Below are 59155 nucleotides of genomic sequence, written 5' to 3'. Positions count from 1 at the left end.
CTCAGTGCTAGAAATTCAATGTCTTTAGAATTCCAGATCTGATGACACAGATGTACTTCCATATCTTCAGTGGATGTTTACAGTGCGATCAGCTGCAGAGGCTGATTATGGGATGGATGTTCTCTAACAGGTGGACAGACCACGGCCGCTGCTCGTATCTGCATGTGTTCCGTCCTCTGACCACATCTGGAACCTGTTTTCTGCAGCGGAACCGGGACTGGGGTCCAACAGTTTGAGTCAAACACACTCACAGTCCCATCGACTGCAGTTCTGTGAAGGTGAAGAATGAACGCAGGAGCCAGAGGGGTTCAGCCACGGCCGCCTGAGCCAGGAAAATATGCAGATCACAGATTTACAGGAAATGACTGGACTGCTTTTATGTGTTTGTAGCTTCCAATGAAGACGGGAAATAACGGAAAAACAGCCGTCCACGCTGCGCTCACAGTGGAGTCTGAGGATTCAGACCAACGCTGACAATGAAGCCAAGGCTCCATGAATGAAGGTCATGTGGCATCAGGTCTGAGATGATCATCAGCAGGTTTGTGTGGGACAGCTGGTCCTGACAGTGCCCACAAGGTCTGCAGAACTACTGACCAGGAAGAAAAGGGGGCCAGACCACCTGAAGGGATGGGTCAAATACCATGCACTGAGGGTCAGGGTCAGGGTTAGGGGTCAGGGGTCAGGGTCAGTGTCAGTCAGGGTCAGGGTCAGTGTCAGTGTCAGTCAGGGTCAGGGGTCAGGGTCAGTGTCAGTCAGGGTCAGGGGTCAGGGTCAGGGTTAGGGGTCAGGGTCAGTGTCAGTCAGGGTCAGGGGTCAGGGTCAGTGTCAGTCAGGGTCAGGGTTAGGGGTCAGGGTTAGGGGTCAGGGTTAGGGGTCAGTGTCAGTCAGGGTCAGGGGTCAGGGTCAGTGTCAGTCAGGGTCAGGGGTCAGGGTCAGGGTTAGGGGTCAGGGTCAGTGTCAGTCAGGGTCAGGGTTAGGGGTCAGGGTTAGGGGTCAGTGTCAGTCAGGGTCAGGGTTAGGGGTCAGGGTTAGGGGTCAGTGTCAGTCAGGGTCAGGGTTAGGGGTCAGGGTTAGGGGTCAGGGTCAGTGTCAGTCAGGGTCAGGGGTCAGGGTCAGTGTCAGTCAGGGTCAGGGTTAGGGGTCAGGGTTAGGGGTCAGGGTTAGGGGTCAGTGTCAGTCAGGGTCAGGGTTAGGGGTCAGGGTTATGTGAACTGCAGATCTTGGCGTTGAATATGAAAATGCAAACGGTCGTTAATGCGTCTGTATAACAGACCACATGACGTCAGAACTGGTGGGACATCCAACACAGTTTGATGAGGTCAGTGTCCTGTGGGTGTTTTCAGTGGAACCCCTAGAGGCCATCACAGGTACTACACCTGTAGGATAGGCTTCTGTTTGGATCCGAGGACCCTGGTCCTGGGTTCAGAACTCAGTCTGCCCCAGTTCCTCCATCTGTTCTATCAAAGGACACTTGTATGTAAAAAACACAGCAGCTCCCAAACAACAGTCCACTAATGGGGGACAACGTCCAGAGGCTTCAGGTCCAGTCTGGGCTCCTCCCATGCACAGGGCAGATACAGCACAGAGGTGCAACAGCTACACTAATGATCCACTGTAAGAAAAAAACACAACAGCTACACTAATGATCCACTGTAAGAAAAAAACACAACAGCTACACTAATGATCCACTGTAAGAAAAAAACACAACAGCTACACTAATGATCCACTGTAAGAAAAAAACAACAGCTACACTAATGATCCACTGTAAGAAAAAAACACAACAGTTACACTAATGATCCACTATAAGAAAAAAACACAACAGCTACACTAATGATCCACTGTAAGAAAAAAACACAACAGCTACACTAATGATCCACTGTAAGAAAAAAACACAACAGCTACACTAATGATCCACTGTAAGAAAAAAACAACAGCTACACTAATGATCCACTGTAAGAAAAAAACACAACAGTTACACTAATGATCCACTATAAGAAAAAAACACAACAGCTACACTAATGATCCACTGTAAGAAAAAAACACAACAGCTACACTAATGATCCACTATAAGAAAAAAACACAACAGCTACACTAATGATCCACTATAAGAAAAAAACACAACAGCTACACTAATGATCCACTGTAAGAAAAAAATACAACAGCTACACTAATAATCCACTATAACAAACAAAGACAACAGCTACACTAATAATCCACTATAAGAAAAAAACACAACAGCTACACTAATGATCCACTGTAAGAAAAAAACACAACAGCTACACTAATGATCCACTATAAGAAAAAAACACAACAGCTACACTAATGATCCACTGTAAGAAAAAAACACAACAGCTACACTAATGATCCACTATAAGAAAAAAACACAACAGCTACACTAATGATCCACTGTAAGAAAAAAACACAACAGCTACACTAATGATCCACTATAAGAAAAAAACACAACAGCTACACTAATGATCCACTGTAAGAAAAAACAAAACATCATCCACCTTTTCAGTTAAGGGGGTGCTGTTTACATTAAAGGTCTCTTGCTTTAAAATTAAGGCCACCAGAAAAAAAAGCAAAGGCTGAAAATGTTTTAGATAATTTGTCAGTCTGTTCTTTTTTTTCTTATAGTGGATCATTGTTTTGGGCTGTGTCACCTCTGGGCCACCGTACTGGTCCATACATCAGTGTCACTAATGAAAAGCACACTGCAGAGCCGACCGTGAACAGGCCCCTCCCCTTCCCTTTCATGCCTCTGCCTCGGCCAATAGGATGCTGTTGGTGCAGATGTAGGGCGTGAGTGCAGCAGAGGGGCTCTGGTCTGGGTTCTGGTCTGGGTTCTGGTCTGGGCTCTGGTCTGGGTTCTGGTCTGGGCTCTGGTCTGGGCTCTGGTCTGGGTTCTGGTCTGGGCTCTGGTCTGGGCTCTGGTCTGGGCTCTGGTCTGGGTTCTGGTCTGGGCTCTGGTCTGGGTTCTGGTCTGGGCTCTGGTCTGGGCTCTGGTCTGGGCTCTGGTCTGGGTTCTGGTCTGGGTTCTGGTCTGGGCTCTGGTCTGGGCTCTGGTCTGGGTTCTGGTCTGGGCTCTGATCTGGGTTCTGGTCTGGGCTCTGGTCTGGGTTCTGGTCTGGGCTCTGGTCTGGGCTCTGGTCTGGGTTCTGGTCTGGGCTCTGGTCTGGGCTCTGGTCTGGGCTCTGGTCTGGGTTCTGGTCTGGGCTCTGGTCTGGGTTCTGGTCTGGGCTCTGGTCTGGGCTCTGGTCTGGGTTCTGGTCTGGGCTCTGGTCTGGGTTCTGAGCCCAGCCTTCCACTTCCTGTTCAGACAAACACAGGCACAACTTCCTGGACTTCCTGATGTGAGTCTGGCAGAAGCTCCGCCTCCTGAAGGCTTCTTCTTCTGCTGTGCTTTTCCAGACGTCTGTGTCTAGGAGCAGACCCACAGGTGGAGCTTTCCTACAGGTGGAGCTTTCCTACAGGTGGAGCTTTCCTACAGCTGCTGCTGTCCTGGTCTGAGCTGGCAGAGGATTCTAGTGTTCAGGGAGTCATCAGCTGTTTAATGTCCTACAGTCAGCAAACGCCTCTGTGTGTGTGTGTGTGTGTGTGTGTGTGTGTGTGTGTGTGCGTGGGTGGGTGTGTGTGTGCATGTGTGTGTGTGTGTGTGTGCGTGGGTGTGTGTGTGTGTGTGCGTGGGTGTGTGTGTGTGTGTGCGTGTGTGTGTGTGTGTGCGTGTGTGTGTGTGTGTGTGTGCGTGGGTGGGTGTGTGTGTGCATGTGTGTGTGTGTGTGTGTGCGTGGGTGTGTGTGTGTGTGTGTGTGTGCGTGGGTGTGTGTGTGTGTGTGTGTGTGTGTGTGCGTGGGTGTGTGTGTGTGTGTGTGTGTGCGTGGGTGTGTGTGCATGTGTGTGTGTGTGTGCGTGGGTGTGTGTGCGTGTGTGTGTGTGTGTGCGTGGGTGTGTGTGCGTGTGTGTGTGTGTGTGTGCGTGTGTGTGTGTGTGTGTGTGCGTGGGTGGGTGTGTGTGTGCATGTGTGTGTGTGTGTGTGTGCGTGGGTGTGTGTGTGTGTGTGTGTGTGTGTGTGCGTGTGTGTGTGTGTGTGTGTGCGTGGGTGGGTGTGTGTGTGCATGTGTGTGTGTGTGTGTGTGCGTGGGTGTGTGTGTGTGTGTGTGTGTGTGTGTGTGTGTGCGTGTGTGCATGTGTGTGTGTGTGTGTGTGTGCGTGGGTGTGTGTGTGCGTGGGTGTGTGTGCATGTGTGTGTGCGTGTGCATGTGTGCACGTGTGTGTGTGTTGTGTCTTCTTCTACAAACCCAGTCTCACACTCTGACACAGATGAAGATAAACCATGCGGTCTGACACACATGGACTCAGTGAAACCTTCTAGACTCTCTTCTGTCACCCAGATCAGGGCTCCTGAGGCAGTCCAGTCCAGGACACTCCAGTCCAGTCCAGTCCAGGACACTCCAGTCCAGTCCAGGACACTCCAGTCCAGTCCAGTCCAGTCTAGTCCAGTCCAGGACACTCCAGTCCAGTGCAGTCCAGGACACTCCATTCCAGTCCAGGGCACTCCATTCCAGTCCAGGACACTCCAGTCCAGTCCAGTCCAGGACACTCCAGTCCAGGACACTCCAGTCCAGTCTGGTCCAGTCCAGGACACTCCAGTCCAGTGCAGTCCAGGACACTCCAGTCCAGTCCAGGGCACTCCAGTCCAGTCCAGGACACTCCAGTTCAGTCCAGGACACTCCAGTCCAGTCCAGTCCAGTCTAGTCCAGTCCAGGACACTCCAGTCCAGTGCAGTCCAGGACACTCCAGTCCAGTCCAGTCCAGGGCACTCCAGTCCAGTCCAGGACACTCCAGTCCAGGACACTCCAGTCCAGTCCAGGACACTCCAGTCCAGTCCAGTCCAGTCTAGTCCAGTCCAGGACACTCCAGTCCAGTGCAGTCCAGGACACTCCAGTCCAGTCCAGGGCACTCCAGTCCAGGACACTCCACTTCAGTCCAGGACACTCCAGTCCAGTCCAGTCCAGTCTAGTCCAGTCCAGGACACTCCAGTCCAGTGCAGTCCAGGACACTCCAGTCCAGTCCAGTCCAGGGCACTCCAGTCCAGTCCAGGACACTCCAGTCCAGGACACTCCAGTCCAGTCCAGGACACTCCAGTCCAGTCCAGTCCAGTCTAGTCCAGTCCAGGACACTCCAGTCCAGTGCAGTCCAGGACACTCCAGTCCAGTCCAGGGCACTCCAGTCCAGGACACTCCACTTCAGTCCAGGACACTCCAGTCCAGTCCAGTCCAGTCTAGTCCAGTCCAGGACACTCCAGTCCAGTGCAGTCCAGGACACTCCAGTCCAGTCCAGTCCAGGGCACTCCACTCCAGTCCAGTGCAGTCCAGGACACTCCAGTCCAGTCCAGGACACTCCAGTCCAGTCCAGTCCAGTCCAGGACATCTGAACTGCTGTTAAACCTCAGTTCCACTGATGGTTCACACTGAAGTGTTGTTTGTCCTCCACAGACTGGACCACTGGACCACTGGACTCATGGGACCAGCTGGAAGACCCTCATGATGTCACTCACTGGTTCCTGGACACTGACCTCAGTTAATACTGTTGGATGTCAGACCAGCACGATCCCAGTGCAGCGGCACAGAAGCTGACAGTGAATGAAGAGTTTGGAATGATATCGTGATGCATCGGTTATTGAATGTTTGTAAAGATCAAATTTGATCCATTCAACAGACTATATTTGTACTTTCATTTAAAAGTGTTACTATTTATTTGGGTAAAGTTTTTCTTTTCCTCAGACCCACATTAACGTGTACACTGTACACTAACAGTCTAAGCTCCACCCATGGACTGAGCATGTGCAGATGAATACTGTACTGAGCATGTGCAGATGAATACTGTACTGAGCATGTGCAGATGAATACTGTACTGAGCATGTGCAGATGAATACTGTACTGAGCATGTGCAGATGAATACTGTAAATGTCTGTATGTGAATGTGACAGACACAGAAGGAGGAGAACACGTGGATTATGAACGAGTACTTTTACTAGATCAGCTGTACTGAATACTGCAGTACACACCACAGATACTGCAGTACACACCACAGATACTACAGTACACACCACAGATACTACAGTACAGACCACAGATACTGCAGTACACACCACAGATACTGCAGTACACACCACAGATATTACAGTACACACCACATATACTGCAGTACACACCACAGATACTGCAGTACAGACCACAGATACTACAGTACACACCACAGATACTGCAGTACACACCACAGATACTACAGTACACACCACAGATACTGCAGTACACACCACAGATACTACAGTACACACCACAGATACTACAGTACACACCACAGATACTGCAGTACACACCACATATACTACAGTACAGACCACAGATACTGCAGTACACACCACAGATACTACAGTACACACCACAGATACTGCAGTACACACCACAGATACTACAGTACACACCACATATACTACAGTACAGACCACAGATACTGCAGTACACACCACAGATACTACAGTACACACCACAGATACTGCAGTACACACCACAGATACTACAGTACACACCACAGATACTGCAGTACACACCACAGATACTGCAGTACACACCACAGATACTACAGTACACACCACAGATACTGCAGTACACACCACAGATACTACAGTACACACCACAGATACTGCAGTACACACCACAGATACTACAGTACACACCACAGATACTACAGTACACACTACAGATACTACAGTACACACCACAGATACTACAGTACACACCACAGATACTGCAGTACACACCACAGATACTACAGTACACACCACAGATACTACAGTACAGACCACAGATACTGCAGTACACACCACAGATACTGCAGTACACACCACAGATATTACAGTACACACCACATATACTGCAGTACACACCACATATACTGCAGTACATACCACATATACTGCAGTACACACCACAGATACTGCAGTACAGACCACAGATACTACAGTACACACCACAGATACTGCAGTACAGACCACAGATACTACAGTACACACCACAGATACTACAGTACACACCACAGATACTGCAGTACACACCACAGATACTACAGTACACACCACAGATACTGCAGTACACACCACAGATACTGCAGTACACACCACAGATACTACAGTACACACCACAGATACTACAGTACACACCACAGATACTGCAGTACACACCACAGATACTTCCTTAAACAGTGTCATACAGATCCAACAGTACATCCCATAATACCTTAGGCAGGTGTCTCTTACAGTGACAGAACCTTTTTCTCTTCTACCTTCATTACAAACACATTTCATTACAAATGGATTCAGCTGAGTTAGAAACAGAGAAACGACTGGAAACAGTCTGAACTGTTTCACTGACTGAATGTGAGGCACGTGTTCTGAAACTGAACTAAAGACACTTTAAAAAAGTCATGGTTTTATTTAATACATAAATAATCCGCTCATTGAATTGCTCTGCATATTTTTGTAACAGAATGAATGTGTTGAATCAGAATGTGTTTAATTGCTCTGTATCGTGATTCAGGTGTGAATGGCATCGCATCGCATCGTCAGATTCCACACACACATCTATAATATGGCGGATCAGAGATGCTGTATGGAGATGTGTATGGTATCGGCCTGAAAACTAAGACTCCCACCCCTAATACCTACGCATGTTCAGCATTTCACTTGTTATTCACCAGTAAGACCTTTGGTTCACTGACCCCTGACCCCTGACCCTTAGTGTGTGGATTGGACTGAAAAAATCAGTGTTTACTCAGTTTTTAGCCCTCGGTGGAGGAGTACTGGAATTGTTTTGTCGTCCGTCTGTCCATCCGTCTGTCCATCCGTCTGTCCATCTGTCTGTCCATCCGTCTGTCCATCTGTCTGTCCATCCGTCTGTCCATCTGTCTGTCCATTCTTTGACATTGTCCAATTCTCTGTTGAATTCTTTCACTTCTGCTCCACGTTTCTCCTGTGGATGCAGTTTGTCATGGAGCAGAAGAATATTGAACACAGGTGACCTTTGACCTTCTGTTTCCAGGTCACATGTTTTTGTGCAGTTCTAATATCTGAGTTTGGGTCTTTAAGGGTTAAAGGTGGTGCTACAAATTCAATGTCTTTTCTAATTCCAAATCTGATGACAGCTTTACCTCCATATTGGAGGTCCTCCTGCCTTCAGTCCAGTCCAGCTGTTTTCCTCCTCTGTCACTTTCTGTTGAACATCTGCTTCAACCACCTGACCAATATCAGCTCAGACTGAACCTCCTCAGACCCACGAATGTCAGCAGTACCAGCTGTTGGTGTTTGTTATTCCATCGGTGCCCGTAGTGGAAACATCAGGGTGCATCAGTTTTTTCTGATGCACTGTGGAGCAGTTTTATGGAATGTTCTTTGTGGTGGACACTTTTCTGTTCTCTTTTGTATAAAGTGGTGAAACTCTTAGAGCTCCATCCGTCCTCTGGCTCCTCTCAGACCACTACAGACCCTGTTCGAACCCAGAAACAGCTGGAACCATCCGGATAATCTCAGACCTCTACGGCTGCTCCGTGTCCGTCCGTTACGCACGGTTCGGCTGTGGGACAGCCTGGTGTGAGTAGTTTTTTTCCGTGTGCTCAGCCTAAATGTGCGCTGGTGTCGGAGTCACACATACCTCGGTCCTCCAGGAGGGCACGGCCGCGGAGCCCTGGTGCGTCCCCGCCAACAGAAGGCTGAGCACGGCTGCAGCCAGAGCCGCGGAGCCCCGGGCCCCGGTCCCGGTCCCGGTCCGAGCGCACAGCATGGCCGATCCACGACCACCGCGAGCAGACAGACGGAGCCACGAAGGAAGAAACACACACACACACACACACACACACACACACACACACACACACACACACACACACACACACACACACACAGTGAAGGAACAGCCCCAGCAGGTCCTGCATCTACTGCCCCTGCGCACTGCTCTGTCTGTGGGCCATGGCGCAGCTCTGTCTGCTTCCCGTGTTAGTGGTGGAAGTACAGTGTGTGTGTGTATGTGTGTGTGTGTGTGTGTGTGTGTGTGTGTGTGTGCGCGCGCGCGCACGCCGGTGCAGTCCAGCCTGGAGCGGGTGCGTGGAGGTAGTGCACGCACACACGCACACACACAGTAAAGAATAGAAGACAAGAATAAAAGGTAGAATATAAAAACAAACACACCCTATGTGATAAATTAGAAATACGTTTATTATACAGACAAATGGAAGGTGAATGGATTATTATTATTATTATTATTATTATTATTATTATTATTATTATTATTATTATTTTAAGGTCTTTGGATGATAATGACCAAATTCTGTAAACTTTGATACTTCTGTTCTACATCACTGCATCGTGTTTAGTAGGTGGAACCTTGGTATGGACAGATTTTACAAGATTTCTGTTTTACTCTGTTTCACTCAGAGTAAATCTGACACCGTTGGGTCCGTGGTAGAACACTGTGAAAGAAAATCCTGAATCTCGTCTCATAACATTCAAATACCTTTTCAGTCCAGAGGGTGTCGCTCTACCCTTATTTATTTTTTTGATTTTAAATTTTTTTTAATTTTTTTTTCTATCTATCTATCTATCTATCTATCTATCTATCTATCTATCTATCTATCTATCTATCTATCTATCTATCTATCTATCTATCTATCTTTTCGCTCAACCCTTGTTTGACAGTCGGACTCAGTGGACAGTTAGGTCACAGTTCATTCCAGGTTCTTTCCTTTAAATTCTCTTAAATCTCATATTGTGATTCATTGTTATTTAGTGTTTTTTCTACACTCTACAAATCATGTTTTTAATCTCAGCATTTTTTAGCCCCAGGTCGACCTGTGTTGAGTCTCAAACACTAGCCGGAACCATGTGTGTGACGCGTGTTGTCAATCGGACCGTATCCGCTGTTACCCTGCTGTCGGAGGAAATGGCGGCTGTCAGGTGCAGCGGGCTTCCCTCTGTCCAACCGCTCCACTTCTGTCCCAGTTGACACGTAGGCTGTGTCGGTGGCTGTGTTCGGAACCGGGTCCGTGGGTCCGTGGGGAGCAGAAGTATGGTTTTCAGCGGCGGACAGCCCCGCGGGTGTCGGACGGTCCACACATAACAGGTAACGGCTACCGGGGCGGACATTTTCAGCCCTCTGTCCCCGTTAGCTTAGCGGCTAACGTGTTAGCTTTAATCCCATAAGCTGAGCAGTTAGTCTGGTGTTTGTCCGGCACCCGGGTCCTGTTCTGATCCATTCAAATGACACTGTTTTTACTCTGTTGCTCTGTTTAAGAACTGTTTAAGCAATATTTAAAATGTTAGTGTCATTTTACCTAAAAACTAAAAACGTGTAGTAGTTTAACACCGAGTCACATGAACCCACAGGCAGACCCCTACATGGATCTGCCTAAATATTTAACATTTTTAAGGGATTTAACACCATTTGTTTTAATTTTATCCTCTGTATTTTGAGTTTTTTGTTCAGTGTAAACGATGCATTTTCCAATATTGAATTCATCATGGAGATGTTCATTAAATTTCAGAGTCAATTCAAAGGTTATTTTTTCAAAACAGAGAAAACTGAAGGAAATGTGTCTTTTTCAGTCCAGTCTGTCCTTATCTGAACATAAACCCAGTGTGTCCATCCACTGGCATTGATCCACCTCCATGGGTTTGACTGGAGAATCAATGTTGGAGAAGATGACAGTGTTTCCACCGTAACTACGGGGTCTCTGAACGTCCAAATGTGGTCATATGTGATGATCATGAAAAGATGAAGAACTGTATTTGACACCAATTATTGACATAGATTGATAGGATTAGGGGATCACTATCACTGCTGTTGAATGTAGGTAAAGTTAAAGTATTTTAGTGTTCCTAAGTTTGGATCCAGATACCAGTGTCTTTTCAAACTGAACCTCCTTCATCATTTCTTAAGTTTCCTTATAATTCTAAGCCTTTTTGGGGTATTTTTATGATCAATTGAGTGTTTTAACATCAAAAAGTAACTTAAAATAAAGGAACTGATTCAAATATAAAGCAACTAAAGTTAAGGAACTGATCCAAACAAAAAGTAATTAAAGTAAAGGAACCGATCCACACAAAACCACCAAAAAGTAACTAAAGTAAAGGAACTGATCCAAACAAAAAGTAACTAAAGGAACTGATCCAAACAAAACCACCAAAGAGTAACTAAAGTAAAGGACTTACAGTCTTTATATTTAGCTAAATGTAGTAGACTGGTCAGTGTGTCACAGGCAAACAGGAATCACATCCTCTGAAGTCTAATTTATGTTTTATTATTAAAAAGCAACTATATGGGGTTAGGTTGGTGTCAAAGTATTTATATGCATTAAACAGATCTGTGTTCATATTAGTCTGTAGTTGGACAAAAATACCCCCCCACCACCAATTTAATCATTTGTTCCTTGTTCCAGTATCAACATTTCCTGAAAATTTTCATGAAAATCTGTCTATAATTTTTTGAGTTATCTTGCTAACAAACAAACAAACCCTGATTAAAACATAATGATGGAGGAAAAAATGCTTTATTAAATGTTTTCACATCCGTTGGTGTAGATCACAGGTGTCCAACTCATTTTAGTTCACTTCCACATTCACCCCAATATGATCTCCAGTGGACCGGACCAGTAAAGTAATACCAGTGAAAAAAGTAAAATTATATTATGATCATGTTTATGTCCACAATGTTTTCTTAGAAATCTGAATAACATGAACAACTTGAGATGTCTTAAGAAAAACAAGTGCAATTTTAACAATATTCTGTAGAGCTGCAACCGATTAATCGACTCAAAGTGATCCAAAAAAAATCATTCAACCACAGTTCTCCTGAATCTTCAGCTTTGTTTCCTTCATTTCTCTGCTGTTAAACATTGGTTCCACTGTTGTGTTTCACACGGACGCTTATTGTGACGCACAAAGAAGCTTCAATTCAGGAAAACTGACATAGAATATTTTCCTTCAATCAATTCAAGTCGATTAATCGAATTGGGACTTTTTGCATTCGCTTCAGGCACCTAATCGATTAATTGGTTGCTGCTCTAATATTCTGCCTTCTGCCTTATCATTTATCATTTCCACATGTGTGTTGCAACTTACATTACAATTACAAATACACAAAACATTTAGTAACAGGTATAATATTGGTAAAATTGCATTTATTTGTCTTAAGACATTTCAGGTTCATATTTGTTCAGGTTATTCACATTTTTTGTAAAAAGGATAGTTTGGTAATATAGACATTTTCATGTAATTTTCCTTTTTTTCACTAAAACAAAGATAAAATCTGCAGTTGTCATTATTTATAAGTTATTATGATACTATTTTACTGATCTGACCCATTTCAGATCTAATTGTTCTGTATGTGGAACCTGAATTAAAATGACTGTTACTCCATTGGTTGTTAATATCTTCAGTGTAATTTTTGCATTTCACTGATTCATCCTACGGGTTGGATTTAGCCCCCGGGCCGCATGTTTGACACCTGTGATGTAGATGATTATTCCACTAACTGACTGATCTGCTTTCAGTTTCAGTACTAAACTATTTGTGAAAACACAGTAACATGCATGAAGACAAAAGTACACCTGTAGTTCTGTTTTTCTTTGTTCCTTTTTATTGAGATTAAATGCTATGAAAGTCAGTGAAATTACTTAAAATCCAAAGAAAGAAAATGAGCTCAATCTGAGTTTGTATTAAACCAAGTAAAAATGTGGTGGTTATTGTGGTTGAACATGTAGAACTTCAAAAACAACTCAGAGAAAATATTTAACTTCACAATATGATAGTGAACTTTATTTTGAACAGAAGTAGGAACAAAAAATACAAAAGGTGAAAGAAAGGCAAAGAGAAAACCACAAATTAAACACAACATTCCAGAATACACTGGTCTACAGGTCACATGGTTCCAGTGGTCTACAGGTCACATGGTTCCAGTGGTCTACAGGTCACATGGTTCCAGTGGTCTACAGAACCAGTAAAACCCATGGAGTTGGATCAATGACAGTGGATAAAATGAACAACAATGAAAAAAACCTACAAAATAATAAATACTGTGGAAAAAATAAACGAAAACTTTACCAAAATAAAGTAAAAAAAAAAAAAAAAACCCAAAGAAGTAACAAAATGAACAAAAAGAGGCAATAAGAAATCAACAAAATAATTAGTAACATTAACATAATAAACCACAAACTGAACAAAATTTAAGAAAAAATAAAAAAATAAAAAAGGCACCAAAATGTCATCTTCTCCAACATTGATTCGCCAGTCAAACCCATGGGGTTGGATCAATGACAGTGGATGGACACACTGGGTTTATATAGATAAAATAGTAACAAAATGCATAAAATAATAACATATATATATATATATATATATATATATATATATATATATATATATATATATATATATATATATATCTGCAAATGGACGTCCATCAGTCCTGGTGCATCTACAGCCTGTCCGTCCATGGGAGTGGATCTCTCCTTCACTGTGGTTCTCCCCGAGGTTTCTCCCTTTTCCCACTGGGTTTTGAGTTTTTCCTTGCCGAGAAGGAGGGTCTAAGGACGGGGGATACCGTGGACACTACTCATTTTCTTGCTGTTTATTTGACTGTTGTTTACATCCAACTGACCCTGTAAAGCCCTTTGAGATAACCTTGTTGTGATATTGCGTGAAACAAATAAAATTGAATTGAATTGAATTGAATTGATATATAAAAGCAAAAATTTTGTAAAATAAAGTAAAAATGAATAAAATAAGCGACAAAATGAACAAAAAACAGCCAAAGTGGTCAATAAAATGAACAAAAATGAATAAGAAATCAATAAAATAATAAGTAACATGAACAAAATAAACCAAAAACTGAACAAAATTGAAGAAAAATAATAAAATAGGCAACAAAGTGTCGACAAATGAACCTCAACAAACAGTGATTTCCCCGTCGAACCCATGGAGTTGGATCAGAGCCAGTTAATGGACACACTGGGTTTATGTTCAGCTCATGAAAAAGACAGTTTATTCAGTTTGACCTGTTTCTGATAGAAGAACCATCTACTGTAATCTGAGCTGTAATGAACATCTACAGGATCCGAGAATTAAATATAAGAAAATACAGGATTTATACATAAGAAAGACGGGACCATATGAACATTTCATATCACGGTTATTGTGACCAAAATTATCACAGTTATCATTATTATCATGATATTATTGAAATTGTGCTCAAAATGTTCAAGAAGTACTGATACACACACTGCAATAATTTAACCAAGTTGTATTTAAAAAAACCAAACAAATAAAAACCCAAATATAATAGCAGTCCCACTGTCCCTTCTGTGTCAGAACCATTCCAATATTAACCCTTAGTGGTCTGAGTCTATTCTGTCTGTTTTTCAGTCCTTTTGATTTGGCCTTTATATACTATAGAAACAAATGTTTACTATACCCATGTTTGGATCTGTTTTTTCAGCACAACTTCATCTATACCATCTGTCTGTTATTTTTTCACTTCAACCTACTATAAAAACACAAAAGGACAGAAAAAAATATAAAATCGATTTGAAAAATGTCTGTACTTTATTGCATAAATAACACACAGATGCTTAACGAACCTTTTCACAGACTTTAAAAGTGAATATTGGTTCCAAATATTAGGTATAGAAAATTAAAGCTGTAATAAATTCAAACTATACTCATTTATTTGACATTAAAGCAGATCTGTACATAGGCGTTTTTTTCCCCTAAAAGTGCAGTAATCAAACACAGTTATCATGAGAATTAGAATTTAAACAGTAATACTAACCATCTGTGATTTTACCGCCGTTTATCGTTATACTGGTAATGGTTACATCCCTAATACTGAAAAATAAATCATTAAGGAAGGTTAGATGTAGAGAGAAATTCATGTGTGAAGTTCCCCAGAGGTACCAGTGGGTCTGAACAGGTTAAACTCTTTTCTGTTTCCAGTGGCTTTAATTCATCACCTCTGTCGTCTTTGTTTTCGTCACTGCAGGATCCCAGTCGTCGGTGAATATTAGCGTGGAGCGTTGACGAGGGAATGGCCAAAGAACAGAAGGCGAGCCGAGCCGAGACCTTCGTGTTGTCTGGATCCAACGGTCACAATGGGCAGCAGTGGCAGCCCGCTATGAACGCTGCAGCGGCGCAGAACCAGAACCACCCCCACCCCCCCCTAGACCAGCAGCGCCGCTCAACCATGGCCCGGGTGGCCTGGGATGTGCGTCAGAAGTGCGCCGCGTACGTGCTGGCGCTGCGGCCGTGGAGCTTCAGCGCTTCTCTGACGCCGGTGGCCCTGGGCAGCGCCTTGGCCTACAAACTGGAGGGTTCGGTGGACCTGCTGGTCCTGGTGGTGTGTGCCGTGGCCGTCCTGGTGGTCCACGGGGCCGGGAACCTGGTCAACACATACTACGACTTTTCCAAAGGGATCGACCACAAGAAGAGCGACGACAGGACTCTGGTGGACGAGATCCTGGCGCCGCAGGACGTGGTTCTGTTTGGGGCGCTGCTGTACTCTCTGGGCTGTTTATGCGCCACGCTGCTCTACTTCCTGTCCACGCTGCGACTGGAACACCTGGCACTCATCTACTTTGGGGGGCTGTCCAGTTCTTTTTTATACACAGGAGGTGAGTGGAATAATGAACCTGGAGTCTGAGGGAAGGATGGAGTCCACTGGGATAAGTAACACACACACACACACACACTTACATACACAGACATACACACACACACACACACACACACACACACACACTTACATACACAGACATACACACACACACACACACACACACACACACACACTTACATACACAGACATACACACACACACACACACACACACACACTTACATACACAGACACATACACACACACACACACACACACACTTACATACACAGACATATACACACACACACACACACACACACTTACATACACAGACACACACACACACACACACACACCTGTGTCATGTGTCCTTCTGGTCTGATAGTCTATCTGTGTGTGTCCTGTGTACATTTCCTTGTGTTTGCTTTGGTGTATATTTAAACTGGACCCTGGTCAGTCAAAGGGAGTGGACTGGATTTCTGACACCAGGAAATATGTGGACGACAACTGGAAATCACATTATACAATGTTTTACATTAATGGTTCTTTAAAGCTGTGGTAGACTTTCATCCCCAGTGTGTCCTCAGGTCTGTCCATCCTCAGGTCTGTCCATCCTCAGGTCTGTCCATCCTCAGGTCTGTCCATCCTCAGGTCTGTCCATCCTCAGGTCTGTCCATCCTCAGGTCTGTCCATCCTCAGTCCTCTCCTCAGTCTCATTGGTCCGTTGGTCTGTCTGTCATTCCTCAGCTCAGTCTCTTCCTCATGCTGAACAGTTTCTCAGTTCCATCCTCCACAAACAGACCATGTGTTTACATTCAGAGTCAGGAGGAACTGGGACATGTGAGGAATTTGGTCAAGACGTGCATTGTGGGAAACGGAGGTTTGTGCTGCTGCCTGACAGCGGCAGCTGGAACAGACACGAGGCAGAACCAGCAGGAGCTCCTTCCCTCTGTTCATATTCCTCCAGCTGTTTCTGCATTTCAGCCGTTTCTGTGTCGTGTTTGTTTCATCCATATAATATCTAGGGCAGGAAGATATCAGTTCTGCAATATATCGTAATATTTCATTTCACAATACTGTATCGATATTCAAAAGTACTGTATGGATATTTTTAGGTATTTATTCAAATGCAGATATTGTGGAGGTTCATTTTAGTTTTTTTTTAGTTTTTCTTTTATTTATTCTTACTTCACACTCTTTAATTAAATCATGTTCATTCCTTTGAATAGAATAGAATCTTTATTGTCATTATGCGAGGCACAACGAAATTTTGTCCAGCAGCTCTTGGCATTAAGGCACACATATTTACACACATGTAATATAAAAGGCACATCTAAGATATATATATATATATATATACATATATATATATATATATATAAAGTAGAGAAATAGAATAAAATAAAGTGACACAGTGTTCGTAGTGCAAACTTTGAAATTTTAAAGTGACCATGGCATTTAAGTAGTCCAGGTTTGCAGTGCAGTGAGAGAGTGTGTGTGTGTGTCTGCAGAGTTGATACTCAGTCTGTGTGGGGGGGGGCTGGGTGTGTGAGGAAGTGGGGTGATGGATTTCACAGCTCTGGGGAAGAAGCTGTGTCTCAGGGGCCGTTTACACGGCGTCGGATTCAGTCGACTCCAGTAAGATTTCATAGCGGATTAGCCTTCTGTTACCATGGAAACGGTGCCTAGAGTGCCTGAATCCGGAAACTTTTGATACCAGGGTCCAGGGTGGAACGTTATCGATACGCTCCGCATTTCAGCTCTGTGTTAACGCGAATCGGAGCGTTCCGGGGTAAAATATGACGTCACCGCATGCGCGCGCAGCCAAGAACCGCCAGTTAACCCACTCCAGGCCAGTTGGTGGCGGTAATGCGCCTCCAAGCTGGTTTTCCAGCCTCTATGACACAATAAAGCTGCAGAAAAAGAAGGAACAACCACAACAACAATGGCCGGTTTCAGAACAACATACGTGCTGCTAACTGTGCTCAGCTCGTCTGTCCAGACACAGAAGTCCTGCGTCTTTGTACGACCACTCGCCATTGTTGTTTGTAAATAGTGTTGTCCGCCTCTTCTTCTTCTTCTCCTCATTTAAAGGCTGTCTAAACCAGAAATTGTTTGTGCGCAGGCGCGTGTTTTACCGCCACTGTTTCACTACAGCTCTACATCTCCACCTACTGGTCTGGCATGGCCACTACAGCGTATTCAGCCGTCCTCGCGGACTCATGTGAACGCAGATCGTTATCATAGCGGCTTCGTCTTAACGCGGAATGATTTTATAACGCAAAGGAGAAATCTTTGCGGAGTGTTGCCGTGTAAACGTACCCTCAGTCTGTTTGTGTGGGTTCTGATGCTCCTGTACCTCTTTCCTGAGGGAAGAGGTACAAACAGTTTGTGACCTGGGTGGGTGGGGTTTGCAGCTGTACGACCAGCCCTCCTTTGTAACCGGCTGTCGTACACTGACTCCAGGTGTGGGAGAGGCCTTCCCACGATCCCCTGTGCTGTCTTCACCACCCGGGCCAATGCTTAGTTGGGATTGAACTCAAATCCTGTTCTGATGTTAGTTGTGAACTAGTAGAATCTGAACATTTGAACAGGATCTGAAACTGGAATGTCTGTAAAACCGAATTTCAGTTTGAACACAGTTTGAACATTTGCTGATAGAACATTAGATCCTGTTGGGATCAAATACAAATGTGTTTAGTATTTGTGTAGATTTCTGCTGGAATTCAATTTTTCCAGGAAATAATCATTTAAAAAAAGAAACAAAACCAAATAAAAATTGCCTTTTTAACAGTATCGTGATATATCGTATCATGATCCTAGTATTATGATACAATACACAGCTCTGACAATATCATGTGTTTGCGCTGCCGCTGTCAGGCAGCAGCACAAACCTCCGTTTCCCACAATGCACATCTTGACCAAATTCCTCACATGTCCCAGTTCCTCCTGACTCTGAATGTAAACACATGGTCTGTTTGTGGAGGATGGAACTGAGAAACTGTTCAGCATGAGGAAGAGACTGAGCTGAGGAATGACAGACAGACCAACGGACCAATGAGACTGAGGAGAGGACTGAGGATGGACAGACCTGAGGATGGACAGACCTGAGGATGGACAGACCTGAGGAAACACTGGTCATGAAAGTCTCCTGCACCTTTAACAAATATTATTTTTAAAGTTAATAGCACATTTATCGTCTAAAATGTGCTTCGAGGTCTTCTTTGTGTCTGTGTTCATATTAAATCAGTCTCAGTGAATCCAAAGGAACTTTGTGTTGGTAAATGACAGTTGTTCAAATGGACAGGATTTCAGTTCTGTTCAACATGTTGATGCTCATATGAACTATGTTTTCAGCTCAAAAGTGAACAATTTCAGCACAATTAATGCTGTATTTTCATGTCACAAATGGACAAGTTCTGTTTGAATTGAATTGAGCTGAAAAACAAATCTTCTCTTCTTTTAGATTCCCCAGTTTTTCTTCCCAGATTCTCTCCTACATACACTCTATATCCAACAGTATTCCCTCTCCTGCTTTGACTCCCATATGAATGTCAGGTCCATCCCATTCCTAGTCTATGGGTTCAGTCTGACGTGGCTCCACCCTTTGCAGCTCTAACAGCTTCAACTCTTCTGGGAAGGCTGTCCACAAGGTTTAGGAGTGTGTTCATGGGAATTTTGGACCATTCTTCCAGAAGTGCATTTGTGAGGTCCCACACTGATGTTGGACAGAAGGCCTGGCTCTCAGTCTGCGCTCTAATTCATCCAAAGGTGTTCTATGGGGTTGAGGTCAGGACTGTGTGCAGGCCAGTCCAGTTCATCCACACCAGACTCTGTCCTCCATGTCCAAATGGACCTTGCTTTGTGCACTGGTGCACAGTCATGTTGGAAGAGGAAGGGGCCGGCTCCAAACTGTTCCCACAAAGTTGGGAGCGTGGAATTGTCCCAAATGTCTTGTTCTGCTGAAGCATTCCCAGTTCCTTTCACTGGAACTAAGGGGCCCAGCCCAGCTCCTGAAAAACAACCCCACACCATAACCCCCCCTCCACCAAACTTTACACTCGGCACAATGCGCTCCCACAAGTATCGTTCTCCTGGAGACCGCCAAACCCAGACCTGTCCGTCAGATCATCAGATGGAGAAGTGCGATTAGTCAGTCCAGAGAAGGCTCCTCCCCTGCTCTACAGTCCAGTGGCGGCGTGCTTTACACCACTGCATCCACCGCTGTGCATTGCACTTGCTGATGTATGGCTCTGATGCGGCCGCTCGGCCACGGAAACCCATTCCATGAAGCTCTGTGCGCACTGTTCTGGAGCTAATCTGAAGGACACATGAAGTTTGGAGGTCTGTACCATTGACTCTGCAGACAGTCGTCCACCTCTTCACACTCTGCGCCTCAGCATCCGCTGACCCCGCTCCGTCAGTTTCCGTGGCCTACCACTGCGTGGCTGAGTCGCCGTCGTTCCCAAACACTTCCACTTTCTTCTAATCCAGCTGACAGCTGATTGTGGAATATTTAGGAGCCAGGAAAGTTCACCACTGGATTTGTGTCACAGGTGGCATCCTATCACAGTTCCACACTGGAATTCACTGAGCTCCTGAGAGAGACCCATTCTGTCCCAAATGTTTGTAAAAGCAGTCTGCATGCCTAGGGCTGGATTTAATACACCTGTGGACATGGAAGGGACTGGAACAGCTGAGTCTGATGACTGGGATGGAGGAGACAAGACTTTTGGAAATATAGTGTATCACATGTTTTATTTGTACAGGTTCAATCTGGAGTATGGTGCTGATCCATCCTGCTTCTGTTCCACCAATACATACATGAAGAATGGCACACAGCACTGTTTACATCAACACTTTTACAATAAGAAGCATTTTTAGACACAAAGAACAATTCTAGATTGTTCTTCCTCTTTAGTCTGATGCTAAACTATCCAATAAATAATAGTGCTCCTAGTTTTTGCACAGGGATCATTAGTGTAAACGCTGACATGGCTGCAGAGCATCAGTATGATGGGATCCACAACAACCATGTCACATCCGTCCACTGACACATTTAGTGTTTTTGTGTCAGCTGGGATTGTTTCAGATCCACAATACCAACATTTATGAAGAAGAGCACAATTAACAATAGGAAGTCTAGAAGTTTATTCCTAATAAAGTACTGGGACTGACCAGAGCATCATGGGTAATGTCACGTCCGTCCACCAGCCAAAGTTTTCACATCCACGTGCTATTCCAAATCCAATATTTATGAAAATAGAGCTTCCACTGTCAGAGAATATCAGTAGTCTGTGCACAGATGGATTAGCATTATTTACACACACTTCTAGGACTGTAGGACAACTGTTCTGGACACAAATGGACACTCATGTGACCCCTAAGGACATTTTAGCCAAAATACATGCTGCTTTCTGCAGCCTGTCCACACACCCATGACCTGGGACAGGACTGGACAAACTGACAAAATAAGAACCAACACATGAAAGAAAAGACTTCATATAAAAGAACCATCAAAACACATGGATTTACATACATTAGAACTGTGGTTCTCCAACTTTTTACACTGGAGTACCCCTGAAATAGACTTTTTACACTAGAGTACCCCTGAAATAAACTTTTTACACTGGAGTACCCCTGAAATAGACTTCTTACAGCGGAGTACCCCTGAAATAAAGTTTTTACACTGGAGTACCCCTGAAATAGACTTTTTACAGCGGAGTACCCGTGAAATAGACTTTTTACAGCGGAGTACCCCTGAAATAGACTTTTTACACTGGAGTACCCCTGAAATACACTTTTTACAGCGGAGTACCCCTGAAATAGACTTTTTACAGCGGAGTACCCCTGAAATACACTTTTTACAGCGGAGTACCCCTGAAATACACTTTTTACAGCGGAGTACCCGTGTTCACAGTTTGGACTGTTTCCCTGTTGTTGACACTGTCCTCATGTCCTTTTGCCCCCCCCCCCCCCAGTGGACTGTTCCTAACCCTGTCCTCTCCTGTCCTCCTCAGGTATCGGTCTGAAGTACGTTGCCCTTGGAGACGTGGTCATCCTCATCACCTTTGGCCCGTTGGCGGTCATGTTCGCCCACGCCGTGCAGGTGGGTTACCTGTCGGTGCTGCCGCTGGTCTACGCCGTGCCGCTGGCGCTCAACACCGAGGCCATCCTGCACAGCAACAACACCAGGGACATGGACTCGGACAAGCAGGCGGGCATCGTGACCCTGGCCATCCTGGTGGGACCCACGCTGTCCTACGTCCTGTACAACCTGCTGCTGTTCGTGCCCTACGTGCTCTTCTGCATCCTGGCCACGCGCTACACCATCAGCATGGCGCTGCCGCTGCTCACACTGCCCATGGCCTTCCCCCTGGAGAAGCAGTTCCGCGGACGCCGCTACGCCAAGATCCCCCAGAAGACGGCCAAGCTCAACCTGCTCATGGGCCTGTTCTACGTGTTCGGCATCATCCTGGCGCCGCCGGGCAGCCTGCCGCTGCTGTGACCGCCGCGTCAGCCCTGACGCCACGTCCACAACGACAACAAACTCTTATGGAAGTAAATCTGTGACATCAGATTTTGAATTATAAAAGACATTCAATTTGTAGCAATGACTTTTTTTTGCACAGAAATTAAGGATCTGAATGTTTGCATCTGAATTTTTTTTCATTCTAAATGAATGAACATAGTTGAATTCCGAGACAAACAATTCAGATCCTTAATTTCAGTGTGAAAAAAAGTTCAGTGCTCCAAATTCAATGTCTTTTATAATTCAGAATGTGATGACACAGATTTACTTCCATATCTGTCCTTTTAATACAAACTAGTCCATGTTCGTCTGTGTATGAAGCTGTCGGAGGGTTTTACTGGCTTTAATTTATTGTCTAATTTATACAAACCTGGGACAGAAGTGTAGTTTAGTTCATCCTCTGACACCGAAGACAGAATCAGATTTTCTTTTTTTAAATTTGTTTTTCAGTATTAAACCCGCTGTAACGTGCTGATTTAAATAAGGGTATTGTTTTTATTTTGTAGGTTTTCATTGGACGAGGACACACCATGAATCCACAGTTGCCATGTTTTTAGTTCCTTCACACACATTAACACCAATACCGACGTCAACGAACTGGAACTCAGTGTCGTCGTCATGTTTGGTTCATAATGTTCATTTGTCTGATGTGATTTTTGTTTTTTTGTCTTGGAAGAGCCAAATAGTATTTCATTGGATTGTAATAAACTCTTAAGCTCATATGTAGCGTCTTTATTTTGGGTTGAAACTATGTCCAGAGGTTTAGACAGAATGTGGGACAGTAAATGACAGCAGAGACAGCCCATCCCAGAGGAGCTTCAGTCCGACGTGTGTTTGAACGATGGTTTTACTTCCTGAGTCAAATATAAATGTTCACCAATGATACATTAGAAAGACTGAGAAGAAGAAGTGGAATTCAGTATAGTTCATGGCAAAACTAAAACTAAGCATTTAGAAAAAAACCTAATAAAAACCAGCAAACCTGCTTGAAAAACAAAGTAAAACGAACTGAATTAGAGAAAAAAAAAAGTCAAAACTAAATAAAACTAAACTATTTTGAGAAATCTAAAACTATTAGGACCTTGGATCGGAGTTTATGTGTTTAAATTATCCCAAAAACAGCAGAACCTGTTTCAGATGTTTGATCTGTGGAAGGAGGAGCTCCACCCACTGTGAAGGACTGGGCTCAGGAGCTCCGCCCACTGTGAAGGACTGAGCTCAGGAGCTCCGCCCACTGTGAAGGACTGGGCTCAGGAGCTCCGCCCACTGTGAAGGACTGAGCTCAGGAGCTCCGCCCACTGTGAAGGACTGAGCTCAGGAGCTCCGCCCACTGTGAAGGACTGAGCTCAGGAGCTCCGCCCACTGTGAAGGACTGGGCTCAGGAGCTCCGCCCACTGTGAAGGACTGAGCTCAGGAGCTCCGCCCACTGTGAAGGACTGAGCTCAGGAGCTCCGCCCACTGTGAAGGACTGAGCTCAGGAGCTCCGCCCACTGTGAAGGACTGAGCTCAGGAGCTCCGCCCACTGTGAAGGACTGAGCTCAGGAGCTCCGCCCACTGTGAAGGACTGGGCTCAGGAGCTCCGCCCACTGTGAAGGACTGAGCTCAGGAGCTCCGCCCACTGTGAAGGACTGGGATCATCCACTCCAGGGGCCTGTTTCACCAAACTAGGATTCCGTCATCCAGGATGACTGACTAAGCCGCGCTCTATGAATCCAAAACATGGAGTCCAGGCTTAATCGGTTCCACTCAGACCAGACCAGGATGAACAGACCCAGGTTCATCAGCAGGTGGAACTCATCCTGGATAAGTGCACACACTCGGCTTCCTCAATAGACCCCACATCGATCACAGATTCACCGATTCACCATGGCAACTAGAGCAGCGAACTTTCCCCCGTCGAACGCAAAACTCCTCATTTTGTCAAACGAAGAAGTAAAGGAGCGAATGAAAAAGAAAGACAACAGCAGCACAGTTACAAAAACAACCAGAGACAGAAGTAAAGGACTGCAGACCACCTGAATGAGTAAGTAGAGCACAAACACACACTGACTGTTCCACTGAAACCATCACAGTTATAACCAAAGAGTTCATGAACATCTGTGAAAACGGAGTTGTGAAACTGTAAGTGAAACTGACTGTAGATGTGAGTGAAACTGTGGAAATGGAACTGCATCAGACTGAAGAACTCTGATAAATAGATGAACTCACTGACTTCAGTGAATTTACCTTTGGAATAAATAAACTTATCTTGTTTTATCTGATCATGATTCATAACTTTATGATATTGTTAATTAACCCATAAAGACCCAAACATCAGTCACTGCTGATCTAAACTGTTTAATCCCTGTTGATCCACTAATCCTATTAACCCATGTCAGTAATTGGTGTAAAATACAGTTCTTCATCTTTTCATGGTCATCAGATATGACCCATTTGGATGTTCAGAGGCTCCATAGTGAATGTGGAAACACCGTCATCTTCTCCAACATTGATTCTCCAGTCAAACCCATGGAGTTGGATCAGTTCCAGTGGATGGACACACTGGGTTTATGTTCAGTTCAGGACAGACTGGACTGAAACAGACACTGTTTATTCAGTTTGATCTGTTTCTGACAGAAGAACCATCAACTGTAATCTGAGCTTTAATGAACATCTACATGAGCAGTGAATTAAATATAGGAGAAGATCTGATTTATACTGATGAAATACAAACTATAGAAGATAATATTATAACAAATGGAGATACATCACTTCAGAAAGGTCAGATATAGAGAACATTCATTAGTGAACTGACACTAAAGTAGGTCTGGACCTGTATGGGTTCAGGAACACTGTTCAGTGTTTGGGTTCAGATTCTTCATCTGATCATTTCAGATGGTCCATCTGACTGTCTCATCAGTGTTGTGTCTCAGTGGTCTGGTTCTGGTTCTGGTTCTGGTTCTGGTTCTGGTTCGGTCCATGACTCCTGAGTCTATCGGACCTCTGGAATCTGTCAGCGCCGATCACAAGGTGAACCACAACCTGTGTTCAGGACCAGAACCAGAACCAGAACCAGAACCAGAACCACTGTGTACATCAGGTCTGTGTCCAGGATGGAACTGTGTTTATGAGGGTGTGATGGTGAGGTTTTGTGCTGACAGGTGAACTGTCTGGTGTGTTTGTGGGACAGGGGGTCTACCTGGGGGACAGGGGGTCTGCCTGGGGGACAGGGGGTCTGCCTGGGGACAGGGGGTCTGCCTGGGGGACAGGGGGTCTACCTGGGGACAGGGGGTCTACCTGGGGACAGGGGGTCTACCTGGGGACAGGGGGTCTTCCTGGGGACAGGGGGTCTACCTGGGGACAGGGGGTCTGCCTGGGGGACAGGAGGTCTACCTGGGGACAGGGGGTCTACCTGGGGGACAGGGGGTCTACCTGGGGACAGGGGGTCTACCTGGGGGACAGACGGTCTACCTGGGGGACAGGGGGTCTACCTGGGGGACAGAGGGTCTACCTGGGGGACAGGGGGTCTACCTGGGGGACAGGGGGTCTTCCTGGGGACAGGGGGTCTACCTGGGGACAGGGGGTCTACCTACCATCCTTTCCTCCTGACCCCATACACAGACCCCCTGAACCACATCAGACCTACAGTCATGCCCATACCAGGACCAGGATCCAAATGACCTTTGACCTCCTGAAGGAACGCTTTCACTGTCTTCACCACTTAAGGCTCCGCCCTTTGAGGTCATGTGACATCACTGTGGCCTGGACTGTCCTCCACAATGTGGCCTGAGGAAGGAGAGGGAGGGAGGGAGCCCCCCCCCCCAAAAAAGTGCATCACACAGACTGGGACAATCCTGTCATCTTCACTGATGACCGCAGTGGTCAGCTGGTCAGCTGGTCAGCTGGTCAGGGACCAATATGTGTTCAATTATTTTAGTTCAGGTGCATGATTTAAGGTAAATGTGTCCTGCAGGGGCAGAGGAATGTGTGTGTGTGTGTGTTTTTTGTTCAATTTAAATTGATTTGGCCTGTTTAGATGTTTGTGTTACATACTGTGTGTACTGTGTGTATACTGTATTTATACTGTATGTATACTGTGTGTATACTGTGTGTATACTGTATGTATACTGTGTATATACTGTGTGTATACTGTGTGTATACTGTGTGTATACTGTGTGTATACTGTGTGTATACTGTGTGTATACTGTGTGTATACTGTGTATATACTGTGTGTATACTGTGTGTATACTGTGTGTATACTGTGTGTATACTGTGTATATACTGTGTGTATACTGTGTGTATACTGTGTGTATACTGTGTGTATACTGTGTGTATACTGTGTGTATACTGTGTGTATACTGTGTATATACTGTGTGTATACTGTGTGTATACTGTGTGTATACTGTGTGTATACTGTGTATACTGTGTGTATACTGTGTGTATACTGTGTGTATACTGTGTATATACTGTGTGTATACTGTGTGTATACTGTGTGTATACTGTGTGTATACTGTGTGTATACTGTGTGTATACTGTGTGTATACTGTGTATATACTGTGTGTATACTGTGTGTATACTGTGTGTATACTGTGTGTATACTGTGTATATACTGTGTGTATACTGTGTATATACTGTGTGTATACTGTGTGTATACTGTGTATATACTGTGTGTATACTGTGTGTATACTGTGTATATACTGTGTGTATACTGTGTGTATACTGTGTGTATACTGTGTGTATACTGTGTGTATACTGTGTGTATACTGTGTGTATACTGTGTATATACTGTGTGTATACTGTGTGTATACTGTGTGTATACTGTATTTATACTGTGTGTATACTGTGTGTATACTGTGTGTATACTGTGTATATACTGTGTGTATACTGTGTGTATACTGTGTGTATACTGTGTGTATACTGTATTTATACTGTGTGTATACTGTATTTATACTGTGTGTATACTGTGTGTACTGTGTTACAGGAGGCTACTGCATCCATTCATTTGTCTGTTCATCTGTTACGTATGGATTTGTCTTGCATTTCTTTCAGTGTACAGACGTGTATTTCTTTCAGTGTACAGACATGTATTTCTTTCAGTGTGCAGACATGTATTTCTTTCAGTGTACAGACGTGTATTTCTTTCAGTGTGCAGACGTGTATTTCTTTCAGTGTGCAGACATGTGTATTTCTTTCAGTGTACAGACATGTGTATTTCTTTCAGTGTACAGACGTGTATTTCTTTCAGTGTACAGACGTGTATTTCTTTCAGTGTACAGACATGTGTATTTCTTTCAGTGTGCAGACGTGTATTTCTTTCAGTGTGCAGACATGTGTATTTCTTTCAGTGTGCAGACGTGTATTTCTTTCAGTGTACAGACGTGTATTTCTTTCAGTGTACAGACATGTATTTCTTTCAGTGTACAGACATGTGGGCTGTGTTCTACCTTTAAATGTGTATTTCTTCTTCTGTTCTCTCATATGTTCTGGTTCTGTTCTTTCTCGTACAGTCTGTGTGTGACTTCAGTTTTAAAGGAGCTGATGGTTTAATCGCTTTGATTGATCCTTATTCATTAAAGGAACATCATGTTCCTCTGTGTGTATTTATATTTATATGACATATATAGTCTGTGGGAAACTGTCAGTTATCTGAGTATAAATACTACACAGACTGAAAGGGTCAGTGTAATCAGATTCCTTGGAGTAACTATACAGAAGAAGTGCAGTTGTTGTAGTTCATGGAGGTGTGGCTGAAAACTGACAGAACTAATACAAATCCAATCAACATTATTCAGAAAAGGCCAATAGCACTGATCAATACAGTGTCCTATAGAGAACACACTCATCAGTTTAGGATCAAACTAAAAGTTTTAAAGTTCGGTAACTTAGTCTACTTTAAAACAAAACAATTCATGTTGAAAATTTAAAAAAATCGGTTGCCTGTTCATATTCAGAGCTTGATTAAAATATGGGAAATTATTTCTAATTTCAGAGGAAGTCATGTGTTCAATAAACCTTCTGTTAGAACAAATATGAACATATATGAACACATATGAACAAATATGAACATATATGAACACATATGAACACATATGAACAAATATGAACAAATATGAACACATATGAACACATATGAACACATATGAACATATATGAACACATATGAACACATATGAACATATATGAACACATATGAACATATATGAACAAATATGAACACATATGAACACATATGAACATATATGAACACATATGAACATATATGAACAAATATGAACACATATGAACACATATGAACATATATGAACACATATGAACATATATGAACACATATGAACACATATGAACAAATATGAACACATATGAACAAATATGAACACATATGAACATATATGAACATATATGAACAAATATGAACACATATGAACACATTTAGTCTGTGTTGGAGGACATGTTTGGAACCAGTTCAGTCCTGAGTTCACAGACTGTCCAACACTATTTCTGTTTAAAACTAGGTTTAAATGTCATGAAAACAGATGCAGAATGTGAATGTTCATTTTTTCCACTCAAACTATTGAATTGTTTAGTTTTTGTTGTTTCTATTGTTTCTAAACTAAAGGCGTTGGGATCTATTTTCTTTCATTTGTTTGCTGATATGAATGGGGGTCAGCAGAATGATGTTGGCCTTCAGCCTATTCCTTTACAGACTCTGGAGTTTCTAAACATTGGATCTGCAGAAATGTCTAATGTTTGAAATGTCTGAATAAACACAACTGAACTGAACTGATCTAATGATTGAAAATCATCTAAAATCATCATTTATGTAAAAGTATTGACATGAATAATCACAAATGTTTAAATACTGACAGTGGGTCTAGTTCCTGTGGTTCCACTGTTTCATGGGCAGTGGAAGAACTATTGGTTCCATTTGTGGAAACTGTTACTGAGATAAAGGATGAGATTAAATAAACCTGAACTTAGCCTGGTCTGGACCAGGTTAACTCCACAGAATAAATCTCCATGGTAACTGATATCAAAACATATCCTGCTTTCCTCTGTCCTGCTTTTGTGAAACTGGATCATGGATAAATTGAGCCAGGATAGCCCACATATCCTGGTTTAATCCCTTATCATAGTTTGGTGAAACAGGCCCTTGGATGTTGTGTATTTGTGTGTATTTGTTGTGTATTTGTGTGTGTGTCAGCAGGGGGCGCTAACGGACAGCAGTTCCTCCATGAACATGTGACCCTTTTAGACCAGGGACGTCAAACTCATTTTAGTTCAGTTCCACACTCAGCCTAATCTGATCTAAAGTGGGCCGGAACCTGTATAATAATATAAATAACAGAATAAGAACTGATAGATAATGTCAACACCAAAGTTTTCTCTGCATGTTTGAGTGAAAAAGAAAATGTTAATATCTACAAACTGTACTTGAACACAACATGAACAAATATGACCAATCTGAAAATTCTGAAGAAAAATAAGCGCAATGTTCAAAATATTACACCTCAGTTTATCATTTATACATGTTCACAGTGGATCTACAAATACTCAAAACATTTAGTGAGTCAGAATGTTAGTCCCATTGTGCATCCGTCTGTGAGGACAGTTCATACAGTGAAGGCTCAGAGCTCCACCCATACAAACACCAACAGGAAGTGGTGCTTCAGGACTTCAAATACAGACAGTTATCGGCTGGAAAAAAGTCCAAACATGTGCTTTCCTGGTCTGAGGAGGACCCCCCCCCCCCCCCCCCCGTGTGTTTGTGTATGTGTGATTTATTTGTTATGTGTTGTTGTGTGTGTTGTTGTATTAGTGTTGTTTTATTTGTGTACTGTTGAATAATGTGTTGTTGCATTTGTGTGTAGTTGTGTCCCTGTGTGTGTGTGTGTGTGTGTGTGTGTATCACACCCAGCTGTTGCCGGTTGTCGTCCACACTGTGTTGTGTTTAATACAAAGAGCACGTGAAGGCAGCATTGCCGGTGACGCAACGCATGGGCGTGTCGTCATGGCTGTGATCTGCCGAAGCTGTGGGCATTGGACAGACTTAAATGTCCGAAAAACAACACATGTCAGCGTCAGCGGTGGACAGCGACATGGAAGGACAGCAGCTTACTGAGTAAAGGCTGCGGACACAGGCTGGGTGAGCGGCTGTTCCACACATTCAGGTGCTTTTTGGGCCAATAACAGGAGTTAGCTAGCTAACGCACCCGTTTAGGATAAGCTAGCAGCACACACACACACACACACACACACACACACACACACACACACACACACACACACACACACACACACACACACACACAGGGTTTACGGTTCATTCAGTTAGCTTTAGCTTCAGGAATAATAAGAAACACCGCGCGTTTTCACTGATTACGGCATTTGTGTTAAATGTCCGTGTTGTGGAGGCTGTCCCTGTGTGTGTGTGTGTGTGTGTGTGTGTGTGTGTGTGTGTGTGTGTGTGTGTGTGTATGTTGTTAGCCTGTTAGCCTGTTAGCCGCTGACTTCAGCCCCTGTCATTGACTCTAATGTCAGCCTGAACACAGGCTCTGACAGGACGGACGCATTTAAGCCCTTTGTGCTCTCAGGACACACCCTCAGCTCCGTGTCCTCCTCTGTCCTCTGTGCTCCTCTGTCCTCCTCTGTGCTCCTCTGTCCTTCTCTGTCCACCTCTGTCCTCCTCTGTGCTCCTCTGTCCTCCTCTGTGCTCCTCTGTCCTCCTCTGTCCTCCTCTGTCCTCCTCTGTGCTCCTCTGTCCTCCTCTGTCCTCCTCTGTCCTCCTCTGTGCTCCTCTGTCCTCCTCTGTGCTCCTCTGTGCTCCTCTGTCCTTCTCTGTCCACCTCTGTCCTCCTCTGTCCTTCTCTGTCCTCCTCTGTGCTCCTCTGTCCTCCTCTGTGCTCCTCTGTCCTCCTCTGTGCTCCTCTGTCCTTCTCTGTCCACCTCTGTCCTCCTCTGTGCTCCTCTGTGCTCCTCTGTGCTCCTCTGTCCTTCTCTGTCCTCCTCTGTGCTCCTCTGTCCTTCTCTGTCCACCTCTGTCCTCCTCTGTCCTCCTCTGTCCTTCTCTGTCCTCCTCTGTGCTCCTCTGTCCTTCTCTGTCCTCCTCTGTGCTCCTCTGTCCTTCTCTGTCCTCCTCTGTCCTCCTCTGTGCTCCTCTGTCCTCCTCTGTCCACCTCTGTCCTCCTCTGTGCTCCTCTGTCCTTCTCTGTCCACCTCTGTCCTCCTCTGTCCTTCTCTGTCCTCCTCTGTGCTCCTCTGTGCTCCTCTGTCCTTCTCTGTCCTCCTCTGTGCTCCTCTGTCCTTCTCTGTCCACCTCTGTCCTCCTCTGTGCTCCTCTGTCCTCCTCTGTGCTCCTCTGTCCTTCTCTGTCCACCTCTGTCCTCCTCTGTCCTTCTCTGTCCTCCTCTGTGCTCCTCTGTGCTCCTCTGTCCTTCTCTGTCCTCCTCTGTGCTCCTCTGTCCTTCTCTGTCCTCCTCTGTCCTCCTCTGTCCTTCTCTGTCCTCCTCTGTGCTCCTCTGTCCTTCTCTGTCCTCCTCTGTGCTCCTCTGTCCTCCTCTGTCCTCCTCTGTGCTCCTCTGTGCTCCTCTGTCCTCCTCTGTCCTCCTCTGTGCTCCTCTGTCCTTCTCTGTCCTCCTCTGTCCTCCTCTGTGCTCCTCTGTGCTCCTCTGTCCTTCTCTGTCCTCCTCTGTGCTCCTCTGTGCTCCTCTGTCCTTCTCTGTCCTCCTCTGTGCTCCTCTGTCCTCCTCTGTCCTCCTCTGTGCTCCTCTGTGCTCCTCTGTCCTCCTCTGTCCTCCTCTGTGCTCCTCTGTCCTTCTCTGTCCTCCTCTGTCCTCCTCTGTGCTCCTCTGTGCTCCTCTGTCCTTCTCTGTCCTCCTCTGTGCTCCTCTGTCCTCCTCTGTCCTTCTCTGTCCTCCTCTGTGCTCCTCTGTCCTTCTCTGTCCTTCTCTGTCCTCCTCTGTGCTCCTCTGTCCTCCTCTGTGCTCCTCTGTGCTCCTCTGTCCTCCTCTGTGCTCCTCTGTCCTTCTCTGTCCTTCTCTGTCCTCCTCTGTGCTCCTCTGTGCTCCTCTGTCCTCCTCTGTGCTCCTCTGTGCTCCTCTGTCCTCCTCTGTGCTCCTCTGTCCTTCTCTGTCCTCCTCTGTGCTCCTCTGTGCTCCTCTGTCCTTCTCTGTCCTCCTCTGTGCTCCTCTGTGCTCCTCTGTCCTCCTCTGTGCTCCTCTGTCCTCCTCTGTCCTCCTCTGTGCTCCTCTGTCCTCCTCTGTGCTCCTCTGTCCTCCTCTGTCCTTCTCTGTCCTCCTCTGTGCTCCTCTGTCCTCCTCTGTCCTCCTCTGTGCTCCTCTGTCCTTCTCTGTCCTCCTCTGTGCTCCTCTGTGCTCCTCTGTCCTTCTCTGTCCTCCTCTGTGCTCCTCTGTGCTCCTCTGTCCTCCTCTGGACACCAGTGCTGCTGCTGGATGGACATGTTATGAATGAGCTGGAGCGTTTTGTTGTCTCATCATCGTGCAGGAGGTGTGGATGACTGCTAGGCTGTGTCTGTTAGCGATGGGAGAGGGACTGTCCTGTCCTGGGGGGCTGGACCTGTCCTGGGGGGGCTGGACCTGTCCTGGGGGGCTGGACCTGTCCTGGGGGGGCTGGACCTGTCCTGGGGGGCTGGACCTGTCCTGGGGGGGCTGGACCTGTCCTGGGGGGGCTGGACCTGTCCTGGGGGGCTGGACCTGTCCTGGGGGGGGGCTGGAGCGGTCAGCATTAGCATTAGCCCAGGGTGTGTGTGCTGCAGAGGGTCGGTGTCACCTCCAACACAAACAGATAGAACGGACACAACACTGGGACTAAACCCACTGGTTCTGTCTGTTTATGCCCCCCCCCCCCCCCACCACCAGCCTCAGCAACATTATAACTAGGGCTGTGTATCGGCAAGAGTATGGCAATACGATACAAATCCCAATACTAGGATCATGATACGATACATCATGATTAGGAGTATTAGAAAATATTGGTTCTGCAGTATATCGCAATATTTCATTACACTCTACTGTATCTATTTTAAAAAGTATCGATATTTTTATGTATTTCTTTGGACACAGATATTGCAGAGGTTCATTTTTGTTTTTCTTTATTGTTTATATCTTATTTATTATTATTTAACACAGTTTTATTAAATAATGCTTATCTGAATCATCCTGAAAGCACATTTTACTGTCTGAGATGCACATGTTGGTTCCTTTGTTGGGACAAAAATCCTGTTCTGATGTTAGTTGTGAACTAATAGAATCTGAACATTTGAACAGGATCTGAAACTGGAATGTCTGGAAAACAGAATTTCAGTTTGAACACAGTTTGAACATTAGATCTTGTTGGGATCAAATAAACATGTGTTTAGTATTTGGACAGATTTCTGCTGGAATTCAATTCTTCCATGAAACAAAAAATTGCCTTTTTAGCAGTATCATGATATATTGTGATATATTGTATCGTGATCCAAGTATTATGATTTGTATCGTATCACCAGATTCTTGCCGATACACAGCCCTAATCATGATCCTGTTAAAAAGGCAGTTTTTTGTTCATTTCTTTTGTTAAAATGATTATTTCCTTGAAGAATTGCATCTGAAGTTTTGGCGTCTGAATTTTTTACATCTGAATTTTTTTTATTCTAAATTTATGAACATAGGTAAATTGAGAGACAAAAAGATTCAGATACTTAATTTTCAGTGCAAAAAAAAAAAAAATCAGCGTTAGAAATTCAATGGCTTTTATAATTCAAATCTGATGGCACAGATTGACTTCCATACTTGGCTGTCTTTATGGCTTTAGACCAGAGTGCAGGACCCCCCCACGGTGCACCTGCCGTCTGTCTGCTGCTCTGTTAGTAAAGTATTGAAGGAACAGTTTCAGCTGTTACAGTGGACATACCACAGTCATGTCCACTCTGAGCCACGCCCACTACCACTGACCACGCCCACTCTGTTTACTGCAGCTGAAGGGTCACTCATCTGCTGCCTCTTTGTCCCTCTTGTCTCCACAAATCTAAATAGAATAGGCTTGAAATGAAAATATTGTGCGGAAATCCTCCAGGTAAGACGTACCTTTTCCTCTTGTTTTTTTGGTGCTGTTTGGAACTCTAGCCTCCTGTGGTGGGTGTTTTCTGGGCGGTTGGTGGGTTTGTGTTGGTGTGTCACTGTTCGGTCACATGCATCTGGAACCTGGATAACACACATTTAAACCCACCGAATGTCGCATTTCTGCATTCAAATATCTAAAAATAGCTTGCATGATATATTTTGTCCACTTTGGTACTTACATTCTTTCTCTGTTCGCTCTACTGTTTTACTTGGTCGATCATGTGTCATATCACCTTCGTTAAGATAACATTAATATTTATTATTATTTGTGACCATTTCAGTTGAATGAAGTGGTGTATAGGGGTGTAAGAAAATATCAGTTCTACAATAGGGCTGTGTATCAGCAAGAATCTGGCAAAATGATCCAAATCCCAATACTAGGATCACGATACGATATGTCACAATATATCATGATACTGTTAAAAAGACAATTTTTTTGTTTGTTTCTCTCTTTTAAATGATTATTTCCTGGAAGAATTGAATTACACCGGAAATCTGCACAAATACTAAACACATTTTTATTTGAACCCAACAGGATCTAACATTATATCACAAAATGTTCCTGTGTTCAAACTGAAATTCTGTTTTCCAAACATTCCAGTTTCAGATCCTGTTCAAATGTTCAGATTCTATTAGTTCACAACTAACATCAGAACAGGATTTGAGTTCAATCCAAACAAAGGAACCAACATTATTGAATAAAAGAGTGTGAAATAAGAATAAATAAAATAGAAACAAAAAAGAAAAAACAGAAAATGAACCTCCACAATATCTGCATTTGAATAAATACCTAAAAATATTGATACAGTATCATGAAATGAAATATTGCAATATATTGCAGAACTGATATTTTCTTACACCCCTATTCTGCAATATATCACATCATTTCATTTCATGATACTGTATCGATATTTAAAAGTACTGTATCAATATTTTTAGGTATTTATTCAAATGCAGATATTGTGGAGGTTCATTTTGTTTTTTTGTTTTTCTTTCTTGTTTTATTATTATTATTATTATTATTATTATTATTATTATTATTTTATTTAATTTTTAAAATTTGGTTTATTTGATAGGGACAGATACAAAAGACATAGACCAGCTGTAACACAGCAGTCCCATGCATGGATCATAGTGCTGATAGCAGAAGCTCATTTGCAGCACCGGCCCCCAGATGGGCTTTTATGAAAAGTTAAACTACAGAGAGGAATGGAGAGACAATGACCTTTTACATCCAAAACTGTGGTATAGGAAAGAAAAGAATCAGGTTAAAGCAAAGAAACACAAACATGATACAAGCATTAAACATGAGTACACTGCTGTTTCTGGCACATCCATTTTTTTGTAAGTTTTTTGAATAAACCTAAGCTTGTCAAAAATTTTATTTCAACGGAGAGCAGGTTCCACAGATTAGCTCCTTCACGGAGAATGCAGAGTGAGCAGAGGCACTTTTTGTGTACGGCACCTGTAGTCTGCATTTGAGGACCTGGGACAGGGTCTAACTGGTTCTGGTTCTGGTTCTGGTGGTGGATGTGCTGCTCTAGCAGTAGGATGTTCTGTCTGTGTGTTCATTGTTCTTCTGTGTATCTCTGATGTGCACATCAATCGGAGGAATGACCTTTGTCACATTATTCTCAGTTTCCCAGTGTCTCCTCTCAGTGTCTCCAAAGGTTCCAAACTCTAGAAACATGCGTACTCCAGCTGTGGAGTTGGAGTGGAGGAGCGCACATTTCCACGGTCATTTCAGTCTTTATACATCTGAACGTGTGAACCTGGGTGTACACCAGGTTTATGTGCGTACGCACACTTTATACATGAGGCCCCTGGTGACCCTGGTCTGGTGACCCTGGTGACCCTGGTCTGGTGACCCTGGTCTGGTGACCCTGGTCTGGTGATCCTGGTCTGGTGACCCTGCTACGACACTCGGAGGCTTCAGTCCAGTCCATAAAGGCATCTACAAAATAGTTTCACTATGTTCAAATGAGTAAAATTGGTAAATGATAAAAAACTGTATTTAGATAAAAGGCTACAGTGATGAAATCTAATGGGCTTTTGGTCCCAGACCTTCAGGGCCTGGTTGTAGAGGCGTTGGACTGGTTCCAGTATTTCCAGACCAGTTTGTGACCACACAGCAGCTCCATAGTGCAGGTGAGAGAGAAGATTTGTACACACTCAGGAGTTAAGCATTTCCTTCTGAGCTTCAAGCAGTTCATGTTAGATCTGACACTTTTACACATTCTCTTGACACGGCTCTTAAAGTTTAATTGCGAATCTAAAATAATTCCTACATATTTCTGCTCTGTCACCTGTTCAGTGCTCTGCCCATTCATTTGGACCTGCAGAGCTGCATTTGAAGCTTTTGTGATGGAGAAACACATCCACTTGGTTTTGTTTGTGTTAAGGGTCAGAGAGGAGTCCTGGACCCAGAGGAGACCTGACTTAGACTCTGCTCAGGTTTTCATGGACTACCACAGAGTCTTTCCCTGAAACATGAACAACAGGGTCATCAGCATACATCTGCAAATGGACTTCTGGACAAACCTCAGGAAGATTATTGATATACAAACTAAAGAGAATTGGACCCAGGATGGTTCCTTGAGGAAGTCCTGTTTGAATTTCCTGGAAAGAGGATTTACAATTATTGATGACAACACATTGTTCATGATTCTGCAGATCTGACTGGAACCAGGACACTGACCGTTTAGAGAAATGAAAAGATGAAAGTTCTCATATTAACAGGTCATGGTTGACAGTGTTAAAAGATCTTTTTAAATCAAGGAACACAGCTCCAACAATAGTGCCTTTGTCAAGTGATTGTTTAACTTGCTCTAGAAATAGATAAGGAGCACACTCTTTTATTCAATAATGTTGGTTCCTTTGTTTGGATTGAACTCCAATCCTGTTCTGATGTTAATTGTGAACTAATAGAATCTGAACATTTGAACAGGATCTGAAACTGGAATGTCTGGAAAACAGAATTTCAGTTTGAACACAGGTTGTAATTGTTTTGAATTTTTCATTATAGTTTAGTATTATTTAGTTTTGACTTTTTTTCCTCTAATTTAGTTAATTTTAATTAGCTTTAGAGCAGGTTTGATAGTTTTTATTAGTTTTTGTGTTTTTCTAAATGCTTAGTTTTATTTTACTTTTAGCTTTTTCATATCTTTTTTTATCTTCCTCGCCGTCGTATTCAAATAAATCGATTTCATATTAACCCAACGTTGACAAAGATGAAAACGAAGGGAATTTTACCCATAATTTTTATCGATTTTGATTAGTTTTGTAAACACACAATACAGTTTCAGTTAGTTATTTTTGTCTTTTAATTTTAGTTTTTATTTATTTCAGTTAATGAAAATGTTTTTTCAATTCTAGTTTTCATCATTTCGTTAGTTTTCGTTAATGATAATAACCTTGGTTTGAACACAGTTTGAACATTTGGTGATAGAACATTAGATCCTGTTGGGATCAAATAAAAATGTGTTTAGTATTTGTGCAGATTTCTGCTGGAATTCAATTCTTCAAGGAAATAATCATTTAAAAAAAGAAACAAAAAATTACTTTTTTAACAATATCGTGATATATTGTGATATATGGTGTTGTGATTCTAGTATTGTGATTTGTATCATATCTCCAGATTCTTGCCGATACACAGCCCTAGTCACGAGGACGGGCTGATTCGGGCCCAGTTCTGGGGGGGTAAACAACCATCCTGTTGCCCCCTGGAATTAAAGTTCCAAAGATAGGGGAAAGGAAAATGATCTGCACATCAGCGGGAGGTTTAGAGGGATTAATGAAGTGTCTATAGCACAGGTGTCAAACATGCGGCCCGGGGGCCAAATCCAGTCCGTAAGATCAATTACACTGAAGATATGAACAATCAATGATGTAAAAATCATTTTAATTCATGTTCCACATACAGAACAATTGATCTCAATTGGGTCAGAACCAGTAAAATATTAACATAATAACCTATAAATAATGAAAACTGCAGATTTTATCTTTGTTTTAGTGTAAAAAGGTAAAATTACATGAAAATGTTTATATTAAAAAAACTATCCTTTTACAAAAAATGTGAATAACCTGAAATGTCTTAAGAGAAGTACATGCAATTGTAACAATATTCTGCCTGTTATTAAATGTTTTGTGTATTTGTAATTGTAATGTAAGTTGTAATGCACATGTGTAAAGGATAAACTGAGGCAGAATAGTGTTAAAATTGCACTTGTTTTTCTAAAGACATTTCAAATTGTTCATGTTGTTACCTCCGTCAGGAGATATTGGGATCACTTTGCTTTGTGTGTTTGCGTGTTTGTTTGTCTGTTTGTGGGATAATTCAAAAAGTTATGGATGGATTTTCATGAAATTTTCAGGAAATGTTGATACTGGCACAAGGAAGAAATGATTAAATTTTGGTGGTGACTGGGGGTGTGTGTGTGCAGATCTGTCTTGGCAGAGGTCTGCGCTCTTCAAGTGCTTTTCGTGTTCTATATTTAATTCACTGATCATGTAGATGTTCAGTAAAGCTCAGAGTAAATTCAAAGGTTATTATATCAAAAACAGAGAAAAACTGAAGAAAAAGTGTCTTTTTTTAGTCAAATCTATCATTAACTGAAGATAAAAACAAACTTATACAAGCTTAATTTGTTAATTTTTATTCATTTCACTTGTTATTGTATTTGCTTTTGTATATTTTGTTGCCTATTTTATTAATTTTTCTTCAATTTTGTTAAGTTTGTGGCTTAATTTGCTTGTGTTACTTTGTTTATTTTTCATTTTTGTTCATTTTATTGATCGTTTTGGCTGTGTTTGTTCATCTTGTTACTTATTTTTTCATGTTATTTAGGATTTTGTGAAGTTTGTACTAATTTTTGTTCCTTTTATTTATTTTGTAATCTATCTAACCCCAGTGTGTCCATCCACTGGCACTGATCCAACTCCACGGGTTTGACTGGTGAATCAATGTTGTAGAAGAGGCCAGTGTTTCCACGGTAACTACGGAGCCTCTGAACGTCCAAATATGGTCATATCTGATGACCATGAAAAGATGAAGAACTGTATTTGACACCAATTATTGACATGGATTGATAGGATTAGTGGATCAATAGGAATTAAACAGTTTAGATCAGTAGATGGTTTAGGTTAAAGGAGGACATTTGTATGAAGTTGATGTTGTTTTATTACCTCCACCAACAACAGCAGAGGGAATCTTTTCATTGGGGTTTGTTTGTCTGTTAGCAAGATAACTCAAAAAGTTATGGATTGATTTTGATGACATTTTCAGGAAATGTTGATACTGGCACAAGGAAGAAATGATTAAATTTTGGTGGTGATCAGGGGGGGGACTGATCTGCCTTGGTGGAGGTCTGCACTCTCAGAGTGCTTTTCTAGTTCAGATTTTTAAGGAAATGTTGTAGATGTAAACATTATCATAATGTAGCTTTACTTTTTTCACTGTTGTGATTTTACTGGTTCCAGCCCACTGGAGATCATACTGGGCTGAAAGTGGCCCCTGAACTAAAACTAGAAAACCACTCAAAGAGCACAGGCCTCTGCCAAGGCAGATCAGTCCCCCCCCAATCACCACCAAAATTGAATCATTTCTTCCTTGTGCCAGTATCAACATTTCCTGAAAATGTCATCAAAATCAGCTCATAACTTCATGAGTTATCGTGCTAACAGACAAACAAACAAACAAACAAACTGGCTTCAAACTGTAATTACTGACTTAGAGGAAAAGGATACCGCAAAAAATATGGTTAATTAAGTTCCAGATATATGCATTAATTACTCTGGATGATCCAGATTTACTCATAATGTTTAGTTGTTTATTTTCCATTCTTTCACTCAGATTTTCGTTCAGCTGTTATGTGTAGTTTGTAATAAAGTGAATCAGTGTCGTTAATTGGCCTGAATAATGGGTTTTGTTGCTCCAGACTCATCTGTATTAGATGGGCTTTTAAAAATCTACTCTGACCTGTGCTGTTAATGCACTGTGTTGAACTCTGCTCAGCTGTTCTGTGTTTACTAACCCCTTTAACGGGTCCATATGGAAGATTTGTGCATGCTGGTGTACTTCTGTGGGGTTTGTCTTGCACTCTGCTGTTGCTTTTGTTGATGGTCACAAATGACATTTAAGCCCTCAAGTGGGCAAGAACTTCAGATTGTTTGGAATAATCCTCTGGTACTTCACACTTTAAACTTTTAACTTAACTAAACTTTCAAAAAGCAACTGAAAACCTTCTTGTTTAGTCAGGCTTTTAGTGTGTGTGTGTGTGTGTGTGTGTGTGTGGGGGGGGTGTCAGTGTTTGCTTTTATGTTTTTATGCTCGTGTCTGTGTATGTATCTGTGTGTTTTTAGACCTGTCTGTATTTTACTGTAGATTTTATTGTAAAGTACTTTGTGAAACTTCTGCAAAAAGTGCTATATATGGTCCAGATCCAGCGGGTCCCACATGGACCCGTGTCCTGTCCAATAGTGTCTGTGTTTAAACTCAATAACTGATCTGTTTAATCCATGTCTGAATAGGTCTGAGTCAGAACTGTCACATGACACATGGGACAAACTGACACAAAGAACGTTTTAAGGGTAAAAATACTGAAACTCCTGCTGCATGACACTGAGTCTGAAATGAACCTGATTTTATTGACTTTATTCAAATGTATAACACATGCTGTTCTCATCATAAATGGATCCGAAATGAAACACAGGGCTGGAGCTCTGATGGAAAACTACAACTGGGATCAATATTGGATTAAAATGAGGAAATGATCAGTTTGGATGAACACAAATCGGCTGGGACAGGTGGGAACTGGAACAGAGGGAGAACTAGGGCTGTTAGAAAATATCGGTTCTACAGTATATCACGATATTTCATTTCACAATACTGTATTGATATTAAAAAGTACTGTATGGATATTTTTAGGTAATTATTCAAATGCAGATATGGAGGAGGTACATTTAGGTTTTTTGGTTTTCTTTTTTGTTTATATTTTATTTATTATTATTTAACACTGTTTTATTACATAACGGTTATTTGAATCATCCTAAAAGCACTTTTTACTGAAAGAGTGGCTGATGGGAGTTCCTTTGGAAACTAGGAAAAGTAGAAAAAAATTGTGATATATCATTAGATCCTGTTCTGATCAAATAAAAATATGTTCAGTATTTGTGCAGATTTCTGGTGTAATTCAATTCTTCAAGGAAATAATCTTAAAAAACAACAAAAAAAAGTGTTTTTAACAGTGTCATGATATATCGTGATATATCGTATCGTGATCCTAGTATTGTGATTTGTATCGTATTTCCAGATTCTTACCAGTACACAGCCCTAATCAACAAACGGTGGCGGACTGATGCCGCCAAACCTAAAAGCGTGTATTTAGTTTGTATTTCTAGTGTCTGGGTTTCTTCCTGCAGTCCCAGATGTACTGGACATATTTGCAGAAATAGCCCCACATCCAGGGTGAACGTCCTCTAAATCAGGCCCATGTGTGAGCAGTCCTTCCAGTCTGATGACTCGCATGGTCCTGTGTGTGACACAGCAGTTCTGGACATGAATGCTTCCCTTTGTACCATCTGGACCAATGAGTGTGATCCAACAGCAGCACTGTTGTTTACAGGAGCAGGCAGTCCAATAATGAACTGAGTATAAGTCCATGTGTCAACTGCCTCACACTGAGCTCCACTTCATCCACCGGCCTTTCATATGGAAGGAGGAGATGGACTACAGGGTGTTTACAGACCACCAGGTACACACCAGTTACACACCAGGTAGATACCAGGTACACACCAGTTACACACCAGGTAGACACCAGTTACACACCAGGTAGATACAAGTTACACACCAGTTACACACCAGGTAGATACCAGGTAGACACCAGTTACACACCAGGTAGACACCAGTTACACACCAGTTACACACCAGGTAGACACCAGTTACACACCAGTTACACACCAGGTAGATACCAGGTAGACACCAGTTACACACCAGGTAGACACCAGTTACACACCAGGTACACACCAGGTAGATACCAGGTACACACCAGTTACACACCAGGTAGACACCAGTTACACACCAGTTACACACCAGGTAGACACCAGTTACACACCAGGTACACACCAGGTAGATACCAGGTACACACCAGTTACACACCAGGTAGACACCAGTTACACACCAGGTACACACCAGTTACACACCAGGAAGATACCAGGTACACACCAGGTAGATACAAGTTACACACCAGTTACACACCAGGTAGACACCAGGTACACACCAGTTACACACCAGGTAGATACCAGGAAGACACCAGTTACACACCAGGTAGACACCAGTTACACACCAGTTACACACCAGGTAGACACCAGTTACACACCAGGTAGATACCAGTTACACACCAGGTAGACGCCAGTTACACACCAGGTAGACACCAGTTACACACCAGGTAGACACCAGTTACACACCAGTTAGATACCAGTTACACACCAGGTAGACACCAGTTACACACCAGGTAGACACCAGGTACACACCAGTTACACACCAGGTAGATACATGGTAGACACCAGTTACACACCAGTTACAAACCAGTTACACACCAGTTACACACCAGTTACACACCAGGTAGACACCAGGTAGACACCAGATACACACCAGTTACACACCAGGTAGATACCAGGAAGACACCAGTTACACACCAGGTAGATACCAGGTAGACACCAGTTACACACCAGGTACACACCAGTTACACACCAGTTACACACCAGGTAGATACCAGGAAGACACCAGTTACACACCAGGTAGATACAAGTTACACACCAGTTACACACCAGGTAGACACCAGGTACACACCAGTTACACACCAGGTAGATACCAGGAAGACACCAGTTACACACCAGGTAGACACCAGTTACACACCAGTTACACACCAGGTAGACACCAGTTACACACCAGTTACACACCAGGTAGACACCAGATACACACCAGTTACACACCAGGTAGACGCCAGGTACACACCAGTTACACACCAGGTAGATACCAGGAAGACACCAGTTACACACCAGGTAGATACCAGTTACACACCAGGTAGACACCAGTTACACACCAGGTACACACCAGTTACACACCAGGTAGATACCAGGAAGACACCAGTTACACACCAGGTAGATACAAGTTACACACCAGTTACACACCAGGTAGACACCAGTTACACACCAGGTAGATACATGGTAGACACCAGTTACACACCAGTTACACACCAGGTAGATACCAGGAAGACACCAGTTACACACCAGGTAGATACAAGTTACACACCAGTTACACACCAGGTAGACACCAGGTACACACCAGTTACACACCAGGTAGATACCAGGAAGACACCAGTTACACACCAGTTACACACCAGGTAGACACCAGTTACACACCAGTTACACACCAGGTAGACACCAGATACACACCAGTTACACACCAGGTAGACACCAGGTACACACCAGTTACACACCAGGTAGATACCAGGAAGACACCAGTTACACACCAGGTAGATACCAGGAAGACACCAGTTACACACCAGGTAGACACCAGTTACACACCAGGTAGATACCAGTTACACACCAGGTAGACACCAGTTACACACCAGGTAGACACCAGGTACACACCAGTTACACACCAGGTAGATACCAGGAAGACACCAGTTACACACCAGGTAGATAAAAGTTACACACCAGTTACACACCAGGTAGACACCAGTTACACACCAGGTAGATACCAGGAAGACACCAGTTACACACCAGGTAGACACCAGTTACACACCAGGTAGACACCAGTTACACACCAGGTAGATACCAGTTACACACCAGGTAGATACCAGTTACACACCAGGTAGACACCAGTTACACACCAGGTAGACACCAGTTACACACCAGTTATACACCAGGAAGACACCAGTTACACACCAGGTAGACACCAGTTACACACCAGGTAGACACCAGTTACACACCAGTTACACACCAGGTAGACACCAGTTACACACCAGGTAGACACCAGTTACACACCAGGTAGACACCAGTTACACACCAGGTAGACACCAGTTACACACCAGTTACACACTAGTTACACACCAGGTAGACACCAGTTACACACCAGTTACACACCAGGTAGATACATGGTAGACACCAGTTACACACCAGGTAGATACCAGTTACACACCAGTTACACACCAGTTACACACCAGTTACACACCAGGTAGACACCAGATACACACCAGGTAGACACCAGATACACACCAGTTACACACCAGGTAGACACCAGGTACACACCAGTTACACACCAGGTAGATACCAGGAAGACACCAGTTACACACCAGGTAGATACAAGTTACACACCAGTTACACACCAGGTAGACACCAGTTACACACCAGGTAGATACCAGGAAGACACCAGTTACACACCAGGTAGACACCAGTTACACACCAGTTACACACCAGGTAGACACCAGTTACACACCAGGTAGATACCAGTTACACACCAGGTAGATACCAGGAAGACACCAGTTACACACCAGGTAGACACCAGTTACACACCAGGTACACACCAGTTACACACCAGGTAGATACCAGGAAGACACCAGTTACACACCAGGTAGACACCAGTTACACACCAGTTACACACCAGGTAGACACCAGTTACACACCAGGTAGATACCAGTTACACACCAGGTAGACACCAGTTACACACCAGGTAGACACCAGTTACACACCAGGTAGACACCAGGTACACACCAGTTACACACCAGTTACACACCAGGTAGATACCAGGTACACACCAGTTACACACCAGGTAGATACATGGTAGACACCAGTTACACACCAGGTAGATACCAGTTACACACCAGTTACACACCAGTTACACACCAGGTAGACACCAGATACACACCAGTTACACACCAGGTAGACACCAGGTACACACCAGTTACACACCAGGTAGATACCAGGTAGACACCAGTTACACACCAGGTAGACACCAGTTACACACCAGGTAGACACCAGTTACACACCAGGTAGACACCAGGTACACACCAGTTACACACCAGTTACACACCAGGTAGATACCAGGAAGACACCAGTTACACACCAGGTAGACACCAGTTACACACCAGTTACACACCAGGTAGATACCAGGAAGACACCAGTTACACACCAGGTAGACACCAGGTACACACCAGTTACACACCAGGTAGATACCAGGAAGACACCAGTTACACACCAGGTAGACACCAGTTACACACCAGTTACACACCAGGTAGACACCAGTTACACACCAGGTAGATACCAGGAAGACACCAGTTACACACCAGGTAGATACCAGGTAGACACCAGTTACACACCAGGTAGATACCAGGAAGACACCAGTTACACACCAGGTAGATACCAGTTACACACCAGGTAGACACCAGTTACACACCAGGTACACACCAGTTACACACCAGTTACACACCAGGTAGATACCAGGAAGACACCAGTTACACACCAGGTAGATACAAGTTACACACCAGTTACACACCAGGTAGACACCAGTTACACACCAGGTAGATACCAGGAAGACACCAGTTACACACCAGGTAGACACCAGTTACACACCAGTTACACACCAGGTAGATACCAGTTACACACCAGATAGATACCAGGAAGACACCAGTTACACACCAGGTACACACCAGTTACACACCAGGTACACACCAGTTACACACCAGGTAGATACCAGGAAGACACCAGTTACACACCAGGTAGACACCAGTTACACACCAGTTACACACCAGGTAGACACCAGTTACACACCAGGTAGATACCAGTTACACACCAGGTAGACACCAGTTACACACCAGGTAGACAAAAGTTACACACCAGTTAGATACCAGTTACACACCAGGTAGACACCAGGTACACACCAGTTACACACCAGTTACACACCAGGTAGATACCAGGTAGACACCAGTTACACACCAGTTACACACCAGTTACACACCAGGTAGACACCAGGTACACACCAGTTACACACCAGTTACACACCAGTTACACACCAGGTAGACACCAGATACACACCAGTTACACACCAGGTAGACACCAGGTACACACCAGTTACACACCAGGTAGATACCAGGAAGACACCAGTTACACACCAGGTAGACACCAGTTACACACCAGGTAGATACCAGGAAGACACCAGTTACACACCAGGTAGACACCAGTTACACACCAGTTACACACCAGGTAGACACCAGTTACACACCAGGTAGATACCAGTTACACACCAGGTAGATACCAGGAAGACACCAGTTACACACCAGGTAGACACCAGTTACACACCAGGTACACACCAGTTACACACCAGGTAGATACCAGGAAGACACCAGTTACACACCAGGTAGACACCAGTTACACACCAGTTACACACCAGGTAGACACCAGTTACACACCAGGTAGATACCAGTTACACACCAGGTAGACACCAGTTACACACCAGGTAGACACCAGTTACACACCAGGTAGACACCAGGTACACACCAGTTACACACCAGTTACACACCAGGTAGATACCAGGTACACACCAGTTACACACCAGGTAGATACATGGTAGACACCAGTTACACACCAGGTAGATACCAGTTACACACCAGTTACACACCAGTTACACACCAGTTACACACCAGGTAGACACCAGATACACACCAGTTACACACCAGGTAGACACCAGGTACACACCAGTTACACACCAGGTAGATACCAGGTAGACACCAGTTACACACCAGGTAGACACCAGTTACACACCAGGTAGACACCAGTTACACACCAGGTAGACACCAGGTACACACCAGTTACACACCAGTTACACACCAGGTAGATACCAGGAAGACACCAGTTACACACCAGGTAGATACAAGTTACACACCAGTTACACACCAGGTAGACACCAGGTACACACCAGTTACACACCAGGTAGATACCAGGAAGACACCAGTTACACACCAGGTAGACACCAGTTACACACCAGTTACACACCAGGTAGACACCAGTTACACACCAGGTAGATACCAGGAAGACACCAGTTACACACCAGGTAGATACCAGGTAGACACCAGTTACACACCAGGTAGATACCAGGAAGACACCAGTTACACACCAGGTAGATACCAGTTACACACCAGGTAGACACCAGTTACACACCAGGTACACACCAGTTACACACCAGTTACACACCAGGTAGATACCAGGAAGACACCAGTTACACACCAGGTAGATACAAGTTACACACCAGTTACACACCAGGTAGACACCAGTTACACACCAGGTAGATACCAGGAAGACACCAGTTACACACCAGGTAGACACCAGTTACACACCAGTTACACACCAGGTAGATACCAGTTACACACCAGGTAGATACCAGGAAGACACCAGTTACACACCAGGTACACACCAGTTACACACCAGGTACACACCAGTTACACACCAGGTAGATACCAGGAAGACACCAGTTACACACCAGGTAGACACCAGTTACACACCAGTTACACACCAGGTAGACACCAGTTACACACCAGGTAGATACCAGTTACACACCAGGTAGACACCAGTTACACACCAGGTAGACACCAGTTACACACCAGTTAGATACCAGTTACACACCAGGTAGACACCAGGTACACACCAGTTACACACCAGTTACACACCAGGTAGATACCAGGTAGACACCAGTTACACACCAGTTACACACCAGTTACACACCAGGTAGACACCAGGTACACACCAGTTACACACCAGGTAGACACCAGTTACACACCAGGTAGATACCAGGAAGACACCAGTTACACACCAGGTAGATACCAGGTAGACACCAGTTACACACCAGGTAGACACCAGTTACACACCAGTTAGACACCAGTTACACACCAGGTAGACACCAGGTACACACCAGTTACACACCAGTTACACACCAGGTAGATACCAGGAAGACACCAGTTACACACCAGGTAGATACAAGTTACACACCAGTTACACACCAGGTAGACACCAGGTACACACCAGTTACACACCAGGTAGATACAAGTTACACACCAGTTACACACCAGGTAGACACCAGGTACACACCAGTTACACACCAGGTAGATACCAGGAAGACACCAGTTACACACCAGGTAGACACCAGTTACACACCAGTTACACACCAGGTAGACACCAGTTACACACCAGTTACACACCAGGTAGACACCAGATACACACCAGTTACACACCAGGTAGACACCAGGTACACACCAGTTACACACCAGGTAGATACCAGGAAGACACCAGTTACACACCAGGTAGATACCAGGAAGACACCAGTTACACACCAGGTAGACACCAGTTACACACCAGGTAGATACCAGTTACACACCAGGTAGACACCAGTTACACACCAGGTAGACACCAGGTACACACCAGTTACACACCAGGTAGATACCAGGAAGACACCAGGTAGACACCAGTTACACACCAGGTAGACACCAGGTACACACCAGTTACACACCAGGTAGATACCAGGAAGACACCAGTTACACACCAGGTAGATAAAAGTTACACACCAGTTACACACCAGGTAGACACCAGTTACACACCAGGTAGATACCAGGAAGACACCAGTTACACACCAGGTAGACACCAGTTACACACCAGTTACACACCAGGTAGACACCAGTTACACACCAGGTAGATACCAGTTACACACCAGGTAGATACCAGTTACACACCAGGTAGACACCAGTTACACACCAGGTAGACACCAGTTACACACCAGTTACACACCAGGAAGACACCAGTTACACACCAGGTACACACCAGTTACACACCAGGTAGATACCAGGAAGACACCAGTTACACACCAGGTAGACACCAGTTACACACCAGTTACACACCAGGTAGACACCAGTTACACACCAGGTAGACACCAGTTACACACCAGGTAGACACCAGTTACACACCAGGTAGACACCAGGTACACACCAGTTACACACCAGTTACACACCAGGTAGATACCAGGTAGACACCAGTTACACACCAGTTACACACCAGGTAGATACATGGTAGACACCAGTTACACACCAGGTAGATACCAGTTACACACCAGTTACACACCAGTTACACACCAGTTACACACCAGGTAGACACCAGATACACACCAGGTAGACACCAGATACACACCAGTTACACACCAGGTAGACACCAGGTACACACCAGTTACACACCAGGTAGATACCAGGTAGACACCAGTTACACACCAGTTACACACCAGGTAGACACCAGATACACACCAGTTACACACCAGGTAGACACCAGGTACACACCAGTTACACACCAGGTAGATACCAGGAAGACACCAGTTACACACCAGGTAGATACAAGTTACACACCAGTTACACACCAGGTAGACACCAGTTACACACCAGGTAGATACCAGGAAGACACCAGTTACACACCAGGTAGACACCAGTTACACACCAGTTACACACCAGGTAGACACCAGTTACACACCAGGTAGATACCAGGAAGACACCAGTTACACACCAGGTAGATACCAGGTAGACACCAGTTACACACCAGGTAGATACCAGGAAGACACCAGTTACACACCAGGTAGATACCAGTTACACACCAGGTAGACACCAGTTACACACCAGGTACACACCAGTTACACACCAGTTACACACCAGGTAGATACCAGGAAGACACCAGTTACACACCAGGTAGATACAAGTTACACACCAGTTACACACCAGGTAGACACCAGTTACACACCAGGTAGATACCAGGAAGACACCAGTTACACACCAGGTAGACACCAGTTACACACCAGTTACACACCAGGTAGATACCAGTTACACACCAGGTAGATACCAGGAAGACACCAGTTACACACCAGGTACACACCAGTTACACACCAGGTACACACCAGTTACACACCAGGTAGATACCAGGAAGACACCAGTTACACACCAGGTAGACACCAGTTACACACCAGTTACACACCAGGTAGACACCAGTTACACACCAGGTAGATACCAGTTACACACCAGGTAGACACCAGTTACACACCAGGTAGACACCAGTTACACACCAGTTAGATACCAGTTACACACCAGGTAGACACCAGGTACACACCAGTTACACACCAGTTACACACCAGGTAGATACCAGGTAGACACCAGTTACACACCAGTTACACACCAGGTAGACACCAGGTACACACCAGTTACACACCAGGTAGACACCAGTTACACACCAGGTAGATACCAGGAAGACACCAGTTACACACCAGGTAGATACCAGGTAGACACCAGTTACACACCAGGTAGACACCAGTTACACACCAGGTAGACACCAGGTACACACCAGTTACACACCAGTTACACACCAGGTAGATACCAGGTAGACACCAGTTACACACCAGTTACACACCAGGTAGACACCAGGTACACACCAGTTACACACCAGGTAGACACCAGTTACACACCAGGTAGACACCAGGTACACACCAGTTACACACCAGTTACACACCAGGTAGATACCAGGAAGACACCAGTTACACACCAGGTAGACACCAGTTACACACCAGTTACACACCAGGTAGACACCAGTTACACACCAGTTACACACCAGGTAGACACCAGATACACACCAGTTACACACCAGGTAGACACCAGGTACACACCAGTTACACACCAGGTAGATACCAGGAAGACACCAGTTACACACCAGGTAGATACCAGGTAGACACCAGTTACACACCAGGTAGATACCAGGAAGACACCAGTTACACACCAGGTAGATACCAGTTACACACCAGGTAGACACCAGTTACACACCAGGTAGACACCAGTTACACACCAGGTAGACACCAGTTACACACCAGGTAGACACCAGTTACACACCAGTTAGATACCAGTTACACACCAGGAAGACACCAGGTACACACCAGTTACACACCAGTTACACACCAGGTAGACACCAGTTACACACCAGTTACACACCAGGTAGACACCAGGTACACACCAGTTACACACCAGGTAGATACATGGTAGACACCAGTTACACACCAGGTAGATACCAGTTACACACCAGTTACAAACCAGTTACACACCAGTTACACACCAGTTACACACCAGGTAGACACCAGATACACACCAGTTACACACCAGGTAGACACCAGGTACACACCAGTTACACACCAGGTAGATACCAGGAAGACACCAGTTACACACCAGGTAGATACCAGGAAGACACCAGTTACACACCAGGTAGACACCAGTTACACACCAGGTAGACACCAGGTACACACCAGTTACACACCAGTTACACACCAGGTAGATACCAGGAAGACACCAGTTACACACCAGGTAGATACAAGTTACACACCAGTTACACACCAGGTAGACACCAGGTAGACACCAGTTACACACCAGGTAGATACCAGTTACACACCAGGTAGACACCAGTTACACACCAGGTAGACACCAGTTACACACCAGGTAGACACCAGTTACACACCAGTTAGACACCAGTTACACACCAGGTAGACACCAGTTACACACCAGTTAGATACCAGTTACACACCAGGTAGACACCAGGTACACACCAGTTACACACCAGGTAGACACCAGTTACACACCAGTTAGATACCAGTTACACACCAGGTAGACACCAGGTACACACCAGTTACACACCAGTTACACACCAGGTAGATACCAGGTAGACACCAGTTACACACCAGTTACACACCAGTTACACACCAGGTAGACACCAGTTACACACCAGTTACACACCAGGTAGACACCAGGTAGACACCAGGTAGATACCAGTTAGACACCAGTTAGACACCAGGTAGATACCAGTTAGACACCAGTTAGACTCCAGGTAGATACCAGTTAGACACCAGTTAGACACCAGTTAGACACCAGGTAGATACCAGTTAGACACCAGTTAGACACCAGGTAGATACCAGTTAGACACCAGTTAGACTCCAGGTAGATACCAGTTAGACACCAGTTAGACACCAGTTAGACACCAGGTAGATACCAGTTAGACACCAGTTTGACACCAGGTAGATACCAGTTAGACACCAGTTTGACACCAGGTAGATACCAGGTAGACACCAGTTAGACACCAGGTAGATACCAGTTAGACACCAGTTAGACACCAGGTAGATACCAGTTAGACACCAGTTAGACACCAGGTAGATACCAGTTAGACACCAGGTAGATACCAGTTAGACACCAGGTAGACACCAGTTAGACACCAGTTAGACACCAGGTAGATACCAGTTAGACACCAGGTAGACACCAGTTAGACACCAGGTACACACCAGTTACACACCAGTTACACACCAGTTACACACCAGTTAGACACCTGTTATACACCAGTTAGACACCAGTTAGACACCAGTTAGACACCAGGTAGACACCAGTTAGACACCAGTTAGACACCAGGTAGATACCAGTTAGACACCAGGTAGACACCAGGTAGATACCAGGTAGACACCAGTTAGACACCAGGTAGATACCAGTTAGACACCAGTTAGACACCAGTTAGACACCAGGTAGATACCAGTTAGACACCAGTTAGACACCAGGTAGATACCAGTTAGACACCAGTTAGACACCAGGTAGATACCAGTTAGACACCAGGTAGATACCAGTTAGACACCAGTTAGACACCAGTTAGACACCAGGTAGATACCAGGTAGATACCAGGTAGACACCAGTTAGACACCAGTTAGACACCAGTTAGACACCAGTTACACACCAGGTAGACACCAGGTAGATACCAGTTACACACCAGTTACACACCAGTTACACACCAGTTACACACCAGGTAGACACCAGTTACACACCAGGTAGACACCAGTTAGACACCAGGTAGATACCAGTTACACACCAGTTACACACCAGTTACACACCAGGTAGACACCAGTTACACACCAATTAGACACCAGGTAGACACCAGTTACACACCAGGTAGACACCAGTTACACACCAGGTAGACACCAGTTAGACACCAGGTAGACACCAGTTACACACCAGTTAGACACCAGGTAGATACCAGTTAGACACCAGGTAGACACCAGGTAGATACCAGGTAGACACCAGTTAGACACCAGGTAGATACCAGTTAGACACCAGTTAGACACCAGTTAGACACCAGGTAGATACCAGTTAGACACCAGTTAGACACCAGGTAGATACCAGTTAGACACCAGGTAGATACCAGTTAGACACCAGTTAGACACCAGTTAGACACCAGGTAGATACCAGTTAGACACCAGGTAGACACCAGGTAGATACCAGGTAGATACCAGGTAGACACCAGTTAGACACCAGTTAGACACCAGTTACACACCAGTTACACACCAGGTAGACACCAGGTAGATACCAGTTACACACCAGTTACACACCAGTTACACACCAGTTACACACCAGGTAGACACCAGTTACACACCAGGTAGACACCAGTTAGACACCAGGTAGATACCAGTTACACACCAGTTACACACCAGTTACACACCAGGTAGACACCAGTTACACACCAATTAGACACCAGGTAGACACCAGTTACACACCAGGTAGACACCAGTTACACACCAGGTAGACACCAGTTAGACACCAGGTAGACACCAGTTACACACCAATTAGACACCAGGTAGATACCCAGGCCTTTAGATTACACCTTGGCTTGGCCGACTAACGGTGTGCCCAAATTAAATGTCCCCAAATTAGTGTCCCCAAATTAAAAATAAAAAAAGGCCAGAGCAGAGTGTAAACGAAAGTATTGACTCACTCGCCCCTGCTTTTTTCCTCCCGTAAAACACATCGGTTATAATATACAAGGCTTGTTCATAACGACAGAGAAAACATTGACAACAACAACAACACATATGTACCGAACAGGAAAGCACAAGTATTCATGCTTCCCGCAGAAGTCATATTTTGTGATAACGTTAGCACAAACACAGAATCCAAATGCAGAACTCTGACAACAAAAGTTAGTTCCAAAAGGTTTATTGTTCACACACAGGTGAAAAAATATAATGAGTGACAGAATCTTGAGGATAATGGTTGGGGATTTTCTCCTCAGATTCGTCCTCCGGATCGAGGGCAGCAGCCCGTCTCCCCGAGCGGTGTTAGGATTCTTTTCCCCGACTGGGGAAAAGCAAAGGGAGGTCAGGGACGGAAACAGGTCATACACAGGCAGGCTAACAATCGAGCAACAGGACATAAGGACTAGGCAAACTCACGTACCGGTAGTCAGGGCGAGAAGGTCAAAACCAGATCAGATGAGGCAGACAAAACCGACAGGGAACAGGCAGAAGACGAGAAACCGAGGGATCCAAAACAGGTCAAAAAACAGGCAAGCAAACGAACAAACGAGGTCAAGTACGCTGGTCTGAACTACTGGAGTTACAAACTGGCGACTGACAAGGGGAAAAGACAGGGTTTAAATACACAAAAGGGAGGGAAGACAACTAGACACAGGTGAAGCAAATTAGGACGGAGACAGGTAATCAGGACAGAGGTCAGGATGAGCGGGGAACAGGAAGTAAAGACGACAGACAAGACACATGAGGGAAAACTTAACAAAATAAAACAGGAAGTGACACACAAAACATAAAAGACAGACAAAACCAGACTATTGTCTGGCAGCAGGTATGACATATTTGCGCCGTTTGATTGGTCTAAATCACCCGTTTCGGCCAATGAGAGGTGATGAGAGCTTGGAGATTGACTCGTACGTTGTACGCCAAAGGTTTTCTCTCAACAACCATGCCTCGTGGGTGACCTATAAGTTCAGGCCGCTCACATAACAAACGCAGTGAAACATATGACAGCCGACGTTTGACTAGAGCTGAACCAAAGGCCATCAGTGGCACAACGTCTTCAGGCCCTCTGGACCGATTTATGACCGTGGCAAAAACTACGGCCTCGACTAGCACACCACTGACTGTAGCAACGACAGCATCAAGTTCAACCTTGAGTGTTACCCTTGGCAACCAGAGTCCGGGTCGAACGCTTGAACAGGTGAATGTAAGTTGAGTTACTATTTTGTGGTCATTGTGCAAATCCTTTTAAATTTAAGAATCAGATCTGGTAATACAATAAACTATAGTGATGGAATTTGAAAACATATTGTCTTCATGACACTTTGCGCCAGGGAAAGTAACTCAGGTATGCTTTACAATTATCATATAGAGTGAGAATGACTGGTCTCCCTTGAACAGTGACAAACTTGTCAAAGTTTCTTACTACAAATATATCCACAGAACTAGAAAAATGAAACAGTATTTGCTTTAAAATCTTCTAACTTACTTTGTGATAGAGTATATTGCTTAGTTTATTACCCTCATGATAAAAATTGTATAAATTTCGTAATAATTTAGAAAACACAATAAACAAAGTTAAAATGAAATAAATATATAGGCCTCAATAGTAATGGATTTAAGCACAAAGAAACATTTCAAATTTCTTTCAAAATGAGAAAACAACCAGAACTCCCTGAATATATTTAAAATTATTTTTGTTTTAATACTTTGTTGTTATTTATTCTTTTTTGGTAAATAAGGAGAGGTATAAAAAGCTACACTTCTTAAGCCCGGCGCACACGAGAGTCAAACAGCTCAGCCAAATGTCTCCTGAGACATTTTCCTCACATGTGCGCACAGTTTTTACTGAGGATTTTGACTCAAGAGACCATCAATCAATTTTCTCACTTGTTTAATAATTTAATCAGCTGGCCATATGCTGATCAATACTTCTGGAAATTAGACTTGTGGAATCCATGCCTTCATACTCTTGAATATATCTGAAATAGTCTGAGAAAACAGGAATTACTGTTGAAAAATCTAATCCCGCACCCACCCCCTCCGCCGATTCCAGCATCTGATGTGCCCAAATTAAGGTAATCTAAAGCCCTGATACCAGTTAGACACCAGTTACACACCAGGTAGACACCAGGTAGACACCAGTTACACACCAATTAGACACCAGGTAGATACCAGTTAGACACCAGGTAGACTCCAGGTAGATACCAATTACACACCAGTTACACACCAGGTAGACACCAGTTAGACACCAGGTAGACTCCAGGTAGATACCAATTACACACCAGTTACACACCAGGTAGACACCAGTTAGACACCAGGTAGACTCCAGGTAGATACCAGTTACACACCAGTTACACACCAGGTAGACACCAGTTAGACACCAGGTAGACTCCAGGTAGATACCAATTACACACCAATTAGACACCAGGTAGACACCAGTTAGACACCAGTTAGACACCAGGTAGACACCAGTTACACACCAGGTAGACACCAGTTACACACCAGGTAGACACCAGTTACACACCAGTTACACACCAGTTAGACACCAGGTAGACACCAGGTAGACACCAGGTAGACACCAGGTAGATACCAGGTAATGGATACCAGTTTAATACCAGTTTAATACCAGTTGGATACCAGTTTAATACCAGTTGGATACGTTCCTGTGACAGACCATGACCTTTAACAAACCCCAGACCTGATCAAATCCTCTGACACTCAGCTGATGAAGTATTGACTCAAACCCATTATCACTGAACTATCTGTAGCTCTGACCTCTGACCTCTGACCTCTGGCACCTTCCTTATCCGGTCCTTCAGTAACATCTGTTGGCCAAAAAAAATACAGAGGAGAACCTGAATGTTCCCAAAAACAAAGAGCAAAGTCCACCACAAACCAAATACTGACAATCTGACACCAAAGGGTTCAGTCCGCTATCGGTGGGACGAGTGGAGCGTTTCAGACCGACCTGGAACAGCAGAGTACGGCTGACACCAAAACCAGAACCAGAACCACATGTTCAGAACCAGCCTCAAGATCATGGGGAGTGAGTACCAGCCTTAACTACTGCTACTGCGCTGTTAGCGTTAGCATCAGGAAATGGACAGCAGAGGTTAGCAGCTGCTCTGTGGAGCCACGTCTGCTCTGGATTCACAGGTTCTGGAGTTCAGACGTGTGAAAGACACTTACTAGAACTATGAGTCCAACTGCGTCTGTTTATTGGAAATGTTCAGCTGATGAGACGTTTGAAAAAAAAAAAAGTGAGGTCCATAATTAAAATCTAAGAGTATATGTGAAGACGAAGGCCCTCAAGTATACCTGTTTGAACGGACCTTCACATGTGGACGGTTGGATCTGGTATTAACTGGATTTATATGATAGGACTCTTGAACTAGTGTTTTTAAAAGTGTTTTTATTAGTGTATTTATAGGCCTGTTTTTATTAGTATTTTTATCAGCGTATTTATAGGCCTGTTTTTACTAGTGTTTTTATCAGTGTATTTATAGGCCTGTTTTTACTAGTGTATTTATTAGTGTATTTATAGACCTTTTTTTACTAGTGTATTCATTAGTGTATTTATAGGTCTGTTTTTACTAGTGTTTTTATCAGCATATTTATTGGCCTGTTTTTACCAGTGTTTTTATCAGCGTATTTATAGGCCTGTTTTTACTAGTGTATTTATTAGTGTATTTATAGACCTTTTTTTACTAGTGTATTTATTAGTGTATTTATAGGTCTGTTTTTACTAGTGTTTTATCAGCGTATTTATAGGCCTGTTTTTACTAGTGTATTATTAGTGTATTTATAGACCTTTTTTTTACTAGTGTATTTATTAGTGTATTTATAGGTCTGTTTTTACTAGTGTTTTTATCAGTGTATTTATAGGCCTGTTTTTACTAGTGTTTTTATCAGCGTATTTATAGGCCTGTTTTTACTACTGTATTTATTAGTGTATTTAAAGGCCTGTTTTACTAGTGTTTTTATCAGTGTATTTATAGGCCTGTTTTTACTAGTGTATTTATTAGTGTATTTATAGGCCTGTTTTTACTAGTGTTTTTATCATTGTATTTATAGGTCTGTTTTTACTAGTGTATTTATTAGTGTATTTCTAGGCCTGTTTTTAACAGTATTTTTATCAGTGTATTTATTGGCCTGTTTTGACTAGTGTATTTACTAGTGTATTTATAGGCCTGTTTTTTATTAGTGTATTTATAGGCCTGTTTTTACTAGTGTATTTACCAGTGTATTTATAGGCCTGTTTTTTATTAGTGTATTTGTAGGCCTGTTTTTAGTAGTGTTTTTATTAGTGTATTTATAGGCCTGTTTTTACTAGTGTATTTATTAGTGTATTTATAGACCTGTTTTTACTAGTGTTTTTATCAGTGTATTTATAGGCCTGTTTTTACTAGTGTTTTATTAGTGTATTTATAGGCCTGTTTTTACTAGTGTTTTTATTACTTTATTTATAGGCCTGTTTTTACTAGTGTTTTTATTAGTGTATTTATAGGCCTGTTTTTACTAGTATTTTATCAGTGTATTTATAGGCCTGTTTTTACTAGTGTATTTATTAGTGTATTTATAGGCCTGTTTTTACTAGTGTTTTTATCATTGTATTTATAGGTCTTCTTTTACTAGTATATTCATTAGTGTATTTATAGGCCTGTTTTTACCAGTGTTTTATCAGTGTATTTATTAGCCTGTTTTTACTAGTGTATTTACTAGTGTATTTATAGGCCTGTTTTGTATTAGTGTATTTATAGGCCTGTTTTTACTAGTGTGTTTACTAGTGTATTTACAGGCCTTTTTTTTATTAGTGTATTTGTAGGCCTGTTTTTACAAGTGTTCTTATCAGTGTATTTTTAGGCCTGTTATTACTAGTGTTTTTATTAGTGTATTTATAGGCCTGTTTTTACTAGTGTATTAATTAGTGT

General features: G+C 43.7%; 2 protein-coding genes across 4 annotated transcripts in view; both read left to right on the top strand.

Moving 5' to 3' along the window:
- cdk11b (cyclin dependent kinase 11B) overlaps positions 1-474 on the top strand; it is a 26875-nt gene extending 26401 nt beyond the window's left edge. The window contains exon 20 of the mRNA XM_030137962.1: positions 391-474. Coding sequence (XP_029993822.1) covers positions 391-474 — 84 coding nt within the window. The remainder of the gene's footprint in view (positions 1-390) is intronic.
- A 9485-nt stretch (positions 475-9959) lies between these two features.
- Positions 9960-22955, top strand: ubiad1 (UbiA prenyltransferase domain containing 1). Of its 3 annotated transcripts, none has more exons than XM_030139630.1 (4): positions 9960-10169; positions 15085-15714; positions 21721-22241; positions 22509-22955. In XM_030139630.1, the coding sequence occupies exons 2-3, from the start codon at positions 15132-15134 to the stop codon at positions 22206-22208; spliced, it is 1071 nt and encodes a 356-aa protein (XP_029995490.1). In that variant the 5' UTR covers positions 9960-10169; positions 15085-15131; the 3' UTR covers positions 22209-22241; positions 22509-22955. The 3 variants fall into 3 exon arrangements, with proteins under 3 accessions (XP_029995490.1, XP_029995488.1, XP_029995489.1); XM_030139628.1 differs by having other exon boundaries at positions 9960-10172; positions 15087-15714; XM_030139629.1 differs by having other exon boundaries at positions 9960-10172; positions 15087-15714; positions 21721-22247.
- The last annotated feature ends 36200 nt before the right edge of the window (positions 22956-59155 follow it).

This window comes from Sphaeramia orbicularis, chromosome 7, assembly GCF_902148855.1.
Source record: "Sphaeramia orbicularis chromosome 7, fSphaOr1.1, whole genome shotgun sequence".
Lineage (NCBI taxonomy): Eukaryota > Metazoa > Chordata > Actinopteri > Kurtiformes > Apogonidae > Sphaeramia > Sphaeramia orbicularis.
Note: the sequence above shows the minus strand (reverse complement) of the source record. Positions and strands in the feature narration are given on the sequence as shown.

Bases quoted from the DNA above. Each gene is read 5' to 3' on its own strand.
- ubiad1 (XM_030139630.1), top strand. From the start codon at position 15,132: ATGGCCAAAGAACAGAAGGCGAGCCGAGCCGAGACCTTCGTGTTGTCT. The intron at 15,715-21,720 runs GTGAGTGGAATA...TGTCCTCCTCAG, and splicing joins TTCTTTTTTATACACAGGAG to GTATCGGTCTGAAGTACGTT.